This window comes from Meriones unguiculatus, chromosome 18 (genome assembly GCF_030254825.1).
Source record: "Meriones unguiculatus strain TT.TT164.6M chromosome 18, Bangor_MerUng_6.1, whole genome shotgun sequence".
Lineage (NCBI taxonomy): Eukaryota > Metazoa > Chordata > Mammalia > Rodentia > Muridae > Meriones > Meriones unguiculatus.
Window position 1 is genome coordinate 33785058 of NC_083365.1, and position 72089 is coordinate 33857146.

A 72089-nucleotide genomic window follows, 5' to 3' on the forward strand; every position below is an offset into this window, starting at 1 on the left:
CCTTTGGAAGAGCAGACAAGAAGATGGCTCTTAACCACTGAGCCATCTCTCCAGCCCTGAATGAATAAAATTTTACCAGAAAATAGTATACTGTGCTTTTTGATGGCTATATACTATTCTTTTTCTATTTTGCATGTTTTACATAAAATCCACTAAAATTCAATCACAAATATTCATCTTTCTAGAAAAAAAATTTAGAATGAAACCATAATATTTTTGATAAATAATCTTTAATATATAACTAGTGAAATAAGAATTTGTTGTTTGCTAATCCATTGCTATCTCTTAAGCTAAAGACAAGTAAGGGGAAATATAGCTAAATTATCAGTTTTTCTTATCTTGAAGTATACATTTCATGATGTGTAATTTGTATTGAGAACTAAGATAGGATTCATTGGTAGTTATTGTTAGTGCTCTAAGATGGTTCCCCTTACCCACTTACAGAGAAAGTGATTGATAATTGAAGATGGCCAAACACTGAACAAGAACTTCTCATTCACCACTATGGCAACTGCACAGTAAATGAACTATTCGGCTCTCCCTTCTCTCTTTGTACCTATCTCCACCATTGTTATCAATCTTATCTAAATACCTGATGATAATGTATGATTCTAAAGCTGAGGATGAATCTGGAGGGTTACTAATCTGTTGTTTACACACCCTCAATCATGGCATGGAAGCTTCAGGGACAGCAAGGAAGATCAATCATAACCCAGTAGAAAAAGGTAAGTGAAAGACTCCTGGATTTGAGGATGCTTTTGTTTGAAGGAGCAGAATTCAAGGACACTGAAGTATTCAAAATGCAGTCAACTCAAAGAGGAGAACACAAAAGATATACATTAATTAAACCACAATATATTGGCTTTTTGTCAGTGTCATGTTTACTTCCTAATTTTACAAAGTGGATATCAAAAAAAAAAAAAAAAAAAGGCGTTGGCACCCTTCCACCAAGACACATATAAAACTTAAGTGAGTAATAACAGTTGAGCTCACCGATACTGTGATTCTAGACATGCAACATCATGCCTATTTCCTTCAGTAAATCTTAATTGATATTGGAATAGATTCTTCAGGTAGGGAATTTAGCCCAGTGTAAGTTTCTATATTTAGTTCTTACACCTTGCACTAATATCACATAAAGACAAAACAAAATAAAAAACCACAAAGGAATTGACACTTGAAAACACTTGAATGTCCTTATAAGACATTCTTATATCTTAGCTCTCACTCACTGTGTTTATTTTAATGTAAAAATGTCAAAAGATAAATTCATTTTGCCATTTCCACAATCCCTGGGTCACCTCCAGAGGACTTACTTTGACGTTTCTATGACCAACAGTGAAATTTAACAGGGGAAATACTTATTTGAGGCAATGTTTCAGAGGATTTCAACCTTTTATGGCAGGAAAATCACAGCAGTAGGGACCTGTGTTGGAGTCCACTCACACACAGCAAAACAGAAAGGCGTGTGTGGCATAGGATGTGAGGTTGGTCATAACATTTAAAGACCTTCTGAGGTGACCTACTTTCTCCACTTATGCCCCATTTCCTAAAGATGCAGCAGCCTCTCAAACAACACTGACAGCTGAGGCATCAGCACTCTCAAAACAGGAATCTGCTAGGTACACTTTGTATTAAACTGTATTCACCTCTGATAGAAGACTCAGTTTGGTGTTGGACCTCAGATTCATGATTTAAAAATAGAAGTAACAGTATCTCTCTAATATGATACTTTAAAGACAAAATAAAGTTAGTTAGCCTGCTAATACATATGCCCACTTACCCATTTTAAAAGATATAGTCTCCCAACATTTAGCACCATTTTGCTACAATGATTAAAAGGAAATCTGTCGCATCAAGAGTTTTATAATAAATACAGTGTATTCTATATATCTAATTAGATACCCAGCATCAAGTCCATGGTGAAAGTTACCTTTAATATGTCCAGCTTCAGAGATTGAGTAAAAACCTCTGCCTTGTGTTTGTGAGGATACCTGGATTTGAAGTATTAGGTCCATATTTTGAAAAGCAGCCAGGCTGACTTTAATAACTTGTATTACTGATCAACTTGATAACATCTATAAAAGTGGTTCTCAACCTTTCTAATGCTACAAACTTTAACACAGTTCCTCACATTGTGGTGACCACCAAGCCATACAATTATTTTTTTGTCATTACTTCACAAATGCAATTTTGCTACTGTTATGAATCTTAATATAACTATCTGCGCTTTCTGATGGTCTTAGATGAACACCATGAAAGGGTCTTTCAACCACCAAAGGGGCCATGACCAACAAGTTGAGAACCACTGCTCTAGAGTAACATTGGGAACAAATCTCTGGACATGTCTATGAGAAATTTCCTAGATTAGGTTAACTGATGTGGGAAGATAAGCTCTACACATAGGGAACATCATTCCAGAATTTGGAGACATGGACTCCATAAAATGTGAAAGCTCAGTAGGAAGGGATGGGCATTTATCATTCTCTGCTTCCTGACTATGAATGTAATGTAACCAGCTGGTCTCCCATGCCTGCTGCTATGCCATCATGTCTTCCCTGTCATGGCAGACTATATTCCCTTCAATCGTTAACCAAAATAAACCTTCCTTCCATTAAGTCACTCTTGTCAGTTATTGTGTCTCAGTGGAAAAAAATACCCATGGCAAATAGAATAATGATGGTAAATGATACCTTAAGATACAAAATCCACAGTTAATAAATAGATGATTATTATCTGTATAGGGGGAACATAACAATGTTCTGGAAAACATAGGTTCTGAATAAGTCACAGTGAGGCTTTTTGCTATTCATGAAGGGTAAGTTCCACAGACTTGCAAGTAGTTTCTCAGAGAAAAAAAGAAAGGCTTGAGTGATTATTGCTTCCATAGCAATGAAATTATCACGAGGCAATCTAACAACATAAGAAGACAGAGTGCTCTGGTTGTTAATGCCTTTAGGTGACATCTCGAGATAAAGGATCTCCCCATAGAGATTAGAAAACAGCATGGTGCTTGCCTCACTATTTTCATATTCAGAAATAAGAAATTGGAGTCTAATGAATCAACAAGTCACTTACACATTCTCCTTTCAGTAGTATTGCTTTAAGTAATCTCTTACTTGAATTATTCAGTAATTCCATCAGAAACACAGCAAGAATTATTAGGCAATCTTTCTGACACCAAGCATAGTCGGGAGGCTTAATAGTTTGGAATTTAAAATTATTTCTCAGTTATGTAAATGCTAATGATGAGGTATTTGTTTGTGACAGTTTATGAAGTAGGAAAGGCTTAAACAAGATTTAAGTTTACAACAAGAAACTATCCATTACGAGATGTAGGCAGCTATGACTTTGTCAAGTATCTAGCAAACGTGGCAGTCAGTACGATACATACACAGAGGAATGTGAAGACACATAGGAAATCGGAGACAGCTACGCACCTCAGCCCATGTCTCCACAGACATTCAAGGCAAAATATGGAAGAGTTTTTTTTAAACAATATATTCGTGATGCACCATTATTCTGCACAATTGTCACTCTTATGCAGAATGCGCACTCGCTCACAATGTTGCGAGTTTGTGACAGCAATGGCAGGGTATTTGTCAGAACAGGTCACAGGCAACCAAACCAGTGGTCACACAAGTGGTCCCATTTATCTGAATGGGTCACAGAACAAAATCAAAAGTCAGGAATCTGGGAAAGGGTCATGGTAGGAAGTACCCTATAATGTTTGCGTGTGTATCGAAAAAGTAAATGGAAAAAAAAAGTGTTCTTTATTTGAAAGAACACTCCTCCAGCTACTAGTACATCTCTCTGTACAGTATTTTCATGTCAAGTATAGTCTGCTTACTGGCATTATTACCAGACGGGTATTGCCTAGTTCTGGGCCTCTTACCAAAGAAAACTAAAAATAACAACTCACAAAAGATTATCAAAAGAAGAAAAGAAACAATAGAGATTAAAGAACAATATACTACCAAGACAGATAGAGCAACACGTGAGTAGAGCCACACTCTGAGAGCTCTTTATACAGTCTCAGAGAAGGAGAGGGTGTTTACTAAGGGGAAAATTAGTTGTTTATATATTTTGATTGATATATTGTTGCATAGTAATTCCTCTATTTTTCATGCTTCTTCCCACAATGCATTTGGCTTTAATCATTTGCATTTGCAATTATATGCAGGCATGATATGGTAAGTAGAAGACCCTCCTTAAAAAATTATTAAAGAACATAATTTTGCCTACTGATCATACATTCAAACCTAATTTAGGTCAGATTAGCACTTCAATTCTTCATATCAGACACAATAGGAATATACTTGAAGAGAAACTACTTAAATCTGACTGTGTTTCGAGCCAGAGAAACTCATGCTGCTCGTCAAAGGTAGGAATGTGACTAGCCTGATGCAGTTAGGGTTGGTGAGGTTGGAGAGGTGTGTGTGTGTGTGTGTGTGTGTGTGTGTGTGTGTGTGTGTGTGGTACATTCAAGTAAAGGTACTAGCTGTCAAGTCCCTTTCTACAAGAAAGTATATGGACATAACCAAAAACCAAGTGAAGGCCTCAATAACTAAATTATGTCTTATACTTTCCAGCCTCAGTATAATTGGCAGAATTGTTTTATCTAGACTCCGTCTCAATTTACAGTGATCACCACTACTTAATGCTGCTGATATTATCAGGTTGCACCAGAGCATGTATTAGCAATTTACTTCTTCAAAGGCTGAAGTCTTTATTTTTCTCTTCTTTGAGCTGAGAAATTTAAACTAAAGCAGTCATTAGTTGCTCTCAATCATCTGGAGAATTGATCTTTGTTAAAATGGAGCGACATTCCTCTGTTTCATTCAGGTGCAATATGTCAAGACTCAAAACTGGAATCAAGTAATCTTCACCTGCTTTGTGATTAAAAGAGGTAAGAGAACAGGTAAAACACAGCAGTATTTAGCAGACAATTATGTCCAAAATAAACAAACAAACAAACAAACAAATGGTTGTGACTTTTCCTAAGAATATGCTTTATGTTTTACTATAGAGAGTATTTCTAAGAAAATATCTACTCAGCAACATAAAGAGAAGTACTAGAAGACATCTGTGAAATAAACTTCAGAGCTGTTTAAGCATTCTACATTGCTGCCAGGGGCCCAGTTAGCTCTGCTAAGTATGGCTACATTAAATGGCACAGTGAGGTCTTATTTGGCTTCTTGCAACATGCAGCATATAGTTGGGGGTTTTCAGCCTTTCTTATGAAGAAAGACAAGTGAATCAGCAAGTGAATGTTCTTTTTAATTTGTCAGACTATGAACATTTTAAATTTATGTCTAAATGTTAGTGATAGTGGAAAATGTTCTCCTAATGAGTGTTAACAATGATGATGCAGAACTTATATATATATATATATATAAGTTCTGCAGACATATGATTATACTTTATATACATGATTTAGTTGCATAGATAAAATGTATGTGCATACATATAATGCTTATCTTTTCTCTTTTTTTCATTTTTCAGGAACAATGGTTCCTTATTGGTTGTCCAATGAGGTGGCAAGGTTTCAGCCTTAAAATAATATATACAGCACCAACAAAACCAACAAAAACGGACCCAGAAGGATCTATGTTTATATATCCTATCAGCTTGAGATAGGGAAAGTAGCAGGATTTCAAAGAAGGGTGGCTGGTAGTGGTGAGAATAAGGGAAAAAGGGAGATGAAATATATTTAATGATTCATATTACATTAAATTTCAGTTAATTTCAAAAGTTTACAATTTTGGTAAATACTAAGGATTTCTGAAAGAATATACAAGAAGTATATAAGCTGCACTTAGGGGAATTATCTCTAAGAAATGCTAGTAGAAGTCTGATGGAAAGAACTTAATATATGTGCCATTACCACACTCCAGGATTCAGATTTTAATCTTGAGCTCCTGCATTGACACAGTCTTCTGAGTTGCCCCAGAACATCTCCTATCAGCAACATCCTAAAACTCAGAGAGGCAAACTTCCAGACCTACAGACCCTTAATTGCCCAGGAGTGATAAGAACTCCCCAAGAGCTTATCCAGTCCACAACATGTTATAAAAGATACAGCACACCTTGACTTGAAGCTATAGAGAAAATAGGATGACACGAACTAGAAGCTTCCTCCTCATGATGGCTAGCATTCAAAACACTGAAGTGTGTTGAACAGATAGCTGTGGAAGAAAAGGCTTCAAAAGATGGATCTACTGTGAACCCTATGAACCAGAGTTTTAACCTACCAGGCAAGGTGTTCCCATTTTTGCATTAATGGGTTGATTTTTTATTGCGGGGGAGTGACCAGTTGCTCTCTTACGGAATTTTAACCTCACAAATTGCACAGATTGGGGCAGGGATCCTTGCCCGGAATTGCAAGCCTAGCCAGCAACCTAGCTCACAGGAACTGCTGTTTAACTAAACTGGAATTGCAGCAAACTGTCTTCTAATGGCTATACTTATAGACCAAAAACGTTCCCAGCACTAAACAGAGACACTTCCCATTACTATTAATGGCAGTAAGTGCAGAAACTCATGGTTTCCTAAAATGCAGAGAATAAGCAACAGTGGTGGGCCCATGTCTATATTTGTAAGACCTGTTTTTATTTTACTGTTTGTGAATGTAATTGCATCATTCCCCCATAATTTTTTCCCTCCAAACCATACCATATAGTCCTCATTCTCTTTCACATTCATGCCCTCTTTCTTTTTCTTTCATTGTTGTTACATACACACATACCACACACACACATACGTGTGTGTGTGTATATATATATATATATCCTTTAATATATAATAACTAATATATTCAGGACATAACTCCTGCACCTAAGGCCCAAGGAGCATTGCAGGAAAAAAAAAAAGACAGGAAAATTATAAGACCAGGACAGGGAGTTTCCCATGAGATTGTGTCTCCTAGGAATACCAAAAGATACACCTAAAGAAACTAATCAAGATGGAGGACTCTTGCTAAAATGCTCAATCCCTATCCAGAAAGGCAAAGAGGATGGACATCAGAAAAAGGAGAAAAGAGGCAACAAGTCGGGAGCCTGACACAGAGGACCCCTGAAAGGCTCTGCCCTGCAGACTATCAATGCAGATGCTGATACTTATGGCCAACCTTTGGGCAGAGTGCAGGGAATCTTATGAAAGAAGTGGGAAACAGTAAGATCTGAAGAGGACAGGAACTCCACAAAAAGAGCAACAGAACCAAAAAATCTGAGCACAGGGGTCTTTCCTGAGACTGATACTCCAAACAAGGACTATGAATGGAGATAACCTAAGACCCCTGCACAGATGTTGCATGGCAGTTCAGTATCCAAATGGGTTCCATTGTAATAAGAACAGAGACTGTCTCTGATATGAACTGATTGGCCTGCTCTTTAATCGCCCCCCCGCCGAAGGGGGAGCAGCCTTACCAGGCCACAGAAGAAGACAATACAGCCATTCCTGATGAGATCTGATAGACCAGAATCAGAGGGAAGGGGAGGAGGATCTCCCCTATCAGTGGACTGGGAGAGGGACATGGGTGCAGAGGAGGGAGGAAGGGAAGGATTGGGACAGGAGGAAGGCTGGAACCACAGTGGGGATACAAAGTGCATAAGGTGTAATTAAAAAAAAAGATACATCTATAAAGTCTCACTTACACAGCTGGCTAAACACGAACTGAAACAAGAACATCATCAATAAATATGCTAATGTAGGCTGGAAAAGATCAGGAGGTCTCAGCAGTACACACAGAACTTCAGGCAACTAAGGAATACACACACACACACACACACACACACACACAGGCACACACATTAATCAGCCTCTCCAAGGCTCTGGAAACATTGCAGAAGGGAGGTCAGAAAGAATATATGAACCAAAAGATAGGGCAAAAGGCACTGAAATACCATCTTCTGGATGCCATAGAAACACTGCATTATGAATTCTCAACTCTATTTACCTGCTCTGGACCCACATAACACTGACCCTTTCCAAAGCTAGTAAAGGAAATGGAGGCTCATGTTCCTTTGTTTCAGTACCATAATGAGTTGGCTCTAATACACTAATTTTTCTCTTGGTGTAACATTCATTGTTTGTTTGTCATTTATGATTCTCAGTATTGACACTTTTAATTCAATGGGAAATAGACTGTTGGTTAGCTATATTTTCTATGCAATGACAACATATTAAAATAAATTTCCAGTGATACCATTTGTTTTTAGAGCATTGTCATTTAGTAGATAGAAACAAAGCTTGAATTGGGGTAGATTACAATTAGAGTCAATTATATGACTGTACTTTTGTGAAAATTAAATTTGGATAAAGAAAACTCAAATAGTATTTACGTTTTAGATCAGAGGCTATCCATGAATTTTTGTCTTGATGTCTTTGTATTGTGGAATTATGCTTTTTTTATTTAACTTTTATTAATTACACTTTATTCCTTTTGTATCCCCCCATAAGCCCCTCCCTCCTCCCCTCCCGGTCCCACCCTCCCCCCATTTCTGCATGCATGCCTCTCCCCAAGTCCACTGATAGGGGAGGTCCTCCTCTCCTTCTTTCTGATTTTTTTTTGTTGTTGTTCTTCTCAATGCAGTTTATTCAGGAACATTGAACAATCTTCTGACCCTGGGGAATGCCAGCCCACAGCTTAAATAGCCTCTGGGTAGCCAACCCCAGCGTGCCTCATGGGCAATGCAGATAGGTCCACATACATGGAAGCAAGCCAGATCCTCAGCCTTAGCCAAATATGGAGTTGTTTGTGACAGAGAGCACTCACCGTTGGGAAGGTGGAAGGCGGAAACCAGCTCCATCTTTAAGGCGCAGCATTACGCAGCTCTCTACAGTTCCCCCTTTTTGTAATAGATGCATCAGGCAAGAGTAGAGGTCTGATCTCTGATATTAGAAATAAATTGGGACTTTGTACCAATGTTCATTTAGGTGTCATCCACCCAAAGAGCATCAGACCCGTCCTATACCTTTTTCTCAGAGGCGGGACCTGGGGCATCCACCCGCATGCAATCAGACATGCTCTTCTCTGGGTCCAAAGCGGCTGACCCTGAGTGCAGTGCTTAGCCTCGCATCCTGAGCGTAACATTTTAGCTTTTTATGGTAGCCAACCATCCTTGGGGAGACTGTCCTGCTTCAGTTGCTGTAAAGGGAATTATGCTCTTCTTAGTTGTGTGACTTAACCCAGAATTCATTGAACACCCTCTTAAAAGTTGTCTTCAGGAAACAGCCATGAAACAACAAACCACAGAATCCAAGTATGCTACTCCATTCCCATTCCCATTGTCCACACTGGTGATTTCCTTTGATCCCTGAGAATATTGCAATGTTTTGGTCATAAAAATCTTCAGTTTCTAAGGGATCTCAAAAAAGATACAAATGCTATCTATTAATGATTGCTCCTGTATTAACATATTAAATAATTTTAACATGCCCCTTTCCCCTCCTTCTTCCATCTTCTTAGGTAGGATTTCAAATCAATTAGACATTAGTTCACTGTAAATTACTGGCTGTAACTTGTTTTACAAAGTAGATTTTCTACTGAACAGGATGCAGATCTGTGGTAAAATGATTGAAGAGACTTTTAGTATACTGTAGTTATTCTAAACTGGAGAGTAAGAAACTGATATCACTGTTCTGTTTTATTATAAAAAAACACAAGTATTAAGAACTCTTTTTCATATCCTGTTGAGGTTTTATTTCTCTGTTTATCAGAAAATAAGTTTAAAAGGAGGTCTTTTAGTGATGCTAATTAGCTTCCTAATGCTCTTAACACCAAAAGGAGCTTCTTGTATTTGTTTTAGCTTATTTTTTTAATATTAATTTTCCTTCCTCACACACAGCATGCATACCTTTTCCTCTGTGTACTATTAGGTTTCAACAAACCATCCAAAACTTCTATCTTGCTGACCATCATCCCAAGAACAATGGAACAGAGGTTAACAGAGTAAAGACATCTAGACAATGACCATGCAAATTAGCTGAATACTGTGAATTTCAAATATTGGTTATGTATTGAAGATGTCAGAGAAATATTCTCTGAAAGGGCTATTTACACATATACAATATTTTAAAGCTTAAAATTTTAATTTTACTTTCATCAGTACAATACTTTGTGTTAAAGCATATATTCATAATTCAATGTTCTAGGTCTCTTTTAAATATAAAATAAAGCAACACTTTAAAAATATTTTCATTCATCAAATATTAAAATACGTGAAAAAGAAAATCATATTTATGAGAAAAGAGTTCAAGATGAAAGTAAAGAGAACCATAATCTGCAAGTGAAGAAAAAGAGAAATCTCTGATGTAGCTCAACACAGAGAGGCCAGTTTCCAAATACAAAAGTATTAAATTCACTGAGAATAGTGAGATTTAGAGAATAGTTGAATTCCATTGACCTTTGAAATGTCAATTTTCAAATATCAACAGTTCATCAAAATTAATCCTTAAACTGTCAGGGGGAGGGGTATTTGCTTAGAAAGTACAATCCAACAAAGATAAAATATCTATCTTCTGGAGAAAATACAATCAGAAAAAATTCAATTGGCTCAGCACATATTTGACAAAATTATATATATTTCATGCATATGAATATTTGTTATACATAAGTGTGACAACCCGTGTTATTTATATCCTATGTTTTCTTGGGTGTATTTAACCTCTATGGCTTGTAGTTTTCTCCCTAGTATCTTTTGCAGAGCTAAGTTTGTGCATAGATATTGTTAAAATTTGATTTTTTTCATGGAATATCTTGTTTTCTCCATCTATGGTGATTGAAAGTTTTGCTGGGTGTAATAGTCTGGGCTGACATCTGTGGTCTCTTAAGGTCTGCAAGACATCTACCCAGGCCCTTCTGCCCTTTAGAGTCTATTAAGAATTCAGTTGTGATTCTGATAACTCTACTTTTTATATGTTTCTTGGCCTTTTCCCCTTGCAGCTTTTAATATTTTTTAATTTGTTTTGTTCATTTAGTGTTCAGTGGGGATGGGAAGACAGAGGGCTTGTTTTTTTTTTTTTTTTTCAACAAAACAAAAGTTTTTTTTTATTTGTTTGTTTTTATCTAAAAAGGAATCAATAGATCTTATTGTTTGGGAGATTGTGGATAGAAAGTTTAAAGCTCTTTTCTGTTGCTGCTCTATAGTCCGTTGACCTGGAAAACGAAGCCAATAAATCAGACAAAGTCTCTTGCATTAGCCAACTTCATCCAGAGCCTCAGACAATGTATACACCGAGGCTTAAGAAAGGTCAAATAAATAAAGTACTCGTGAGTTGAAATTGACAGAGGGCTTGTAAAGAGAAAAGAAACCGTGGTTGGTGACATCTCTGTGACAAGCTAGAGACCTACCATAAGTTAGGCTCCTAAGAGGATATGGGGTGACTCTAGCTGAGACTCCTAGTAGCAGAGGTCACAGCGAATGAAGATGCCACCCTCTCACTAGACAGGACTCGTAGCAGAGGGAGGGAAACCCCAATCCACACACAAAAACTTCGATTCAAAATTTACCCTGCCTACAAGATGTCCAGGAATAAAGATAGAGCAGAGATTGAGGGAATGTCCAATTAATGCCTGGACCAACCAGAGACCCATCCCATGGGAAAGAGCCAAGCCCTGGCACTATTAATAACACTCTGTTATGTTTGCAGAGAGGAGCCTAAGCATAACTGTCCTCTGAGAGGCTCCACCCATCATCAGATTGAAACAAATGCTGAGAATCACAGCCAAACACTGTGTGGAGCACAGGGAGTTTTGTGGAAGAATTGGTAAAAGGCTAGAGGGCCTGGAGGAGACAGGAGGTCCACAATAAGACCAACAAAACCAATTAACCTGGACCCAGGGGAGCTTGTGAAGACTGAAGTAGACCATCCATAGATGTGACCTAAGCCCCCTATACAGATATAGCCCATGGCCAGCTAGGTCTTCATGTGAGTTCCCTAATAAGGGGAGTAGGGGCTATCTCTGACATGAAATCTTTTGCTTGCTTTTCCATCACTTTCCTCCTGGTGAAGTATTTCACCAGGCCATAGGGGAAGAGGATATGCTTAGCTCTGATGGGACTTGATATGCTGAGGTGGATTGGTGGGAGAGCTCTCCTTTTCTGAGAAGTAGTGGAGAGGTGATAGGTGGAAAAAGTAGGGGGAGTGTGACTGGGAAGAGAGTAAGTAGGGGGCGATGATTGTTATGTAAAGTGAATTAATGACTAAATAAATAAATAGGTTCCTGAGTAAGGGGAGCAAAGGCTATCTTTGACATGAATTTGGTTGCCTGCTCTTTGATCATTTCCCCCTGGTGGTATGGCCTTGCCAGGCCACGGAGGAAGACTATCCAGGTAGTCCTGATGAAACTTATTGGCTAGGGTCACGTGGCAAGGGAGGAGGACTCCCTCTTTCAGTGGATTAGGAGAAGGGGACAAGGGAGAAAGAGAAAGGGAGGATGGAACTGGGATGAGATTAGAGAGGAGCTACAGTTGGGATATAAGTTGAATAAATTGTAAAAAGTTAAAAATAAAAGTAAGGAGGGTCTGTATTGTCTTCCTCTGTGGCTTGGTAAGGCTGCTCGCCCTTCAGGGGGAGGTGATCAAAGAGCCAACCACTGAGTTCATGTCAGAGACAGCCCCTGTTTCCCTTATGAGGGAACCCACTTGGAGACTAAGCTGTTATGGGCTACATCTGTGCAGGGGTTTTACGTTACCTCCATGTGTTGTCCAGGGTCAGATGGAAGGGGAGAAGGACCTCCCCTGTCAGTGGATTGGGGGAAGGGAATGGGAGAAGAAGAGGAAGGGAGAGTGAGTTTGGGAGGAGATGAAGGAGGGGCTACAACTGGGATACAAAGTGAATAAAGTGTAATAAATAAAAAAAAATATGAAAAAATAAAAATGAAAACAGAAAAAGAGCTAACCAGGTTACACTTTAATATTTTAAGAAATTCATTCATTTATTAAGTGAATAAGCTGTAACTTTCTACAAACCTAAACAAAAATTTATCTCATATCTGTTTTTCCATAAATAAATTATTCTATCTATTTGTTTGCCCCCTCCCGTGTTTTAATATTTAGTTAGATCTTTCCTTGTTTTGTCTCTATTCTCTTTTCCAATTGGGATAGTTTATTCTATCATCATATACTCTAAACATGTGACTATTTAACAGCATTTTACAGAAAAGAGATTATGTTGTGTCAGATAATCATTGGCTTTTGGGCTTTCAATATTGGGATTTCTACAGGCTATGCAGACTTTGTAGGTAACATTCAGTGTACTGTGCATTATGAGATGGGAGGTGAGCCTGTGATAACAAGGGTGCTAGGCTATGACTTGAAAGTGATGTGTTTAGGAGTCAAATGATTATGATATAGAGAGATGGAAGAGACGATAGATAGATAGATAGATAGATAGATAGATAGATAGATAGACATAGATGATAGACATAGATGGTGTGATGGTATGTTGGTGATAGGTGATACTTGTTGGTAAAAAATATGGATTTAATTGATATATAAATTTAATTGATTTTTTGGGGGAAGTAACCCCTGTGGTCTAAGATCATGTGTGTGTGTATAAACAAATTGTTCCAAAACATATCTCTTACTGTTGACAAGAGCTAGAAATTAAATAAAGTACTCCAAGGGTGAAAGAGGTGAACAAAAATAAACTCTCCAATAAAAGGAAAAGCAGTTCTTACCTACCTTGATATTTAACAAAGTTGGTGATAAACTGACATTGAGCAATATCAAATGTACACTTGCTAATGGCAAGGCCACAATTTAATATGAAAGTATAAATAGCAGTTATGAATATTTATATACTAAGTAAAACTGTAAAAACTTCAAAAAGACTAAATTATAGACCATAAAGGACTATTAGAAATACATTACCGTAAATTTTAACAGATCCTTTTAATTTAAAATTAGCCAACAATTTGAAGATGTTTGTCAAAGACATCATCATATCATGAAGAAAAAACTAAGGCAGATATATTTCTAAAAGCTCACCTAAAGACACAGATGAAAACAAAGGTTGGCTCCTACATTCTGAACCTGAGGAATAGTTTGCTAGAATGTACAATAATGAGTCAGCGTCTGGGAAGGCTAGGGAGAGAGGAGGGTAAAGGAAGAATGATAAGTTCTGAATCATAGATATAATATCACAGTGGGATGATGTCAGTTGACAACAACCTATCACAAATTACACAGTGTTTTAGAAAATGAACTTGGTGAGTCCCATCACACAGTGATGACTAGAGGAAAATGCTAATGAACCTAATTTGATCTGACAGGTTGTATGCATATATCAAAGTATTAACACTGAAGCATTAGTATGTGCAATTTTTGCATGCTACCCTTAAAAGTTAGATTTAATTTTAAAAATGTACTCCCAATAAACAGAAACACTTTCAAAGTCACAGTATCTATAACTTTTTAATTTTAAAGACAGGGTCTTGCTATGCATTGCCCCAGCTGCCCTAGACCCTTGAATCTTTTTATTTCAAATTCTAAACTGACTGGAATTGCAGGGGCACATCAACATACTGTGATAAAAATTTACAGTAGAGACCCAGGACTAGGCTTTGACCCCATCTACATAAAAATGTACCCTGTAGCATAACAAAGAAAAAAAGCATTAATTCCTATAAAGCAAACAGACAGGTCTGGGAAGACTGCAGAGTGGTGAAAGCACTTGCCACACAAGTATAATGGCCATCATTCAAACCCCCAGCACCCTTACAGAATCCAGGATCAGTACAGGTCTGCACTTTCAACTCTTCTTCTGAGAGATGGGAAGTAGAGACAGGAGAATACCCTGAAGCTTACAGGCCATGAGTTCTGTCACACACATTGGTAGGCTGCAAAGTTACCTTGTCTCAAATAATCTGGACAGGGAGGCCTGACACTGGGGGTTGTGCTCTGAGTCCTCTGAGTTCATCACACATACTCACAAACCACCCACAAACACGCATGTGTATATATATATATATATATATATATATATATATATATATCCTTTAATATATAATAACTAATATATTCAGAACATAACTCCTGCACCTAAGGCCCAAGGAGCATTGCAGGAAAAAAAAAAAAAAAGACAGGAAAATTATAAGACCAGGACAGGGAGTTTCCCATGAGATTGTGTCTCCTAGGAATACCAAAAGATACACCTAAAGAAACTAATCAAGATGGAGGACTCTTGCTAAAATGCTCAATCCCTATCCAGAAAGGCAAAGAGGATGGACATCAGAAAAAGGAGAAAAGAGGCAACAAGTCGGGAGCCTGACACAGAGGACCCCTGAAAGGCTCTGCCCTGCAGACTATCAATGCAGATGCTGAGACTTATGGCCAACCTTTGGGCAGAGTGCAGGGAATCTTATGAAAGAAGTGGGAAACAGTAAGATCTGAAGAGGACAGGAACTCCACAAAAAGAGCAACAGAACCAAAAAATCTGAGCACAGGGGTCTTTCCTGAGACTGATACTCCAAACAAGGACTATGAATGGAGATAACCTAAGACCCCTGCACAGATGTTGCATGGCAGTTCAGTATCCAAATGGGTTCCATTGTAATAAGAACAGAGACTGTCTCTGATATGAACTGATTGGCCTGCTCTTTAATCGCCCCCCCGCCGAAGGGGGAGCAGCCTTACCAGGCCACAGAAGAAGAGAGAGCTGAGTGTGGATGAAGGTGGATACAGAGACGTAGAAGTCAGCGAACAACTTTGTGGAAGGCATTCTCTACCTCCATGTTTCTGTGGGATTCTGAAACTGAACTCAGTGCAGAGAGCACCTCTGAGGAGCCATCTTGTCAGCCAGAACTTATGTTTTATCTCCCATGCGTCATTTGTAACTTCTTAATTTTTATTCTTCTCGGAATTCTGTCACTCTGCTGCACAGAGGTTACATTAGGTGTAGGATGACTCTAGAAATTATGCCAAACGTTAACACTGGAGACTCAAAATTACACATCTTATCTTCTTGAGGCACAGAGAAAACTTGACAGGTTCCAGACTCACTCAGGAGACAAGCTGCTGAGCTTGTCTATGAAGGATTATCTAGATCAGCTTGAGGTAAAAAGGGACACATTGAATGTAGTCAGTACCATTTCTTGGGCTGGACTCTTAGACATTTTATAAAATGGAAGAAGGGAGGCTGAGCATGAACACTGATCACTGTGCTGCTCAGGTACAGATACAATTGACCAGCTCCCTCCTAAAGGTACTGCCGACAGGATGAACTATACTTTCAAATTGTGAGCCAAAATAATCCCTTCCTTCTTTAAGTGGCTTATCAGTTGCTTTCCTGTAGCAACATGAAAATTAGTCACTGGGTGTCGGGGAGGTTATATATAATCCAAGGAGAGTGGGCAGTATCATGTGAGTCACATATCCTTGAATGTCACTGGGATCACCAGCTTCCATTCTTCCTTTATGTCAGAGCAGAACAACCGTTCTTGCTCTTGTCAGTGCTCCTCTGCGTTTCTAATGCAATGACCCTTTACTACAGTTCCTCATAGTGGGGTGACGCTCAACCATACAATTATTTTTATTGCTACCTCAAGACTGTAACTTTGATACTATAATGAACTGTAATGTAAATATCTGATAGACAGGATATCTGCTACAGGACCCCCGAAGACGTCAAAACCCACAGGTTGGGAACAGCTGCTCTGGGTGCCGAGGAGCAGGAGTGATTTGTTAAGGAGCATAATGCAGTGCATCTCTATGGACATGCAGCATCCCTTAAGACACCGTGCTTGTCTGGCTGTGCAGTGCATACAACTCTTGTCATATGGATCTGTTAGGCCTGTGGTACAAGCCCTGAGAGGAATCTTGCTATTGCCCTTCTTCAGGTTCAACTTAACAAATTACGTTTTACAGATTCTTTTACAGATTCTTATAGAGGAAAACTTTAGTAGAGGATTATGTGAAGTTCCAAGGGTTAGTCCATTATATTCATGGAAGGAAACATGGAGGCAACCAAGCAGACATGATCCTGGAGAGGTAGCTGAGAGTTCTATGTATAAATCAGAGGAATATGTTTATATTCCCCAATACGTGATGAAAATATAGCTTTCAGGAAATATGGAGGCTGGCTTAAGAATCTGTAAAACGTAATTTGTTAAGTTGAACCTGAAGAAGGGCAATAGCAAGATTCCTCTCTCTTTGGGTGGATGACACCTAAATGAACATCGTTACAAAGTCCCAATTTATTTCTAATATCAGAGATCAGACCTCTACTCTTGCCTGATGCGTCTAAAACAAAAAGGGGGAACTGTAGAGAGCTGCGGAATGCTATGCCTTAAAGATGGAGCTGGTTTCTGCCTTCTACCTTCCCGATGGTGAGTGCTCTCTGTCACGAACAATTCCACATTTGGCTAAGGCTGAGGATCTGGCTTGCTTCCATGTATGTGGACCTATCTGCATTGCCCATGTGGCACGCTGGGGTTGGCTACCCAGAGGCTATTTAAGCTGTGGGCTGGCTTTCCCCAGGGTCCGATGATTGTTCAAGGTTCCTGAATAAACTGCATTGAAAAAAAAAAAAAAGAATTGCCATGGTCATGACTTATGCGGTAATGTTTTCACCAATGTAAACCTTAACTAAAACACTAAGACTGATTTTCATCACTGTTTCTGTTGTTTTTTCTTTTCTTTTCTAGAGTTCTAGAGATCACTGCTTTTCAATATTCTTATTTATGAGACAGTTTCCACAAAGGACTTTCAAATTGGAAATTTAAGTGGCACATTCTTCCTTTCTTAAAGGTTCTTATATGTCATTCAATCAGCATGATATATAAATTACATTTTGGCTGGATGTCCTATTATTGGACTTGTGCAGCAGGCCAACATGTAGCTCTGGTGACATTTAGCTCCCAAGACTGCAGGAGACATATCTGTCAATGGTCACTTAGTTTGTAACTAGGAAACACATTATTTCAGTATTAAGTCTGTATATTTATAAACTTTACACCTTAGAACTTAAAAATACTATACGTGATGTTAGCCAAGAGGACAAGAAGAACTAAACAGAGCATTCTCTGTAGAGGAATATCGAATGGCAGAGAAACACTTAAACAAATGCTCAACATCCTTACTCATCAGGGAGATGCAAATAAAAACAACTCTGAGATTTCACCTTACACCCATCTGATAAAAAACTGAAGTGACAACACATGCTGGAGAGGATGTGGAGAAAGGGAAACCCATCTCCATTGCTGGTGGGAATGTAAACTTGTACAACCACTTTGAAAATCAATCTGGTGCCTTCTCAGAAAATTAGAAATAGTGCTACCTCAAGATCCAACTATACCACTCCTAGGCATATATCCAAAATATGCTCAACTACACAACAAGGACATTTGCTCAGCCATGTTCGTAGAAGCTCTGTTCGTAATAGCCAGAAGCTGGAAACAACCTAGATGTACCTCAGTGGAGCAATGGATAGAGAAATGGTGGTACATTTACAAAAATGGAATACTATTCAGCTATTAAAAATGAGGAAATCATGAAATTTGTAGACAAGTGGTAGGAACTAGAAAAGATCATCCTGAGTGAGGTAACCCAGAAGCAGAAAAACATACATGTTATATACTTACTCATAAATGGACATTAGCCACATAATATGGGATAAACATACTAAAATCTATAGTCCTAAAGAAGCTAAACAACAAGGAATACCCTAAGGAAGATGTTCAATCCTCATTCAGAAGGGCAAGCGCAATAGACATCAGAAGCAGAAGAAGACAGGGAACAGGATAGGAGTCTACCACAGAGGGACTCTAAAAGACTATTGATCAAGGTATGGAAGCAGAGGCTGAGACTCATAGCCAAACTTTGGGCAGAGTGCAGGCAATCTTACGAAAGAAGGGGAAGATAGAAAGACCTGGAGGGGGCAGGAGCTCCAAGAGGAAACCAACAGAGCCATAAAAACTGAGCCCTGGGTGCCCTGTAGAGAATGATACCCCAACCAAGGATAATGCATGGAGAGGACCTAAAACCCTGACTCAGATGTAGCTCATAGGCTCAGTCTCTAAGTGGGGTCCCTAGTAAACCGGCAGGGACTTTCTCTGGCATGAACTCGGTGGCAGGCTCTTTATCACCTCCTCCTGGGGGGGCGGAGGCAACCTTGTCAGGCCACAGAGGAAGACAATGCAACTAGCACTATGAGACCTGATAGGCTAGGGTCAAATAGAAGGGGAGGAGGACCTCTCTTTCAGTGGACTAGGCGAGGGGTATAGGGGAAGAAGAGTGTGGGAGGATGGTATTGGGAGATGAGAGAAAGGGCCAGAGCTGGTACACAAATTGAATAAATTGTAATAAATTATAATAATTTTAAAATGAAAAAAATGATACAAAAAAGAAAAAAAAATTAAAAATAATGGGATATGGCCAAGAACCATTTTAGCCATGATTAAATCATTTTTCATGAGACAGGAAAGCAAAAATATATTTCCCCTTTTTTACCTATTTGTAAAATGCAACTTATAGAGCTGCCCCCATGATTTCCATCACTCAGGAATTTTACATGAAAGTTGGTTACAATTCTATTTTAACTCCATAGTTTAATTCTTATAAGCTTCTTTAGTCCTACTATTATTCTTTTTATTTAACTTTGTTTTGTTTTTGAGAAATTTTTCAGTACTTTGAAAATTCCATACAAAGTGTTATAATCATTTTCACACACACTCCAGACTTGTTCTGTAAACATCTCATCCTCCCTACCCACCAACTTTTAAACATTTTCCCCATTATTTCCAATTAGTAGCCCCTATACTCTTGAATAAATGGACTTCCAGCCGAGTGTGGCTAACGTGCCAGAAGCTACATTCTTAGAGAAGAACTGTGTCTCTCTTTCCCAGCAGGTAACGATTGTTAGTAGTTTCTTGGCTATGGTGGGACTTCCTATTTGTCCTCTTTCTTCATGCTGGGGTTAGGTCTGCCTTGAGATTGCACGTTCTTGTGTATGCTGTCATAACTACTGTGAGTTCATATATGTAGCTATTTCCGTTTCACCCAAAAGTCACTTTCCTTGTAGTTATCCAACACATCTGGGTCTTAAACTTTCTGTCTTCTCTTCCATAATAAATCAGAAACCTTAGGAAGAAGGGTGTGATATAAACGTAACATTTAGGGTTGAACATTTTGCAGTCTCTTCTTTGCATCTTTGTTACAGTTATTTTCATATAACTGTTTTTGTTTCTCTTACTCTCACTTTTAACCCGGCTATCATATAAATTAAGGAGACTTTTATATTTGCTTATAATAATGTGCCAAAGCACAAGAACCGAGTGGAGTAGTGGAGTAATGGAGTTGAGGGAGACATACTATGACAGGCTCAAAGCAAAAAAGAGATCTATGTAGGGAGGTGACTTCAGTGATTGTGGGGACCAGTGAAGTCCCTCCAAAGCCATCACTGAGCCAAGTCTTATGTTTTCCATATTGGCAAATGAATCCTCTTAGGTTAATGTTTTTCAGTTTTAATTTCTTCAGACTTTTAATACTTCATGTCATTCTCAGGATTTTCTACATGAGAGAAAGGGGGAAGACAGAAACAAGAATAAGGAGGAGGAGGAGGCATGATAATAATAATAGTAAAAAGAAGAAGAGGAGAAGAAAGAACAGAAGAGATGAATGAGTTTTTTACATCATGTTTTTTTTTTAATCCAGAACCATTCCAGAGCAGAGAAATATCCATTCAAACCTTCTTCTCTTGGCCTTCCTGTCAGTTCTAGAAGTTTTTCAGATCAAAAAGACAGAAATTAAAACTAATTTGTATTTCTCTTCTTAGAAAAGTAAATGCTTTGATATATATTTTGGCTGTATACATGTCTGTACACCACATGTATAGCTGATGGAAATCAGGTCAGTTTTAGTGCAGAGAAATGGAGTTACAGATGTTCTAGGATGCTGAAAATTGAACCATGGTCATCCTTAGGAGCAAATGCTCTTAACTGGTGAGACATCTATCAATCTCTCACATTTACCATTTTCAGGAAAGGACAGACACCCCCAAAACATTGAATCCACCACAGTTTTAGAATGTTCTACCTGCCTTTCTGTAAATTATGATTTTTTATAACCTTTCATTATGACTCACAATAACCAATGCAATTACCATTAATTTTTTTATTTGTTTTGGCGATTATGATACAAGAGTTTTAAGTAATTCACTAATTTTCCCAAAACTATGTCGATAAATCTGCTGGGCTTCAGCCTAGAAGTTTTGGTTTTTTTCATTCTCTTTCAAATATATAGCATGGATTTATGTTGTAGAGCTGAGTTAAAACTACCTCAGATGGCTTGTAGACATTAAAACTACAAACTACATAGAAAACATTTTAGGGATGGGACCTAGGGAAACTCTTAGCCTGGGATTTGTGTCCATTCTTGCTAACCATGTCCTCTTCCTTACAATCAGCTAAAGGAGGCCTTAGTTTTAACTAGAAGGGGTCTTTCCTTCCCTCCCCATTACACTTATAAGAATCACTTGCCTCAGGCATTGATTGTATCCATACTGTTGAGCTTACAAAAAAAATTATCCAAGTCATTTAGGTAAAGGAACAGGTAAGCAAATCAAACCTTCTATAATTTAGAATTATCTTTATAAACCATATCAACCTTGACAATAGATACTCAAAGGACAAATAGGGAAGTTTTGCTTAGAAAATTTTAAAAGATTCACGAAATATTTCCTGGCCAGTTTTCACTGTGAAGAACTTAGAGTTCACTTTAGTTTTACTCCCAGGAACACCCCAGAGCACACAAAGCCTTTGATGTTTTATTAAGGAAGGGAAGGCTTTGATGATCCCCTAATGGGTCCAGGGATCATTCCTCTGCCTCCACCATCCCTTGCCAAAAATAACTTTACTAAAAGATGAAACTTTGGTAATCTTTTTGTCTGACATTGGCTCTTTTTAAGGAGCTCATCACATAACCAAAATTTGAAAACTAGTTCTTAAGAAAGTGTAGAAAAAGCATTGTGGTTAAAAGTATGAAAGTGGAAATGTCATTTTGAAAACTGCTTTTAGGGTGCACTCATGATTCTGTGTTTAAAAAAATGTTTCCTTTAAAAAAATCCTTGAACTCTCCTTGTTATTTTAGCTTCTATAAGATATGGGATAGTAGCATGGTTATCTTTTACTTTACAGCTAATATCCACTTATAAGTCTGGGTCACCTCACTCAGGATGATATTTTCTACTTCCACCCATTTGCCTAAAAAATTCCTGATGTCATGAGAAATACTCCATTGTGTAAATGTACCTCATTTTCTTTATCCATTCTTTGCTTGAGGGACATCTAGGTTGTTTACAGTTTCTTGCTATTTTGAATAAAGCTGCCATGAACATATATGAGCAAATGTCCTTTTGGTATGGTGGTGCACCTTTTGGTTATACGCACAAAAGTTGTATAGTTGGGTCTAGAGGTAGAGCTATTCCCAATTTTGTGAGAAACTGCCACATTGATATTACAAAGTGACTACATGATTTTGCCCTCCCACTAGCAATGGAGGAGTATTCATCTTGTTCCACATCCTTGCCAGCATGAGCTGTCCTTTGTATTTTTTTTTATCTTAGCCATCCTAAGGTTTTGAATGGAATCTCAGAGTTATTTTGATTTGCATTTCCTTGATGGCTAAAGATGTTGAAAATTTCTTTAAGTACTTCTCAGCCATTTGAGATTGCTCTGTTTAGAATTTTCTATTTAGCTCTGTACCACATTTTAAAAACTGGATTATTTGGTTTGTTGGTGTCTAGTTACTTGAGTTCTTTATATATTTTGGATAATAGCCCTCTGTCAGATGTGAGGTTAGTGAAGACTTTTTCCATTCTTTAGGATGCCATTTTGTCCTTTTGATGGAGACATGAGTCTCATTGTAAAGGGGAAATAGAATAGAGATTGTGGGTAGAGGCAGGGAGGGGACTGGATGGAGGGTTGGGGATGGGAGCAGGAGGAATTAAGTGTGGGAGAATGGAGGGAGAGTACTGAGAATGACAACTAAGATCAAGAGACATCTGTGGGATTAGTTAGAAACTGCCAGGAATCAATGTGGGTGACCCTACTTAAGACTCCTAGCAACGGAGGATATGAAGCAGGAACTGGCCATCTCCTGTAACCAGGCAAGACTTTCAGTGGAGGAATTAGGACATCAAGTCAGCCACAAATCTTTAAACCTACAATTTGTACAGTCTACAAGGTAAGCTGGTATAATAGGGGCAAAGAAATTGTGGGACCTATGACTGGTTCTGCTTGAGACATATGCCATTAAAAGGTTATCTTGACACTGTCTGGAGGGCCAGGACCCAAAGGCTGTATAGCCCAGAGACCTAGAATAGATCCAAACATAAATGACATAAAAAGGTATTCCTTATGATATTCTGCTATACTCATAGATTGGTGCTTGGCCCAATTGTTATTTGAAAGGATTGACCCAGCAACTGGTGGAAACAGATGCAGAAATCCAAAGCAAAACATTAGTTGGAGTTTGAGGAGTCCTGAAGAAGAAGAGAGGAAGGATTGTAGGAGCCAGAGGGGTCAAGGACAGCACACGGAAACTTACAGAATCAACTAACCTTGGTTCATAGTGTCTCACAGAGACCAAACCATCAACCAAGGAGCCTGCATGGGACTGACTTACTGCCCTCTCCAGATATGTTAGAGTTGTGTTGCTTAGTCCTCTTATGGGACTTCTGAAAATGGAGTGTGACATGCCTCTTAACTCTGTTGCCTGCTTTTGGAACCCTTTCCTCCTAATGGGTTGCCTCTTTCAGCCTTAATAGGAGAAGATGTGCCTGGTTTCAGTGCAACTTGATACTTTGGCTGATGTCCATGGAAGGCCTGCCCTTTTCTGAAAAGAAAGGAAGAAGAAGTGTTTGAGGGAAAGAAGGACTGAAAGGAGAGGAGGGAAAGGAAACTGTGGTTGGGATGTAAATGAATAAGAATATAAGTAAGTAAATAAATAATCTTTAGTAGTGTTTTGCCCTAGGAGTAATGGATGTGTACTTGCTCTGAAACTGCGCCTACCCTTCTTTAGCTTGCCCTCCTCCACCAATTGTTGTGATATCTATGGTTTGGGGGAAAGATCCCTTAGCTCATCCTTTTCTCATGAGTAAATAGATGGGACAAGACACAACACAGGACAGGATGATAGAGGACAATAGAGTATTTATTCTCTATTTTTTTCTTCTGAAGGAGAAAGAAAGGTTTGTGATTTCTTTTATTAAACCTTCCTGTTGCACACGGGAAGCCCTCTCCATGCATCTACCCATTCTGAGTGTCAAAAACTGCTTTCTCTCCTCTGACCTCAGGCTTCCTGCTGAGGTCACCTGAAATCTCACCCCCTCCTTATTTACTCTGTCCTCCTGTCCCCTGCCCTGTCTTGTTACCCGATTTTATGATTGCTGTAAATCTGACTAAATAGTCCCTTGTTAAATTCTGTTAATGCAGGATGGACTTGATCTGTGCTTTTTTTTTTTTTTCTTGAACCATGGCCGATATATTTTGCAAAAATACTCATTTGTAGATGGTTTAACATTAATATAGAAAAAATAAACAAGAAAATCATAACTCAAAGCTAAAACATTTGGTTGTGGTTTGAATCTATTTTCTGCCAATTTTAGAATTTTAGTGAAACTGAGTTGTATGTACCTCAGTTTTCTCAAAGCTGAATTTTTTTTTTTCTCAGTCAAGTTTTAATGGGATAGAAATTGGTACAGTGTCTAAGATCCATGATAGATTTTAACTATCTTCAGCATGAGTAAGCTACAAATGACTCCTGGAATGTTAAGTACAAGTGCTTAGGGTTGGTACCAAGAAAACATATAGTGATGTTTGATGGCAGAAGTGAAGCAACAAGCTAAGTGAATCTTCATAGTGACAGAGCTGATGTTTGCCTCAGCACACAACTGTTGAGATCTGGACACAACTGTCCAGATCCTGACCAGTCTGAAGCATCACCGCCCCATATACAACTCCCCCAGTCTTTGTCTGCAGCTTCTCTGAGTTTTTGACTGAGGGCAAAGATGATGCCTTGTTTCTTAGATGACCCACATTATCACAGTTAGGAGCACTGAGAGACAGGTGTTGATTTCAATTTAGCCCCTGGCTTCCAGAGCGTCATGTTCAGGTATTCTTCCTTAGTACTATTTCTGCAGGGTCGGCCAGTTCCTGACCCTACCACAGAAGCATTTTCTATCAACTTTTTTTTTTTGGCTTCTACATTTATGGATGCTCTAATCTTTATTTTTTTCATTTATCTGCATCCATTGATGGTTGCCCTATTAGACTGGGTTCTGACATATGAGTCCTTTCCTTTTTCCCCTCTTTGAGAAATAAACTCTCAATGTGAATGAAAAGATAACATAGAATTTTAGGACTACATTATATGAACAGACTCTTAAATAATCTTATATGCATTTTACCTTGGCAGATCATGAAGTGAAAGAAAGAAAAAAAAATATTATTAGAAACCCAAAAGTCTCCATTTCAAGAAGTAAACTAATCCTGCTTTAGTTTGATAATTTTTTTTGGAAATAGCTTAAGGAACAGATCATTATGTCTCCTTTCTCCTCAATGAGCATAATACCAAAGCTTTATTCATGGTGAGGAAAAGAGATGAGGCAAGAATTATGGCTTATTAATTATCTCTGGGTTATGAGCAAACTCTGTTTTCTTTTTCTTTTTCTAAGACTCCTGTCATTGTCTATTAAAGTTTTACTCCCAAAGCTTTGCTCCTATATAGAATTCCATGCTCACTTAGCATGTGATACATTTGGAGCTGCCAGGAGTGATCCACTTGGAAGAACCCAGCAACCTTATGCTTGGACCCAGAAAGTTACAGAAATAGTCTCTTTGTCTCTTTGATTTTCTCTGGGTCATTTAATAGGAACGATTCCTCTTTATTCTTTTTCCCTTTTCTATGTTGCTTTGTGAGTCGGCATTTCAATGTGTCTGTCAAGAACCTTCCACTTCAGAGGTTAAACTACAAGATCTAATGAGGCAAATTATTTTTAGCTTAGCCTCTGGCTCTATCAATTCCAGGAAAAAATTTGAATTAAGCTTTGTGACTTTGTAGGAAAAAATCAGGCTGCCAAACAGTCTTTTTAACCCACCTCTCTGTCTTTTTCGCCATCCATCTCTCTCTCTTTCCATCCCCCTCTCTTCTTTCCTCCCTTCTTATTCTCCCTCTATCTTTAAAAGATAAAAATAAAAATGTCTTTATGTAATTGAGTATTAACTGCATGGTGGCTTAATTAAAAAATTGTGTGGTGTGTGTGTGTGTGTGTGTGTGTGTTTACTTTTTAATTGGACTTCCCTATCTGGTGAGTGCTATATAAGTGCTATTGGATTAGAAATGTATACTTTCCATAACCAGTGATTTATAAACATAAAATATGTTTCATGTTCTTCAGAGTAGAAAATAGCACTTACCATTTAAGCATAATGTTGGTGCTAAAGAGTAAAAAGAGCTACCATTTTACTCTTATGGGTCAAAGTATTTCCCCCATAGTAAATGTCCACCCCAACTCAGAGTCCAAGAACACACTTTGGTTTGCAGAAGTTAGATTCATTCATTAAAGTGAGTCTGATTCTAATACTTGTGACTTTATTATTGAAGAAATGAGAATGGTTCAAAGAATGAAAGGAGTGTTTCAGAATGTTTGAGCCAACTGTGAACTATAAAATCCTGTTTCTTGTGCTAAGAGGAAGCCTTAAGAAAAAAAGAAAGAGACACACCCAAGAGGAGTAGACAGCTTGAAATAATCAAACTCAGGGCTGAAATCAATGAACTAGAAACAAAGAGACCAATTCAAAGAATCAGTGAAACCAAGAGCTCATTCTTTAAGAAAATCAACAAGATGGTCAAACCCTTAGACAAACTTACTACAAGACTGAGGGACACTATCCAAATCAACAAAATCAGAAATGAAAAGGGGGACATAACAACAGACACTGAGACAATCCAAACAATCAAAAGCTTGTGGACCAAAAAATTTGAAAATCTAAATGAAATGGACAATTTTCTTGATTGATTATACTTACCAGATGAATGAGGACCAGGTAAATAAATTAAATAGTCCTATATTCCCTAAGGATATAGAAGCAATCATCAAAAGTCTCTCATCCCAATAAGTAATCATTAAAAAAAAAAAAAGAAAAGAAAACTAGCATGAGTGTAAATACATAGTACTTGGCAACCAGAATGGTGGCTTTAAAAAAATAAGTCTTAACTTTCCTCTCCATCTTGCTCATTAACATCTACTTGTATAAACTGATGACATGAGTGCTCCATGGTATGGTTAATGGGAAGGCTTTTATTGTATGTATATATGAGAAACAGAACAGCCAGTGACATCTGGGAGGGTCCAGAGCAGAAAGCAGAGAGAGAAAGAAGAAAGGAGAAATAGAGAGAGAAACACAGAGAGAGACACAGAGAGAGACTGAACATTGCCATCAAACTGGACAAGACCAGGAATATCTGGAAGAGGAAGGACTAGCAGGGGACAGAGAATACAGACATTTTTGTGAGAATTTCAGGAACAGGAACAGCAGAGTAGCCAGATTATAAGAAGGATGACAAGTTAGGGGTGAGAGAAGTCTATGAGATGGAGAAAGTTGTGGGTGGAGGAGAACTTGAGAGTGGATGGGATGCTAGCATGAACTTTGAAATGCTGATAGGTATATGTTAACCGGAGAGCCATTTTTTTTTCTAGGGTGTAAGTTCTACACCTTTTGATAGATCAGATCCAGCTTCATACATTCCCAAGGAATGCTGGCTTTTGTCTAACAACCTAAAGGAAATCCTTTAGGTTGTTAGACAAAATTACACTTACACTTACACTTACACCTAATTACACTTTATTCACTTTGTATCCCCCCATAAGCCTCTCCCTCCACACCTCCCATCCCCACCTTCCCTCCCCCTTCTTCTCGCTTGCCCCTCCCAAGTCCACTGATAGGGGAGGTCCTCCTTTCCTTCCTTCTGATCTTAGTATATCAGATCACACCAGGAGTGGCTGCGTTGCCATCTTCCGTGGCCTTCACAGTCATCTTACGGCACAGACTGCGCCCTGAGGGAGGCTCCAGTGGGATTTGTTTACTGGTTTACGAATATTACAACTATGAGGATTCTGGTGTTCTACTACGCAAACAGACTTTCAGATACGTAGTCCTCTGAACACACAACATGCTGAGACTTCAAATAGAAAGTCATGATTCAACCTTTCCTAAACTGCAACTGTGTAATTATAAAAGGATGTCTCTCAAGGACAGCATACAAATGCCATTCCTGGTAAACTATCTTGTGAGGTATTTGGAAAACCAGTGTTCTCTTTCAGGTGGGTGGTATATCGTTCGTTCTGTTATGACCCATACACTACCATAATGCAGTAAGCTGAGAAGGAATTCATTTTTAGAACCCTTCTACTTTTAATAGGCTCTTATCTAAGAGTAGGTTCCTGTTCTTGCTCTCCTATATAAATAGTATCCCTAAGAAAGGCAGTTATTAAGGGGGCTGGGTAGTGATCTCACCCTTTTCATCATACCCGACCTTGCTGTTTCTCTTTCACTTCTGGGTACCATATTTCAGTACTCACAGATGTTCAGTGAGCACAAAGCTCAAATTTCAGAAACTTGATACGTAATAGAAATGCCACTCTCTGAAAGATTTCAGTTCTGTTTGAATTTATTCTTGTTGCTTTTACAACCCAGTTTCAAGTAAACTTAGTTTCTTTAATTCTGTACTTCTCACCATTGTATGACATTTGCTTTACCATTACGTTTGTGTATATTTGCCTGCTATGCTGTTTTCCGTGAACAAATGTCAGATTCCTAATGACCTCTACTATTAAACACTATGCTGTGTGTTTTGTAATAACAATGGTATCTATTTATATAACCACTACATACTTATCTAAACCATCTATCCAGTAGCGTCAGAATCTGCTGTATAACCTAGATGTTATTCAGATTTCTCCAGGATTAATGATCCAATTCATGATCAGATGGGCTTTGTTGAATTTTCTGTGATTCCTATATTATTAGCAAGTTGAAAATTACAGAACAGTTATAAATTATACACCTGAGAAAGGATTAATATCAAGAATATATAAAGGAACCTTACAGCTTAAAGAAACAAAAATCAAACAGCTTAACTAAAAAAGTCTAAAAGCAGAACATATTTTACCTAAGCGATGTACAACTTAACCATAAGAGAAGTGCAAATCAAGTCCACAATGAACTCACACCTCATCCTGATGATAGCAGTGTTATCAAAAAGACAAACAGTACTGATAGAGTTGAAGAAACTGAGCCCTTTTACACACATGATATGGGTGCAACTCAGAATAACCATTTCGGAGAGCAATATAAAGGATTCTGAATACCAGCAAAAGTACGACTGTGTACAGGAGTTTACAGACCTCAGCCATGCAGCTGCGTAAGCTGGCTCGCTTTTCTGAATTATTCATAAAAGGGTACCTAGTCCCTTACTTCTTTCTATCTCTTTTGTAAACATAAGTTCCTAATACTTTGGGTTTTTCCTCACTCCAGTATTTTAAGGTTTCTCATATTTGCTCTAAAGTGTCCCTCCAGACCATGTTGTGGTTTGATTGTGTGTCTTGCTCTTTCCTACCTGGCTCTCTCCTTCTGCCCTCCGCTTGCCTCACCCACACAGCAGGTGAGATCTGACAGTTTGTCTCCCCTGCAATTTTTCTTTTAAGAACTAATCAGACTTTACTTGTGTTCACATTTGAGTCCATTCTTAATTTCTTTTGTTAATGGCATTAAAAAGCCCAAAAGAGACCTCAAACTTCCTTGCATCAGCCAAAGACCTTTAAGAAGTGGATCTTAGTAGAAGGCTAATGGAGATAAGATCCTCAGGAGAGATGAAGGGGTTTATGTGGGACCCCAGTTCTCATAAAAGCTGTTATAGAGGAGCAAGCCTCACCACCCTGTTCCTGTCTTAAGGATTGTGTCTGGGCACGTGATCTCACACACACTTCTTCACTGACTCCACCCACTGTGACAAAGATGCTCTCAAGAAGGATTACATTTCATGCTGACTAAACTTTAACATTCCAAAAATGAAAGCTGAACAAACCAATTATGTTTAGGAAGAAAAATGATTCAACAGCCATATGATCCAATGATCCTTTGATATGTATCAAAAAATGCAAAATCAGTATTTTGAAGATACAACTGTGGAGGAATGAATTCTTTCTTATATTTTATTGCCTGGCAGGTTTAATGTACTTATTACTTATATATGTCATAATACATACATATACATATATACCCTTGTAGATTATAATGACACACACACATATACATCGAAGATTTTGAGTGTACTTATCATAACGATTGATAAAATTTTATCCTAATTATCCTCAGCAAGAGCAGGAGGGAACAGATTACTCTATCCGAAGATTTAGGCCATTCACCTCTGCTTATTCATTGTTATGTTTTGAAACTTGGAGAATAGTGATCATTTAATGAATAGTTATGTTTCACATAGTCACTGAAGTAACATTATCTTTCAGACCGGTAAAATTTTTGAATACTTATTTTTACTTATTTTTTGTTTATTCCAGGATAGTCATTATTCACCGAGAAAAACACTAGAAATTTGAGGAAAGCTCCAGAAACCATAAAATGTGTCCTTTGACAGATGGATATTTTCTTATGAGAGTGTGTCTGGTGGGCAGGACTGTTGGTGTTTTCAAAGATGAAACCTTGGCTAACAGTTGAGTGTTATATATAGACAAGGACACAGACATGAGAGGCCATTCTAAGCAAATACCAGCTGCAGAAAGCGATACAACAAAAATGACTGGATGACTGTAAAGCAGGAAGGAAGGGTGTCAGAATCACAGAGGTTGATTCCCAGGGGAAAGTTCAACAGAAATGGAGTAAGTGGAAGCTGTACGGGTGGGAAGGATACAAATTCATACAGCCTTACACGGTTCTGTGGTTTTATTTGCTGCATAACCCCAACATTTCTCAGATTGAGCCAGCAACATGCTGATGCTCTCCGATGAATGCAGAACAAAATGTTAAACCCCTATGTCATATGCCATAGTTGGAGAGCTATTTTATTTTTAACATACAGGTGAAGAACCTGAGTTTTGAAGATGACATAGGACAAGCAGATATGAAGCCGGGCAGAGTACAGGTCCAATTGATTTGAGCTCCAAAATCGATGTTTTTAACCATGCTATCACATCTGTAAACACTCTTATTCATTATGAAGTGTGAGTCAAGAAGCAGAAAAGAAGGCAGTGGAACCCTGGACAAGATAAACAACTTTATTTTTATCTTTGCATTTCGATTTTTCAAAGGAATTAATGATAACTCTCAACGACAAACATTCAGTAATGAAGGCCACAATAGTTTATCCATTCTTAGTGTTATGTAAATGCCAAGGCAGGATTTTATTCCTAGTCCTGGGTAAGCTGTAGGAATTCAATAAAGTTTACTAATTTGAATCAAGTGTTTCCAAATGCTTGCTGTGAGACATGAATTAATGAATACAAAACAGGACAAGCACCAGGCACATTAGGGATTAGAAATCTCAGAACACGGTACAGCAGGAGGTGGATTTCGGCGCACATAACCCTACAGTGCCTCATGGTGGGTGCTGTGCTCTTTGGTGTAATGTTCAAGAAAGGAAACCAACACACACAAGCATGCTTTACTGCCTTCAGACCTCCTAGCACGAGCAGTTAATTCTGCAAATTAGAAGTGATCGGTCTTCATTTTCCATTGTGCCGATTAGGGCTTTTCTCAACTTGACAGAATGTAGGTCATCTGCGAAGAATTGAGAAAACGAGAGGCATTGAGAAAATGCCTTTATGAAGTTAATTTCTAGGCAAGTCTGTAGGAGTGTTTTGGGTGGAGCCGCCCCTAAGCAGACGGTTTTAGGTGGTATAAGAAAGCAGGCCAAGCAAGACGTAGGGAGTAACCAGGAGGAAGCTCTTCTCCTTGGCATGCACCTCAGTCCCTGCCTCCAAGTTTCTGCTCTTCTTGAGTTCCTGCCTTGGCCTTCCATAAGAATATGTAAGCTGAACAAGCAGTTTCCTCTCCTGTTTGCATTTGGGTATTGCGTTTATCACAGCAATACAAAAGCAAATAAAGAACCCCCCCACTCCCAAGAGCAAAAATGACAATGTCATCTGCATACCTTCAACTAAACTTGTGTTTTTGCTTTCTAGAAAATATGCCTGAAAGCAAGAAACAATAAGATTCTTAAAACAAACAAACAAACAAACAACAACAACAAAAAACCCAAAACATTATGTAGTTTCAGAGAAAGAAACATCTTATAAAGAGGTGAGCAATAAAAAAATAATAAAACTGTTCAAAAACAAAATGCTTTCTCACTTTTTGGGATTGGGTTTATGCTATAGAATAAGCAAAGAGGTAATGAAGGTTTGCATTTGGTGTCTTAAACACTGTGTTTGGAGGCAGACTTCTAGGGATAATACTTGATGGCTGTATATTAAGGGAGAAACTATTCTCAGCTCTATTTAGAGTATTACAGGAGGCAGCCTGACAGCCTTGCCTTCCACTCAGAAGGTTCAACTTCTGATCTTAAAATAATAGGGAAGCTCTCTTTTCCAAAGAGTCAGTTATTTTGAGAACCGGAGAGTTCAGTGGCAGTTCAAAATGCCAACCAGATACATTTTGAGGGAAAAACATGGCAAAGAATAGTTTTCAAAAGTTAATTGTATCTTCGAAGACACAAAACAGCTGGTTTCACTGGTAAAAAAAAAAATCAAATTTGATAGAATCCATACAACTTTGGAGTAAAGAAACCAGATTATATTGAACACGTGCATATAAGAAAAAGCACCTGAGGTTCAGCAGAACAGGCAAAGAACCTGGAGATAGTAACACACACACACACACACACACACACACACACACACACACACACACACGTGTGTGTGTGTTTGCATTAAGCAAATAGCTTTGTCTCTTTGAAAGTCATTGTTTTTCTTTAACTTATTTTAGTGTGTGTGTGTGTGTGTGTAAGACTGTGCATGTCTGCCCATGTGTGTCTGTACACACATGTTAGGTATTCATAACTTTCGGCAGTTGGTTCTCTCCCTCCAGCTTTATGTGTGCCCAGGGCATTAAACTCGGGTCATCAGGCTTCCGTGGTAAGCACTATATCCTCTGAGCCATCTTTCAGACCCCCAAATTGTATGTCTTTTTAAAGACACTGTAGGCAATTTATATAAAGAGCAAACATTTCTTAACTACTTTTGCATTATCTGTTATGAAAAAAATAGAAGGAGCAGTCTTGGCTTCTTGCTATTTCCTTTCCTCCTTTGTCTCTAGACAAATTATAACTTCATGTGAATCCTAAATTGATAGACAATAGCCTGGATGTGACCTGTTCAACTCATTCCTTTGTTCTTTAGAAAAGATGCTGAAATAAATTCTAGGTTCTCGGTGGAGAGGACCCACTGAAGAGCTAATTGGGCGGAGAAGTCTGTCAAGAATAAGAAGCTTGAGGGTGTTCTTCAATTAGGGGATAAAGGCAGAACGTGCTGATCTGCTTATAATTTTATTTTAATTTTCAATTATTATAGACTACAGTGAGTCTGATTTAAATCTTCAAGAATATTATTCTGTGATTTTTCAACTCAGTTATGAGGCTCAAATGTCATGATGAATATAAAACATGCATATATTCGAATCTCCATAGAATCATGTGCATCTTTGATTCTAGCCACACGCTTTGTAACTAAAACGCAATTATAAAAAGTAGTAGTATTGGCAGGAGAATAAGACTGAGGCTTGGAAATTCTGAAGCACCCATGATGCACTTCCAAATTGTCTCATCATCTGACGAAATGTGCTATTGTCAATGGATCCTCGAAGGGCTCATTTCATTTCTCAGAAAAAAAAGTTTGTTCATGTTTATTGGCATCTTACTTAATCATGCTTGCAACTATGGTATTTTTGGAGAAATTGTTATTAGCATCTATAAGATGAGCTCTTTATGGAATAGCTTGATCCTTAAGCTTGTAGAATGTTGTCATTGCAAAAGGGAAGAGACAACAGTGGTCACAGGAAAAAAAATGTCAATAGAGGTGGGATAGTTGGTGGGATAGATCTACAAACCCAAAGAAAGACTAGACTGATGGGAAGTATCAGAAGATGGGATGAGATAGGAAAGGTTTCTGCTTCCAGTGTTCAGAGGGAGTTATGAGTATGGCCCGAACTTCACTAATACCTCAGAAGACTTGTGGCCTTGGAAGTTCTGGACTGAGAAAATTATTTGCTTTTGTTTGAAGCCATCTAGTTTGCAATACTTTATGACTAAAGTTCTAGAGAATAACGCCCATGCATCCAGAGTTGGAAAGCTTACACAATGCTTTCAATAGTCTTCTAAGAAGAAAACTGATCATTCTTACCAGTTTGTTGCCTATCCTGCTACTATGTATAGAGTACACAGCAAACACTGTGTTCCTTTCGGACTCACGTTCTCAGATACTGCTAAACTCAGTGTTCCGACACTTGAGCTAGGTTCAAATGTTGACAGTGTTATGCCCTGGGCTTTAAAGAAGAAATAATCATGGGTGTATGGGTGGAAATGAAGGTGAGCGTAGAGGTAAGCTGACTTTAAAACTTAGGGGTGAATTAAAGAGAGTTTATGTAACTCAGATCATTACTCAGTATGGCATCATCCTGCTTTTGTGGATCATAAAATTCATCATGTTATTTTGAGACAAGATTTGAAGTTCAAGTGCTTAAAAGCCTGGGGTGGGGGCTGAAAGGAGGGATGGGGCTGTGGTTGGGACGTACTGTTTGAGAGAAGAATAAATGAAAACAAAACATAGGCTGTAAAGGTTGAATGAGTCATTATTTTTCTGAGTAGATACATTCTTAATCTTTAAACTTAACTTTCAGGATCTAGTCTCACCAAATTTATTGACCATACATGTGTTTAGCATACATTTTGGTTGGCTTTATTCTGTTCAGTGTCTTTACATCAAGAATTCATGGGTTTTGGCCATATATGCATTTGATGACATTTTTCAATCTGGAAATGTCTCAATCTTCTGTATTCAAATATAACCTTTAGTGCCACAGCTACCAACCCCATCCTTCATAAAATCCTGCTAATTATTATAATCAATACTCAGCATTTGACGTGATCTGATTGTTTAGCTCTTATCTCTAAACTGTCTTTCATTCCTATCTGATGTTGCTATATTTGATATAAGGAGATGAAGTAGATGGAAAACAGTAGCACCATATTTCAATAATATTCTTAGTTACCTGAGGTTAATTATCTATTATAAAAATTTACAGTGCATAGGAGAGTAAAAGGTACATTAAGTGATAAATAAAGTTATAAGTTTGACTTGATGACAGAGAAATTCAATAAGTGGATTAATCCAGTTTTCAGATCCATAATCATGCAATCATTATTCTCAGTTTCAAAATCAAGAAACAGAGGAAATACAGAGCCTCTTGAAATGACAAGATTGGGCAAAGGCCATTTTGTGATTCCATTCTTCATCTTCCGGAAAATCATGTGTCATAGAGAACAGCGGATTGTTTTGAGGAACAGATATAGAGAATATTTTGAAAACCTCTATACAGATTAAAAGGTACACATTAAAAAACAAATTATCAACAACCAAACACTACATTCTTATGGCAGTGTCTTCCCATATTGAACAATGTTCTCCCAAAGCATGAAAGCCAAGAAGTAAAGTTACCTAATGGAAAGTGTTAAGTGGTAGGTGTATAAACAGAACAAAAAGTAACATATACTCTTCTATAAAAATAATGATGCTCCCCGAAATGAGCTTTATTATTTTCTAATATAATTATACTCTGTAAAATAAAACTATTGAGTGGTTAGCCTACAAATTAACCTTTGATCATTGATCATGAAATAACCAGTCTGCTCATGTTTAAAGTTCCATGATTTTTTTATGAGAAAACTTCAAAGATGATCTCATTTTGGTTACAAGTGCTTTTGGGAATACAAGATATTAAACTACTCACTAATCCTTCCTGAAAGACAATTTAAAAATGTGTACGAATGTTAAGGACCATAAAGACATTTAGTGAAAAATGTATCATCCGTGTACTGGCTTAAGAAACATTTGCAAATTATTATTGAGGGTGTTTAAACAAATTAAATCCCTCATTTCCTCCTCTCAAATTCTTCCCATAGAAACTCTACTTTCTCAAACAAACTTCATAACTTTGTGTCCTCTCTCTCTCTTTCTCTCTCTTTCTCTCTCTTTCCCTCAGTCCAATTAGTTCAATCTCTACATATGCATACATTCAGGGCTATCTGCCGGGTAGCCTCTCAGGAGATGCATCCTTGAAGAACACTGACCCTCTCTCTCCCAGCAAACATTCCTTATCAGTGGCTGATTACTTTTAAATATACTTTCTCTATCCACTTTTCATTAAAGAAGAATGAAGCCCATTGAATGAATAGTAACAGACAAAGAACATGGATGTTCCTTCCAGATGTACAGAAGTGCCTAGGTTTGGGGTGGTTTCCTGTACTTGCAAAGAAGATAAAGAACTGATTAACAATGTTTCTTGGTTCAATGTAAGAATAGGTTCCTTCTGAATGCAAATCTGTTAGTCAGAAACGGACACATTTTTCAAGGATTTTAAGTGAAGTCAACTACAGTGTTTTAAAAGAAGTGTGGAGATAATGACAATTGGCTATTTTTAAATTTTGGCCATACTTCTCTAGACCAATGTTACCTGCTCAAAATATCTAATGCTAATATCTAATGAAAATATCTAAATGCTGACTTCATGATACTGAGAAGAAAAATAAACACTTTCAAATTGTTTATTTCTTTATAGTTCTGGAAGTCGAACCCAGGACCCTGACGGTCAACTGCTTTATTGTTTAGCTTCACACCAAGTCCAGGGTTTGCATTTAGAAATTCCTTATATAAAATAGCCATTAATAAGCTATTTAGAGAATTATAAAAGGTACAAATTGATTGTGTAGGAATCCTTGAGTGTGAGTGTATATGCTCTCTTGTTTAGTGGAAAAGGCATGTTTACGTTACACAGAGAAACTTAGTCACAGTAAGACCTGGCTTTTCCAAGTAAAAGGCTATCCCACATCTTTTCTTAATCTACATTATATTCTTCAACATTCCTCAGCCATGGAGTACACTAACATCCTTGCCTAAAAAAAAATTGCCTTTGTGAAAACCCAGGCAAAAACCTGATAAACAGGTTATTTCAGTTTTAAAAACAAAGTTTCAGAAGCTGAAGGCAGCTAGATGAGGGGTGATTTTTGGACCTTTCGAGTTAAAGCATTATTGGGAATCAAAATGTGAATTTTCCACCAGATAGAGGTCTTAACTCTGCTACCTATAAACCTTTGATTACAAAATAACTTACAAAATAATGCCTCTGTGAAACATATAAAAGAAAAATAAATGGATAATCATGAGATGAGATTTTAGGAAAAGCCCGGGGTAGTAAATGATGAACATTTGGGGGTTGCAGAGTGTGTACTAGGTTCACCCAGAGGGCCTTAAAAACCAGTCCAAAGGGGGAAGAAATAGGCTATCTTGATGTTATTGGAATAGCTTTTTAAAACATTTCAGATACAGCTAAATAAACATGGAGAGAGGGGGAGATGGAGAAAAACATGACAAGGGAAAGCAAGAGATTGATTTTGGAGGAAAAGAAAAATAAAGACAGACAAAAGCCTGTGATTTCTAATTCATTGTGTGGCCAGATGCCTTTACTTTGATATTTCTTTATAATAACAGAACAAGATGCTTTCACTGTGTGTGTTCCTCACTTGGAGATGGGGAATTGAAATATGTATTTTAATGTGCTCATTTACCTGGTAATCGACAGAGTTGGTATTAAAATATGAGGTCATTTATTGGAGTCAAATTCTACCAGAATGTCTCACTCTGTTTTGTAATAAACTCTTTTATTTTCTCCTACTTGCTGACCCTGAATAAAATGAAATCTCACTATGGAACACTTTTTTCTTAACCATTCTCACTGCCAAAAATCCATCACCTTGTATTAGAAAGGTACTTCACTGCATGTCAAAAAGAGAAATTGCTCTTCTTTAGTTAACTATTTTTAGCACAAACTGACTACTAGGTTTATCTTCGTTGCTGGCACTGTTCATGGAGCCTGGACTGTTTCTGCAAATATAAACGCTAATTGTGCTGACAGCCCTCAACAAAGCTTTGGCTTTCAGTGTTGTCTAATTGGAAAGCTGACTGGAAGGTCTTGTTTCATGCAAATGTGCAAAGGAGGATTCTTAATGTCAAACCTAACATCGTTCCTCTTGCTGTATATAGCATGCTTGTTTCCCTAAATAGCTCAGTTGCCTGAAAATTCGTTTCCACCATGTTTACTGAAAGCAGAGAATGAGGTTATTAAACATGAAATTCAAATGGCCTTTCAATACTCTGTTATACTTAAATAACTTCTGTAGAACTGAGTTGAGAATCACGTGGAAATTGTTTATGAAAGCACAACCTCTCATATTTTAAGATTTTCATAGAACTCAAATAGCCAGCCCCAAACAAAAGAGAAATATTAATATTAGGGTTTAATGATGTAAAGGTAAGACATTCTATCTGTAATACCGAGTCATGAGGTAGAAACAGGAGATAAAAATAAGGGAAGGGGACAGATGCCTTTACCACCACACACAACTTTCAAGGTCATAAGCTGGCTAAATAGACTAAATTTGAGTGGTCTTGTTTCAGTGAGAGATTCTATTCCCTAAATAAAATGGAGATTGATGTCAATGTATGGCCTCCAGAAGCGCACACGTGCCCACATGTCAGAACTCATGTTTGCATACACATGTGAACAAAAATACGCACGTGCATCCCATAGCATACCCACCAAATTAACAACAAAATGAGTGTTATGTGTTAATTTTTTTGTATATCTGAGAATTTCATGCATATAGGCAATGAAATAATGTATACCGCTCACCAATTTTTCTCACCTAACTTCTCCCAATTTTATGTTTTAATTACCCACTAACTCTAGTTATTGCTGCCCATATGTATTTGGGTGTGAGGCCATTCACCCAAGCTAGTGGTCACATGCTTAAAGAATAATGTTCTTCTCTTTTCCCAGCAGCTAATCCCTGCCAGGAGTTCACAGTAAGCTTTAGGACATAGGGATCATCTACCCTGTCTATGTTGGAATTTTGGCTGCATTGGTTTTGTGCAGGTCTTGCACAAGTGGCCACGTTGACTCTGAAGTCATGAGTATGATGGCCATCTATGGCCAGCAGACAAGCTTTAACAGCACTCCTCTCTTTCCTCCAGATATTACATTCTTTCTCCCTCCCCTTCTATGATGTTCCCTGAGCCTTGGTGATAGGTGAGTAGATGAGGGGTGTGTGTGGAAGGGTGGTTAATATTAAGGTCAATTTTAGGGCAGAACACTCAGTCTTTTTTTTTTCCATTTTTTAAAATTTTTATTAATTACAGTTTATTCACTTTGTATCCCCCCTGTACCTCCCTTCCTCCTCCCCTCCCAAACCCACCCTCCTTCTTCCCACCCAGGTCCCTCTCCCAGTCCACTGATAAGGGAGGTCCTCCTCCCCTTCCCTCTGATCCTAGTCTATCAGGTCTCATTGGGACTGGCTGCATTGTCTTCTTCTGTGGCCTGGTAAGGCTGCTCCCTGCTCGAGAGGAGATGATCAAAGAGCAGGCCAATCAGTTCATGTCAGAGACAGTCCCTGTCCCTATTACTAAGGAGGCCACTTGGATACTGAACTGCCATAGGCTACCTCTGTGCAGGGGTTCCAGGCCATCTCCAGGAGTGGTCCTTGGCTGGAGTATCAGTTTCAGAAAAGACCACTGTGCCCAGACTTTTAGGATCTGTCGCTGTTCTTGTGGAGCTCTTGTCCTCTCCAGGTCTTATTATCTCCCACTTCTTTCATAAGATTCCCTGTACTCTGCCCAAAGTTTGGTTATGAGTCTCAACATCTGCCTTGATACCCTGCAGGGTTAGAGCCTTTCAGAGACCCTATGTGGTAGGCTCCTGTCCTGTTCTCTGTTTTCTCCCTCCTTCGATGTCCATCCTCTTTGTCTTTCTGTATGGGGATTGAGAATCTTAGCCAGAGTCCTCCTTCCTGATTAGCTTCCTTAGATGCACATATTTTAGTATGTTTATCCTATATTATATGTCTAGTATCCACTGATGAGGAACACTCAGTCTTTTATTCTCAGCACATTAAACAGTTATGCTTCTCTCCATTAACTGATTCCTTCTTTTTAAAAAGGCTTTTCTGAACTGCGTTGAAAGCAGCAAAAACACATGGATATAAGCAAAAATATTTAGAAAGTAATTTGACAGCATGATCATTTAGCAAAATAGCAATAGAAGATTTTACCCTAAGGCCTTGATATTCACAGCCTTCCTATGGAGCAAACCTCAAATCCAATCAGAAAGTTATTAGTTATACCATAAGAGAGTTATTTTACTTGAAGTTAATTTAGACATAGAAGTTTTGCATATTCAAGGGCACAATACATTATTTCAATGGTGAATGTCTATACTTGATAATTATGAATCAGGGTAAACATGAGACTTCTCAAATGTTTATCACTTGTTAATGGTTTAAGCATTCAAATTTCTTTCTTCTGGCTTTTAAGCATAGTGCAGTGTACTGCTGTCATTTCTATTCATCCTGCTCCTGAGTCACTGTGACTTAGAATTCATTAGTCAACGTTCCTACTTTATTTCTGAGCCCTAATTAACTACTGTTCTACCTTTAGCTTTTACCAGGCCATTTTTTGTCAAGTTTGGGTGTTTTGTGTTTATTCTCTTGTTGCTTGTTTGTTATTTTGTTTCTGTAGAATCAGGGGATAGAACCCAGTGTCTTGTACATAATAAGTAAGCAAGCGTTCTATCACGAGGGTTAGGCTCAGGTCTAAGATTCAGTTTACATATTCAACATAAGAACTAAATCATGTGATACTTGAATTTTCTGCCTTGGGCTTATTCACTTAGTTAGCACCATGAGCTCCAACCATGCTGCTGCGAATGGTGAGGTTTCACCAGCAATTCAATAGCATTCTGCTGTGTTTGTGCAAGACAGCTTTTAATCCACGGAGCAGTGGATGGGCTACAAAACTCATTGTTTTCATAGCTTGCTATTGTGAACACTGTGTCATTGACCTGCAGTACAAGCATCTCTTTGGTATACTGATTTTGAAGCGATCGTGTTCTTCATCTGCAGCTGTCATTGGGGAGCGAAACCAAGTTCAATTCACAGTTTTGACACATAACTATGAAAGTTTTCTTTTTTAGTAACCAGTGACTATTGGTTGCTTTTGTTAATATAAGTCCTTGAAATTATATGGCCTTGCTTGTTTTTAATATATTTTTTTTTTGTCTTTATGCAATTCTTCTTTCCTTACTGAGGCAGGAAAAGATATTATTTGTAAATTGACAGCTACTAGCGATGAATGTATTCAGCTTACCGTGAAGGATACGAGACAAAAATATCTCACAAAGATAAAGGGAAAAGACAGCATTCAAGAAAGTTATTCAGTATGTTAGCCTGCCCATTAGTTCTGATCTGTCACTTGTTAGCAAATAAATAGATTTCAGCAAGTGAGCAAGTGATTTATCTCTATTAGCCATAACTTTCTTAACTCATAAGAAAACAAATAAAAAGAATATGCCAGCCATCCATTTTTATAGAAGTTTTGTAAGAACAAGTGAGATGGCATTTGTAGTTTTTTTGACAGTGTCAATGACAAGGTTTGATATATTTGTTTTTGTACAATATTTCTACATACTGAAATACTTATTTTATGTATAATATTTAGTACCCTGCTTTTAATTTTTAGTGTTTTGTCATTACCACTTTACATCTTAAATTATGTTTTGTTCTTCTCTGGGTCCAAAGCGGCTGACCCTGAGTGCAGTGCTTAGCCTCGCATCCTGAGCGTAACATTTTAGCTTTTTATGGTATCCAACCATGCTTGGGGAGAATGTCCTGCTTCAATGGCTGTAAAGGCCTGAATGGTCCTGGCTGCATTACGCTGTTGTGAGACTCTAATCTTGCATATATGCCCCAGGTCCCGCCTCTGAGAAAAAGGTATCAGACGGGTCTGATGCTCTTTGGGTGGATGACACCTAAATGAACATCAGTACAAAGTCCCAATTTATTTCTAATATCAGAGATCAAACCTCTACTCTTGCCTGATGTGTCTAAAACAAAAAGGGGGAACTGTAGAGAGCTGCGTAATGCCGCGCCTTAAAGATGGAGCTGGTTTCCGCCTTCCACCTTCCCGATGGTGAGTGCTCTCTGTCACGAACAACTCCACATTTGGCTAAGGCTGAGGATCTGGCTTGCTTGCATGTATGTGGACCTATCTGCATTGCCCATGTGGCACGCTGGGGTTGGCTACCCAGAGGCTATTTAAGCTGTGGGCTGGCTTTCCCCAGGGTCAGATGATTGTTCAAGGTTCCTGAATAAACTGCATTGAAAAAAAAATTATGTTTTGTTCTACACTGCATCCCATTAAATGAATGTATGACTTGGCGTTTCAGTCAGCAGATATTGTAAACAAGTTATGGAATTTAAAACTCTTACAACTTCATTCCTTGCCCCAAACTGAGTCCTACTCTCACTATTTCTCTGTTGTCTCTATTTTCATGTTCCTCATACAGAATGCATTTATTTCCTTCATATTCACTCTGAGGAAGCAACAGCTGCTCTACCAAACTTCCCACATCTGATTCTTGTCCTCCTTATTGCAATCACACTTCACCTTGAAAGAAAGTGTTTGCTTTCTCTGTTTCTTTTTTTTAATTATTACTATTAAGTCAATTTACATCTCGGTCAAAGGTCCTCCCTCTTTTCTTCCCAATCCCACCCTCCCTCCTGCACTCCCTCTACCTTGTTCCTCAGAATATGAGAGGCCTCCTACCCAGGCACCCCAGCTCATCTATTCATATGAACACTGAGGTAGTCTTCCTCCCCTGTGTCCTGGTAGGGAAGTGCCATGAGTGGGGCATGATCAGAAAGCACACTGTATGCTGTGGTCCTCTGTGGTTCCTGCTTCAAGCTTCTGCCTTGAGTTTGTGCCTCAGTTAGATGGACTATAATTAATAAGGGTAAGAAATAAACCAGGAGACCAGTCATATTTAGTTTTTATGTCATTTTAAGAATTCATTTCAGAGGCTTTATCTGTTTCAAAATGTGATTTTATTTTAGAGCCTGAAAAATGCATAAAAAGTCACTGATCTCAAGAAAAACAATGTCTATATCCTATGGTACTTACAAGATCATCTAAGAGCTGGTTATTCTCAACACATAATGTTACAATAAAAATAAATATACTTTTGCATCAGGCTCAGATTTAAAAATTAAATTAAATTAAAATTTTTAAATTAAATTAAATTTTATAAAGAAAAGTAACTAGGTATAAATCCAAAACATTAAAGCAAGTAAAGAATACTAAAGATAGGCATGCTTTTTGGTAATAATGAACTAATGCAGTATTTAAATTTAAACTCATGATAATGGTTCATGAATGATTTAATAGATCTATTCCCCCAAATTTAGAAATTATAAACAATATTAAAAGTGAATATGGAAAATTGATACATTAACTATAGCTACAAGTCCTAGGAAGTAAGAGTCTTTGGTAAATTTTGCTAGAAAAGTGAGCGGTCAGAAAATAAACTTGATTTTCTTCACATAAGAAATGTAAATATAGAATAAACCTACTAAAATCTGTACACCTAAAGAAACTAATCAAGAGGGAAGACTCTTGCTAAAATGCTCAATCCCTATGCAGAAAGGCAAAGAGGATCGACAACAGAAGAAGGAGAAAAGAGGGAACAAGTCAGGAGAGTGACACAGAGGACCTCTGAAAGGCTCTGTCCTGCAGACTATGAATGCAGATGCTGAGACTTATGGCCAACCTTTGGGCAGAGTGCAGGGAATCTTAGGAAAGAAGTGGGAAACAGTAAGATCTGGAGAGGACAGGAATTCTAAAAGGAGAGCAACAGAACCAAAAAAATCTGTGCACAGGGGTCTTTCCTGAGACTGATAACTCCAACCAAGGACTATGCATGGAGATAACCTAAGACCCCTGCACAGATGTAGCCCATGACAATTCAGTATCCAAGTGGGTTCCATTGTAATAGGAACAGGGACTGTCTCTGACATGAACTGATTGACCTAATCTTTAATTACCTCCCCGTGATGGGGAAGCAACATTACCAGGCCACAGAAGAAGAAAATGCAGCCACTCCTGCTGATGAGACCTAATGGACTAGGATCAGAAGGAAGGAAAAGAAGTCCTCTCCTATCAGTGGACTTGGGGAGGGGCATGCATGCAGAGGGTGGAGGAAGGGAGGGATTGGGATGGGAGGATGGAAGGGACCACAGGGGGGATACAAAGTGAATAATGTGCAATTAATAAAGAATAAATAAAAGAAACGTAAAAAGACTTATATTAATTATTCAATACAAAATTAAATATTTATACAGTCTGAAGCCAAATTAAACTTTGTTGTACATAAGAAACAAATGCTTTATAAAACTTATATGAAAAATCCATGTGCTGAAACAGCATGCCTAGAACTCAACCACGAAGACAGGATTTGAAAACACACTGTTAACTGTTTGAATGAAATTAAAAGGAAACACTTTTATCATGAAGTTTATGTCAGAAACAATTTGTTTAAAAGCCTGTGTGAAAGTTTTCCCTAGTAATTCAGAAACAGCAGATATTCTTCTCCTAAAACTGTATTGAATAACAAGGAGCAATTACTCAGCAGAGTGGTGAGGCGGTGGGTGTACCTCAAACAAATAGACCAGACTAGGTCAGGACAGAAATAGAAAGAGGACCCAAGACACCTATGAAGAGAGAAGGTGGGGCCTTCAAAACCTTCTCAAGAAAAGTAAAGAAGAAAAGATTGTTATTTTTCAACTATGAAGAGATCCTATTATACCACTGTTCAAAGTCAGTGCACAGATCTTGCAAGAAGATGGTATCTTGCACAGAAAAAGAGAGTTAAAGAATGAAAATAATACTGAGGAACCTGATAAACAGCATGAGAATAAATAAATATAGTTGGATCCACTAAAGAACAAAAGACTTGGTGACTGATAGACAAACTAGGGCAGCTAACAATTGATTTTTCTTTAACCGACTGATCAAATTAACATTATAAAATATATCTCAAAAGAGCCCAACAAAATTCAGTAACAACAATAATAATAATCTGAGCTATCTCTAAATGAAATTTCAGATGCCAAAAACAAATAAGATACTTTTGAAAGTCCAAAAGTTTATCAGCAAAGCAAACTCAGAGTGACTCCTAAACTTATTAAAAATAAAATAAACAATTTGTTTTTAGAACAACTAATTTCTCATCTAGAATTAGATATTCAACAAAAACATACTTTTCAATGTGGGGAATGAATAGACACATTTTAAAATTAAGTCTAAGGGTCTGAGAGTGTTATGCCCAGTTTGTGAGACCACCAAAGACTACAAGGAATTGACTCTGCTGCAAATACATGAGGGTTTATTGTATACGTGCTGGAACACAGGTCATAATCATCTTGTGGAAGCAGGAGAAAATGAGGCCCCACAGTCTAGGGGAACAAGATTTTTAAAGGGAAAAAACTCAAGCAGGAAATTACATGCCTTCACGTTACATGATTGGGTAAGGGAAATTGATTTTTGAAATGATTGGTTTACTTCAGGTGCCAAGACCACAAACAGTTCTGGCCTGGATGGTTTCCTAGTAACTGTAGCTATAGTGGGCAGGAAATAACCTGCAGGAAAAGATTGTGGTAAATGTAGTTCCTTTCCCCAGGTGGCTGGACATGTCTACACCTGGCTGGCCTTTGTTCAGGCTTATGCTTTAAACTTTAAACAAATATCCAAAAAAAATCTAATTTTTAAATCTTTGGTCTCTCAAGAATAAACATGGCAAAGGTGATATGAAACAAGCAAACAGAAAATTTGGGAAACAATTAAGATGAGTGAATTAGCCTTAAATCTAAACACGATGAGCTTCTGAGAAAAATCTATTCAAATATTGGCCTGATAGAATCACCACTTTCATAATTATATTAAATATATTAGTATGCTATTTAACTGAATATGAAAGCAAATACCTATAACCCCTCCAATAGGGCCATTAATGTAAGGGAATCATATGTTTGAGGCTACTTAGCAAGTTTGATACCAGTTTTTGCTACCTTATGAAAATTTTCTCAAAAAAAAAAAAAAACAAACCCAAATTACTTACTAATAAATTAACTGATTCATTAGTTCTGTGTAAAGGTAAAAGAAAACAGGGCTTAAGCCTTTGAAATCTATTCCTTATCAAGGGGATTGATAATGATATTTATTTATGTTTTATTAAGCTAAACATGCATATAATAACCTTAGGTCCACCACTCATATGTGTTTGTTAATATGTGTATCACTTCTGCCCTAGATTGTTTCTCTGTTATTAAAATAAAATACTAACCATAAGCAACTTGGGGAAGAAAAGGTTTAGTTCGCTTGCAGATTACAGCTTATCACGGAGGGTAGTTAAAGCAGGAAGCAAGAGGCAGGAAATGAAGCAGAGACCATGAATGAACATTGCTTAGTGTCTTTCTCCAGATGGCTTCCTTGCTCATACTGTCACCCCATACAACCCAGGACCACCTGCCAGGAGCAGTACCACTCACACTGATCATAAATCAAGTCAAGGCCTTTCAGACATGGCAATAGGCCACTCTGATGAAGGAAATGTGATTAACTGAGGTTGCCTCTTCTTTGGTAAATCCTTCTTTCACCAAGTAGCCAAAAAACAAAAACAATAACAAAAAACTAAGCAGCACAACTTCAGCTCACAGAGAAAAGTGAAAGAAACGTCAAATTCATCAACCACAAATAAATCATAAATGGGATGATTATGAAACACAGAGTAAATTGGCAATAAAATAAACCTAAGTATGTTTATAGATGGAACAATGTAAATGAACTATTTGGTTTAATACAAAGATATAAATGAATCAGTTAGATTCAAAATAATTCTTCGCTGACTTAGAAGTCTCAGTTAAAATAAATAAAAGACTAGACAAAAATCTTTCCAATATATAGAATAACAATATTTCGCATGTATTAGACTTGATGGCCAACGAGTCCCATAGACTACCCGAAACATTGTAAGTTTATTTTCAATGTTGTTTTTTTTATAGTTCCCCAAGCTTGAATTTGAGACCCTATTGCTATAGTTATCACATAGCCACAAAATAAATACATTGTCATACAGGAGATGCTGCCGTGGGCAAGTGAGACTCCTAGAGATGGCCCACCATTTTGCTTAGCTGCTATGGGTGTACCTTGGGGAGGCACTGCCCCAGGGCTTAGTCTCCAGATTTCTTCTTGGTGCTGCTGTGCCTTCTCGTGTTTGTCATTCCTATATTCCATATATATTTGGCATGCTGTGACCGGACATGGGGAGACCCTCACTGCCTGTACTCTGGTGTGATTGTTACCTGAGTGACAACACACTCTTTTGGGAACTTTTCCTGAAGATCAACATGAAGATGAACTTTCATAAAGTAGTGCTGTTTAGACAAATTAATGATTTTATTTCATTGCTGATTTGAATTAAATAGTTTTAATGGAAGTTAGGGTAGTTGATAAAAAGTTTAAGTAGATGGCTTAAGCTGTCTTACCAGAAAGTTATAAAAAGTTAGAATTAAGAGTAGAATGTGCCATCTATGTTGTAGAACATTGAAGGCTGAGTAGACTAGAAAAAGAGCCTTTATGTGTTACAAGCATGCATTTATACTAGGGAGAGAAAAATAGGCTTGGGACAAGTTAATGAACAAGGAAAACATGTCATTTTAAGTTAGGTCTGAGTTCCTGGGTCTTGTGATCTAGGGATTTGGTCACAGGTTTTGGTGTGCACCATGAAAAAAGAGGGTTATGAACAAAGAGTAAGTGATTCTATTATGAATGGAGATTAGATGGTTAGCTAATCTAGTTTTATAAGACTTCAAAAATAAGAAGCAGGATGGATGGTTTGTTTCTTAGTAAATACAGACTGTCATCAGTCAAACATAGGGGAAAAACTTGCTATTATAGATTTAGCTTGCTTAAACTTTTTAAATCAATGACAAAAGAATTAATTCTTCGGGGTTATGATGAACTTCTGGAGAGAAATATAGGTAGGAAATGTTTAGTTAAATAGGAGTTTCAAAAGAAAAGTATATACTCAATAATCCTGTTTTAATTTCCTTTTATGTAATGATCTTGTATGTTTTTGAAGAATATGTAATTTGTGGCTATGGGGTAGTTTTTTTGTTTGTTTGTTTGTTTGTTTTGTTTTGTTTTTTTTCTTTTTTGTCCTTACATAGAGAATTTTGACTTCAGTCTTCGATAGTATAAAAGGACAAAAGAGAAAAATAAAGTTGTTGAAGCTTGCTGGAACTTGCTTGTGGAGCTTAGCTTCCATTATCCATTGTGTGTGTGTGTGTTTGTATGGTCTTTGGTCTTTTTCTTCTCCTCTTTTCTCTAGTCCTTGGCTGTTATCAGTAGCAGTCCCCAAGGGTTATAATCAGTTTCAGCGTGGAAAAATCAAGCTTTTTATCAACCACCAGTTACAAGTAGCACTGGCCCTCTGTCACTGACTCTATGTCCTGCCTCAGCTTACCCTGTGGTGTCAAAGCTGACCTTCAACAATGTATAAACTTGCACCTAGCTCCAAGGTTAACCAACTACCTTTTGTTGATTTAAAACTTGCTTCATGGAACCTCTGGCTAGTCAGGCCCTAGGAGAAACCGCTACTATTATTTGACTAAATGGACCGGGTATTACCCAACTACTAAAGACTTATTGTCATAACAATAGATTAGTTCATTTCTCAACCATCATCAAAAGAGTCTTTTTTTTTTTCCAGTAAATAGTGATTAACCCAGAGAACCACAATGGATCAGCATGCAGAAATAACAGCCTGTGAAATGCTCAGCTCTAAATGGGACATTTATATTCTAACCCCTCCTCCCAACACTCAAGCATCATTCTAAATTGGGAATAGATACAGTAAGAGCCAGGGGCAGTGGGTGATGATAAAGAAACTGTATTTTCTTGGATGTAGCAGCCCTTTTGCTCATATAAACACAGAGCAGGTGTGACACCATGCATAAGACCTGTGCATGCTCAAGGCAGACAAAATCCCAGGATTAAAGGAAGATGTTAAAAAAAAAAAACAGTATCTGGATGCCCTGTTAAAGTGGTAATAGGCTAAAGGTGAATTCAGAAAAAAGCATGAAATAATAAATTCCTAAGTTAGATTAGGAAGAAAAATTTGAATTATGACAAACTACATTACTTTTGTATACCTGTATATGTGACTAAGTATAATTTTTTTATAACACAGGTCTTATATGTACATATTTAAGGATGATAGTTGCTTTAGGAAGGGGGTCACAGTTTTGCCTTACACATTGCTAATATTTCCTTGCTTAGGAAATGCAGATGCACAGACTCTAAGGGATAGGGAAATGAGCAAAAATGTCTTTCATACTTGTTTTTCAAAGTACATGGCAGGGTTTTTATATGCTCTGTTGTGTGTTGCCTACATTTAAGTTACAAAATAAAATGCATAATTATGCAAATTACACCATACATATGCTTAAGCATTTAGAGAAAATGAACCTCAGTTGCTAATATCTGGCCCCTCACAGCAGTTGGAAGGATGAGAGAGAATGCAGACACAAGGTAATGATTATTCTCCTATGCTTATTTAAAATGTTTTCACCTAACAGATGGGTGTTCACTTTTTAAATACAATGAAGGGATGTTATTTTTGTAATAAGATTTTAATTTGGAAAAATAAACTATGCTTATTACACAGATGCAATTTATTGCTTTTAGTCTTTAATTTAAAAAATTAATCTGTGCTGTTTCCTCTTTCTTCTTCACAGTTTTCAATATTATGTTTGAGTTTCAGACATGCTGTAGTATGAATTATTACTTCTTTTTATTTTTAAAATTGTTTTTTAATTTTTATTTTTTAATATTCATCACAGGTTATTTACTTTGTATCCCAGTTGTAGCCCCCTCCTTCTTTCCCTCCTAATCCCACCCTCCTTCCTTCCTCTCCTCCCTGTCCCTTTCCAAGTCCACTCCTACGGGAGGTCCTCCTCCCCTTCCATCTGACCCTAGCTTATCAGGTATCTTCAGTACTGGCTGCAATGTCCTCCTCTGTGGCCTAGCAAGGTTGTTCCTCCCTCGGGGGTGGGGGGAGGTAAAGGAGCCAGTCCTTGAGTTCATGTCAGAAATAGTTCCTGTTCCCCTTACTAGGGAAACACACTTGAAAACTGAGCTACCATGGACTATATCCAAGCAGGGGTTCTAGGTTATATACAAACATGGTCCTTGGTTGGAGAAACAGTCTCATAGAGGACCTCTGTGCCCTGATATATTTTGTCCTTGTAGAGCTCCTGTCCTCTCTTGGTCATATTAACTCCCCCTTTTATCATATAATTCCCTGCACTCTACTGAAGGTTTGGTTATGATTCTCAGCATCAGCTATACTACTCCTAGGCATATATCCAAAAGATGCTCAAGTATACAACAAGGATATTTGCTTAACCATGTTTGTAGCATCTTTATTCATAATAGCCAGAACCTGGAAACAACCCAGATGTCCATTAACAGAGGAATGGATACAGAAATTGTGGTACTTTTACACAATGGAATACTACTCAGCAATTAAAAACAAGAGAATCATGAAATTTGCAGGCAAATGGTGGGATCTAGAAAAGATCATCCTGAGTGAGGTATCCCAGAAACAGAAAGATACACATGGTATATACTCACTTATATAGTCCTACAAGATAGGATAAATATACTAACATATGTGCACCTAAAGAAGATAAACAAGAAAGAGGACCCAGGGTAAGATGACCAATCCTCACTTACAAAGTCAAATGGGATGGACATGGGAAGTAGGAGAAAACAAGAAACAGGACAGGAGCCTACCACAGAGGGCCTCTGAAAGACTCTAACTAGCAGTGAATCATTACTTCTTTTTCACAGTTATATAGCAGTCAATCTTATGTGATAAAACTTACATAATTTAGTCCAGTCTTTCTCAGATTTGTCATTCTGTAGGAATGCAATTTTCCTGTCATATCAAATAAATGTTGTTGTATTAATTCAAATTAAGGATTCTTTCTCTTTCCAATATAGATTACTTGTATAGATTACTTCCCAGAGAAATTTCCTATTTCTCCAGTGTGCATTATTATAGCGTGTGAAATTATTATATCATAGATCAAAAGTGGTAGATCATAGCTAATTTATAATTCAACCTAAACTCTCTAGAATTTATCGGAACATTTGACTGGAATTGTAACAGACTTCAACTGGGTATGAATTACTTTTCCTATGGCTGAAGGGCCTATGCAAGTTTTGTACATATTTTAATATGTAAATAGTCTGAATCAAATTTTGATTAAATAAAGAATAACTTACCTGAAGTTTCTAAATGCTCATATTTCAAGATATGCTCTCTGTATTTCATATTAACTTGCAAGAAAAAGGTACAAACTCAAATTTACATGCAGTCATCATTACCAATAAATATGAGTCTACCAATTGTATAAAGAAACTATATTCTGTACTATATTAATGTGAGAACATCAGTTGCCAGTGAAAACTATCACGGAACTGTATTTTTCATGCTACATAAGGTGTCTGCCACCTGGGTAAATGGAATTGTGTCACAAGATTTCTCATCCTCCAAACACACTCTTTCCTCACACTCAGGGCCAACCTCCACAACTGCCACCAGCTATCTGTAGCCTACGTTTCATATTAATAATTTTCTTATTTTATAACTGTTACATTTGTGTTATTCAACAAATATATGCCTAGTTCCTCTTTCAACTTTATGCAAACAGGCTGTGCTTTGTGTCTTCAGTAAGGTCTTAGAATCAGTGCCATTTTAATATCACCGTTGTTTTTTTTTTTTTTTTTTCAAAGAGATCTTTCACTTGGTTGGGTAGTCACACCAAGGTACTTTATGTTATTAATGGCTACTGTGAAGGGTGTACTTTCCCTAATTTTTTTTATCAGAGCTTTTGTCTTTCGTACAAGATGGCTACTGATTTTTTATTTTTTTTCTTTCTTTTTTTTTAGTTAATTTTGTATCCAGCCACTTTGCCACTTTGCTGAAGGTGTTTATCAGCTGAAGGGAAAGAGTTCTCTGGTTGAATTTTGGGTGTCGCTCATGTATACTATCATATCATTTGCAAATAGTGATGCTTTAACTTCTTCCTTTCAGATTTGTACCACCTTGATCTCCTTTAGTTGTCTTATTACTCTAGCTAGGACTTCAAGTACTATGTTGAAAAGGTATGGAGAGAGTGGGCATCTTTGCCTTTTTCCTGATTTCAGTGGGATTGATTTAAGTTTCTCTCCACTGAGTTTGATGTTGGCTGTAGGCTTGCTGAATATTGCCTTTACTATGTTTAGGTATGTGCCTTGTATCCCTGATCTCTCCAAGAATTTAAACATGAATGGACGTTGGATTTTGTCAAATGCTTTTTTGGCATCTAAGGAGATGATCATGTGGTTTTTCTCCTTCATTTTGTTTATATGGTGGATTACATTGATGGATTTCCATATATTGAACCACCCCTGCATACCTGGGATGAAGCTTACTTGGTCATGGTGGATATCTTTTAAGTGTTCTTGGATTCGGTTTGCAAGTATTTTATTGAAGAGTTTTGCATCTATGTTCATAAGAGAGATAGGTCTGGCATTCTCTTTTTTTGTTGGGTCTTTGTGTGGTTTAGGTATCATGGTGCTTGTGGCTTCATAGAATGAGTTTGGTAACGTTCCTTCTGTTTCTATTTTGTGGAATAGTTTGAAAAGTATTGGTGTCAGCTCTTCTTTGAAGTTTTGGTAGAATTCTGTGCTGAAACCATCAGGCCCTGGGCTTTTTTTTAGAAGGGAGATTTTTGATGACTACATCTATTTCCTTAGGGGATTTGGGTGTATTTATTCTATTTATCTGATCTTGATTTATTTTTGGTAAATAAAATCTATCAAGAAAATTGTCCATTTCATTTAGATTTTCAAATTTTGTGATATATCGGCTTTTATAGTAAGACCTCATGATTGTTTGGATTTCCTCAGTGTGTGTTGTTATGTATCCCTTTTCATTTTTGATTTTGCTGATTTGGATAATTTCTCTCAACCTTTTAGTTAGTTTGGCTGAGGGCTTGTCCGTCTTGTTGATTTTCCTAAAAAAAACCAGCTCTTAATCTTATTTATTTTTGAATTGTTTTCTTTGTTTCTGATTCATTGATTTTAGCTCTGAGTTTGATTATTTCCAGTCATCTACTCCTCTTGGACATATCTGCTTCTGTTTTTTTCTAGGGCTTTTATGTGTGGGGTTAAGTTGCTTGTATGAGATGTGTCAAACTCCTTTCTTTTTTAAATTTATTTTTATTTTTATTATTAGTTACATTTCATTTACTATGTATCCCAGCTGTATCCCACTCCCTCATTCCCTCCCAATCCCACCCTCCCTCCCTCATCTCCTTCCTACCCCTTTCCAAGTCCACTGATAGGGGAGGACCTCCTCCCCCTTCCTCTGGCTCTGTTTTATCAGGTATCTTCAGGAATAGCTGCAAAGTCCTCCTCTGTGGACTAGCAGGATTGCTCCTCCCTTGGGGGATAGGAAGGTCAAAGAACCTGACATTGAGTTCATTCAAACTCCTTTCTTTTTTTTTAATTTTATTATTTTCTTATCAGTTACATTTTATTAACTCTGTATCCCAACTGTATCCTCCTCCCTCATTCCCACCCAATCCCACCCTCCCTCCCTCATCTCCACCGTGTCCCTTTCCAAGTCCACTGATAGGGCGGACCTCCTCCCCATTCATCTGATCCTGTTTTATCAGGTATCTTCAGGACTGGCTGCAAAGTCCTCCTCTGTGGCCTAACAGGACTGTTCCTCCCTTGGGGAAAGGATAGGAGCTCCACAAGGACCAAATATATCTGGGCATAGGTCTTTTCTGAGACTGACATTCAACCAAGGACCATGTATGCATATAACCTAGAACCTCTGCTCGGATGTAGCCCGTGGTAGCTCAGTAACCAATTGGTTTCCCATAGTAAGGAGAACAAAGACTATTTCTAACAGGAACTCAATGGCTGGCTCTTTGACCTCCTCAAACTCCTTTCTTAAGGCACTTTTTGCTATGAACTTTCCTCTTAACACTGCTTTCATTGTGTCCCATAAGTTTGGGTAAGTTGTGCCTTCATTTTCAATGAATTTTAGGAAGTCTCTACTTTCTTTTTTCATTTCTTTCCTGCCCCAGCTGTCATAGAGTAGAGAGCTTAGTTCCAATGTCTCTGTAGACTTCTTGTTATTTCTGTTTTTGTTGAGGTCTAATTTTAGGCCATGATGGTCTGATAGGATACAAGGGATTATTTTGATCTTCTTGTAGCTCTTGAGGCTTGCTTTGTGCCCAACTATATGCTCAATTTTTGAGAAGGTTCCATGAGGTGCTAAAAAGATGGTATATTTTTTTAATTTTATTTTTTCTTATCAGTTACATTTTATTTACTCTGTATCCCAGCTGTATCCCGCTCCCTCATTCCCTCCCAATCCCACCCTCCCTCCCTCATCTCCACCGTGCCCCTTTCCAAGTCCACTGATGGGGGAGGGCCTCCTCCCCATTCATCTGATCCTGTTTTATCAGGTATCTTCAGGACTGGCTGCAAAGTCCTCTTCTGTGGCCTAACAGGACTGCTCCTCCCTTAGGGGATGGGGAGGTCAAAGAGCCAGCCATTGAGTTCCTGTTAGAAATAGTCCTTGTTCCCCTTACTATGGGAAACCAATTGGTTACTGAGCTACCACAGGCTACATCCAAGCAGAGATTCTAGATTATATCCATACATGGTCCTTGGTTGAATGTCAGTCTCAGAAAAGACCCTGTGCCCAGATATATTTGGTCCTTGTGGAGCTCCTATCCTTTCCCCATCAGACTAACTCCCCTTCTTTCTTATGATTCCCTGTACTCTGCCAAAGGTTTGGTTATGAGTCTTTGTATCTGCTGTGAAAACACTGCTAGTTAGAGTCTTTCAGATGCATTCAGTAGACTCCTGTCATACTTTCAATGCACATCCCATCTGTCTTTCTAAATGAGGATTGATCATCTTACCCCATGTCCGTTCTCTTGATTATCTTTTTTAGGTGTATAGATTTCATTATGTTTATCCTATCTTATAGGTCTATATAAGTGAGTATATACCGTGTTTGTCTTTCTCCTTCTGGGGTATTTCACTCAGAATGATCTTTTCTAGATCCCACCATTTGCCTGCAAATTTCATGATTTCCTCCTTTTTGATTGCTGAGTAATATTCCATTGTGTAAAAATACCACAATTTCTGTATCCATTCTTCCGTTGATGGACATCTGGGTTGTTTCCAGGTTCTGGCTATTACAAATAAAGCTGCTATAAACATGGTTGAGTAAGTATCCCTTTTGTGTACTTGAGCAACGTTTGGGTATATACCTAGCAGTGGTATAGCTGGGTCTTGAGCTTCTGTTAAGCAAAGGACACCATCATCAAAACAAAATGAATGCCTACAGCTTGGGAAAGAATCTTCACTAACCCTTTATCTGACAGAGGACTAATATCCAGTATATACAAAGAACTAAAGAAGCTGAAAAGCAGCAAACCAAATAATCCAATCAAAAAATGGGGAACAGAGCTAAACAGAGAATTCTAGACAGAGGAATATCGAATGGCACAGAAACACTTAAAGAAATGCTCAATATCGTTAGCCATCAGAGAAATGCAAATCAAAATGACCCTGAGACTTCACCTCACACCCATCAGAATGGCCAAGATGAAAAACTCAAGTGACAACACATGCTGGGGAGGTTGTGGAGAAAGGGGAACCCTCCTCCACTGCTGGTGCGAATGTAAACTACTACAACCACTTTGGAAATCTATCTGGAGCTTTCTCAGACAATTAAGATGTTGTATTCTTTTGCGTTTGGGTGAAAAGTTCTGAACACATCTCTTAGATCCATTTGATTTAGGACTCCTGTACGTGTCATTATTTCCCTAGATAGTTTCTGTCTAGGATGCTCTATTCCTTGGTGAGAGTGGAATCTTGCATTCTTCCATTATTATCGTGTTGGGATCAATGTGTGATTTTAGCTTTAATAATGTTTCATTTACACATGCATGTGCTCTTGTAATTGTGGTATAGATGTTCAGGATTGTGATGTCTTTTTTCCTTTGATGAGAATGAAGTGCCCCTCCTCATCTTTTTTGATTAATTATTATTCAAAGTCTATTTTATTATATATTAAGATAGCTACCCCAGCTTGTTTTCTGGGTCATTTTTGCTTGAAAAACATTTTTACCCCCCCTTTACTTTCAGGTAGTGTTTATCTTTGTTGCAGAAGTGTGTTTTTTAGATGCAGCAGAATGTTGGATCCTGTTTCTTCAACCATTCTCTTAGTCTGTGTCTTTTTATCGGAGAATTGAGTCCATTCATGTTGATAGATAATAGTGACCAATGAAAGTTAGTTCCTTTTATTGTGGACTTGTTGGTGTTACTGTGCATCAATGTTTGTTTTCTTTTAATTTTTTGTTGTGAAATTATCTATATCTTGTGTTTTCTTGAGTGTAGTTGATTTCATTGGATTAGAGTTTTCCTTCTAGTATCTTCTGAAAAACTGGGTTGCTGTGTAGATATTGTTTAAGTTTAGTTTTGTCATAGAATATTTTGTTTTCTCCATCTATGTTGATTGAAAGCTTTGCTGGGTATAGCAGTCTGGTTTGACATCTGCGGTCTCTTAGAGTCTGCCTAACATCTTCCCAAGCCCTTCTGGCTTTCATAGTTTCTGTTGAGAAGTCTGGTGTGTTTACGTTAGGTGTACTTTTATGTTAGTTGGCCTTTTTCCATTGTTGCTTTTAGAATTTTTCTTTGTCCTGTAGATTTAGTGTTTTGACTATTATGTTATATGAGGAGTTTCTTTTCTGGTCTAGTCTATTTGGTATTCTGTAGGCCTCTTGCATATTTATGGACATCTCTTTCTTTAAGTTCAGAAAATATTCTTCTATGATTTTTCTTGAAAACATTTAATGGACCTTAGAGTTTGGAATCTTCTTTTTCATTTATTCCTATTATGCTTAGATTTCTTCTTTTCATAGCATCCTTGATTTCTTGGATATTTTGTGTTTGGAAGTTTTCTGATTTTACTTTTTCTTTGAGAGATGTATCAGTTTCTGCAATTGTATCTTCAGGATTTGAGATTTCCTCTTTCATCTCTTGTATCCTGCTGGTGATGCTTACCTTTGTGGTTCCTGATCTTTTCTCTAAGTTCTCCAGCCCCAGGGTTTTCTCTGTTTGTGCTTTCTTTATTGATTCTAATTCTGTTTTCATGTCTTGTACCATTTCCTTCATCTGTTTGAATGTCTTGTCTTTCCATGATGGCCTCTATCTTTTGTTGTTGTTTGTTTCCTCTTTATATGACTCTAGCTGTGCCTTTACATGTGCCTGTATTTGATTGGCTATATTTGCCTCTATTTCTTTCAGAGCTTTGCTCCTTTCCTCTTTTTGTGCCTCTAATAACAGGATAAGCATAAATTTAAGATCATTTTCCAATGTTTCTGATGAATTAAAATATCCATTAATTTTGGGGGTTGCTGGTTATGCCATGATGTCCTGATTTTTGTTGGTTGTGTTCTTATGCCTACCTCTAGACGTCTACCTATCTGTAACCTTCACTGTTTCTTCCTGGAAACTGTACTTCAGACTGGTTTAGTCTGTCTCTGGAGGCTGGAGTGTTCTTCAGGAAGATGAGAGAGGTCCACCGGTTGTAGAGTGGATGCTGGTGTTTCAGCTGTAGCCAAGGGAGGAAGGTCTCAGGTGCATGCGCATAAGCACATGATTGTGCATGGAAGTGTGCCTTGATGGACAGGGTGCTAGAGCACGTAGATGCTTGGAAGGGTGGAGTGTAAGCACAGGTGGGGGTGCTGGGGCTGTTTGTGGGCACAGTGTGCATGTGCCTGAATGCCTCAGTGTCCCACAGGCCTATCATACTTTCTTCAAGGTATTCAGATCTGTCCTGGGTCACACCATCTTGGCTCCCAGAATTGTTTGCCTGGACTCCACTGGGAGACCCACAGAACAGGGGCTTCAATGTTGAGAATGCTGTCCCAAAGATCCCTATGTTGCCTACAGTGTGGATGTGGGTAGGAGGGATCCGATGTCTGGTAGCTAGAGTAGAGGGACCCTGGATCTGGGGCTCTGTACACACTCAATGAAGGCACACTCACTGGCTCAAAGGCTTATAAAGAAAGCACAGAGGTTCCCTGTGATCTTTACTCTCAGAGTTGGGCCTGAAGGGGCAAATGAAAGTGTGGGAGATCTATCAACCACTGCTTGCCCTGCCTGGCAGGGAGACCTGTACTTGAGGAAACGGCTTCTTCTGTCTCAGTTACTGAGCACAGAGGTTCCTGCTTGAGGCATCTGCCATGGCAGCTTGGGGCAAAAGAAACTACATGGGGGTTGAATATTCACTAATCTCAGACCCTGAAACGTCTACAGGTGACCTGTATCCAAACTGTCCCAACTCGCAGGTTGTCCCCTCATGTCCAGGAAGCCTCAATGTCGATGTTCTGGATTCAGCTTCCCCTCCACTCACCAATTTCGGAGTTTCGGATCCTATGCCCCTCAGATTGGTACCTGCTGGTTGCCGCCATCGTGGACTCCCTCAATGATTTCCTGTACCCCATTTTTTAATTGGATTACTTGGTTTGTTGGTGTTTAACTTCTTTAGTGCTTTATATATTCTATGTATTAGCCCTCAGTCAGATGTAGGGTTGGTGAAGATCCTTTCCCAATCTGTGGGCTGTCGTTTTGTTCTATTGACAGTGTCCTTTGCTTTACTATGCTCATAGCAGATTTATTCACAATAGCCAGAATCTGGAAACAACCTAGGTGTCCCTCAACTGAAGAATGGATTCAGAAATTGTGGTACATTTATACAGTGAAATGCTACTCAGCAACTGAAAACAAGGAAATCATGATATTTTCAGGCAAATGGATGGAACCTGAAAAGATCATTCCAAGTAAGGTAATTCAGACCAAGAAAGACACACATGGTATATACTCATTTATAAGTGTACATTAGCCATATAATATAGGATAATCATACCAAAATCTATAGTCCTAAAGAAGCCAAATAACAAGGAGAAGCCTAGGGAATAGGCTTAATCCTCATTTAGAAGGGCAAACAGGAAACATATCAGAAGTAGGAGAAGACAGGGAACAGGACAGAAGCATCCCACAAGGGGTACTCTGAAAAACTCTATCCATCAGGTTTTTGAAGCAGATGCTAAGACTCATAGCCAAACTTTGGGCACAGTCCAGGGAATTTTATGGAATGACTGGGAGATAAAAGACTTAGAGGGGACTAGAGCTCCATAAGAAGAACTACAGAGCCAAAAATTCTGTGCTTAGGGGGCCTGCAGAGATCCATACTCCAACCAAGGAATGTGCATGGAGAAGACCTAAACCTCCTGCTCAGATGCAGTCCATAGGCAGCTCAGTTTCCTAGTGGGTTCCTAGTAAGGGGATCAGGGGCTATCTCTGACATGGACTAAATGGCCAGCTCTTTGATCACCTCCCTCTGGTGAAGTGGCCTAACTAGGCCACAGAGAAAGAGGATCCAGACAGTCCTGATGAGAGCTGTTAGGCTAGGGTCAGATAGTAGGGAGGGGGACCTCCCCTATCAGTGGACTAGGGTAGAGACATGGGGTAAGAAAGAATAGGAAGGGGGGACCGGGAGGAGATTAGGGAGACAACTACAGCTGGGATACAAAGTGAATAAACTGTAATAAATAATACAAAAATATATTAAAAAATCTTACTTCTAATGAATATATGTGACAAAAATTTATACAATTTTTAAGAAACACAATATCTCACTTCATACATGATGACTGTAATTTTGGAGAGAATTGAACACTAAATTTTATAATAAACTTTAATGCAATAAAATATTTCATATACGCCTCCTTTTAACAGAAAAGCTAGAACTTGTTATGAAGAATACAAAATTAACTTTAAAAGTTTTCAAAATGTATCACCAGTTTCAAGAAATTCCTTTCCTATAATTTAAATAATGTTTATCCTAAACACTGTTTTGGAAGTTATTAGAAATGAAACAAAAATTTTAATAAATCATTCACAGAAAAAATACTGAAACATCATATAGGCATGGCTTAAAGAGAGGGAGAAAAGTAGGATTTTTGTTTTTAATCATATCCCAAGGCATTTTAATGTCATGTATAAACGCCAGGACATTGAAATCATTGAGCAGCTAAGGTCTAATGTGGGTTCCCTAATAGGGGAAACAGAGGCTCTCTCTGAAAGGGACTTTCTTGCCAGCTTTTCCATGATTTCCCTCTGGAGTGTCTGCTTGCTAGGCCACATAGGAAGAAGATACACTTATCCCTGACACAACTTGATGATGTGGCATGGGTGATAAGGTGGGCTCCCCTTTTCTGAGTAATAGGGGAGGGAGAGGGAGAAGAAACAGAGAGGGTGGGACTGGGAGGGAAGAAGGGATGAGGCATGATCAGGATGTAAAATGAATAAATAAATGAGTTAATTAATTATAAAGATTGTCTTCTTTTTTTAAAGGCTGAATTAGTTTGGATATAGAACACAGTATAATCATTCATCTGTTGATGACTTATACGCTTGTCGTCCTGACTATTATAGATAACATATCCACGTGTATATCTTTTGATATAGTGATTTCGAGCTTTTGTTTAAGTAACTATAAGTCTAATGATTAGATCACAAGAAGTAGTTTATTTTCATTTTTAATGTGCAGTATACTGTTAAAAAAACAATGAATAAAAAAATATTTGTCAGAACCTTACATTTTCACCAACAATATAAAAGTGTCCTGACTTTTCAAGAGTGTGTCAACATTTACAGTCCTTTGCTTTGTTTTTGGTAGGTAATAGGTTATACCTCACTGTAATATTTGATTTTTCATTTCCATGAAAAATACTGATGTTGCAAACATTTTGATGACTGTTGAGCAACTGAAATAGAAAATTTCTACTTTCTTTGCACTTTGTCCATCTTCCTTTTTGTCGTTCAATTATAAGAGTTTCTTCAGGTATTTTGTATATTAACTCTTACCGTATATGCATTTGAGAATATTTTCTTTCATTTCACATGTTGTCTCCTCCACACCCATTTCCATTTCCAGGCAGGAGCCTTTTCCATTTTTTTTTTTCTTTTTTTTTTTTTATTTTATTTTTTTTTATCAGTTACATTTTATTAACTCTGTATCCCAGCCGTGTCCCGATCCCTCATTCCCTCCCAGTCCCTCCCTCCCTCCCTCCCTCATCTCCACCGTGCCCCTTTCCAAGTCCACTGATGGGGGGGACCTCCTCCCCATTCATCTGATCCTGTTTTATCAGGTATCTTCAGGACTGGCTGCAAAGCCCTCCTCTGTGGCCTAACAGGACTGCTCCTCCCTTCAGGGGTGGGGAGACCAAAGAGCCAGTCATCGAGTTCCTGTTAGAAATAGTCCCTGTTCCCCTCACTTTGGGAAACCAATTGGTTACTGAGCTACCACAGGCTACATCTGAGTGGAGGTTCTAGGTTATATCCATACATGGTCCTTGGTTGAATGTCAGTCTCAGAAAAGACCCTGTGCCCAGATATATTTGGTCCTTGTGGAGCTCCTATCCTTTCCCCATCAGACTAACTCCCCTTCTTTCTTATGATTCCCTGTACTCTGCCAAAGGTTTGGTCATGAGTCTTTGCTTTGAAAACACTGCTAGTTAGAGTCTTTCAGATGCGCTCAGTAGACTCCTGTCATACGTTCAATGCACATCCCATCTGTCTTTCTAAACGAGGATTGATCATCTTACCCCATGTCCGCTCAATTGCTTATCTTTTTTAGGTGTATAGATTTCATTATGTTTATCATATCTTATAGGTCTATATAAGTGAGTATATCCCATGTTTGTCTTTCTCCTTCTGGGATATTTCACTCAGAATGATCTTTTCTAGATCCCACCATTTGCCTGCAAATTTCATGATTTCCTCCTTTTTGATTGCTGAGTAGTATTCCATTGTATAAAAATACCACAATTTCTGTACCCATTCCACCGTTGATGGACATCTGGGTTGTTTCCAGGTTCTGGCTATTACAAATAGAGCTGCTATAAACATGGTTGAGCAAGTGTCCTTTTTGTGTACTTGAACAAACTTTGGGTATATACCTAGCAGTGGTATAGCTGGGTCTGGAGGAAGCACTATTCCTATTTGTCTTAGAAAGCGCCAGATAGCTTTCCAGAGTGGTTGTACCAGTTTACATTCCCACCAGCAGTGGAGCAGGGTTCCCCTTTCTCCACAACCTCTCCAGCATGTGTTATCGCTTGAGTTTTTCATCTTGGCCATTCTGATGGGTGTAAGGTGATATCTCAGGGTCGTTTTGATTTGCATTTCCCTGATGGCTAATGAGGATGAGCATTTCTTTAAGTGTTTTTCTGCCATTCGATATTCCTCTGTCGAGAATTCTCTGTTTAGCTCTGTTCCCCATTTTTTAATTGGATTACTTGGATTGCTGCTTTTCAGCTTCTTTAGTTCTTTGTATATACTGGATATTAGTCCTCTGTCAGATAAAGGGTTAGTGAAGATTCTTTCCCAATCTGTAGGCAGTCGTTTTGTTTTGATGACGGTATCCTTTGCTTTACAGAAACTTTTCAGTTTCATGAGGTCCCATTTATTGATTGTCGCTCTTAGAGCCTGTGCTGTTGGTGTTCTGTTCAGGAAGTTGTCTCCTATGCCAATGAGTTCTAGGCTGTTCCCCACTTTTTTTTCCAATTGATTTAGGGTATCTGGTTTTATGTTGAGGTCCTTGATCCACTTTGACTTTAGTTTTGTGCAGGGTGATAAATATGGATCTATTTTCATTTTTCTGCATGTAGACATCCAGTTGGTCCAGCACCATTTGTTGAAGATGCTGTCTTTTTTCCATTGAATGGAATTGGCTTCTTTGTCGAATATCGAGTATTCATAGGTGTGTGGATTTATTTCTGGGTCTTCTATGCGGTTCCATTGATCCTCCTTTCTGTTTCTATGCCAGTACCATGCAGTTTTTATTACTGTTGCCCTGTAGTACAGCTTGAGATCAGGAATGGAGATACCTCCAGATGATCTGTTGTTGTACAGGATCGTTTTGGAGATTCTGGGTTTTTTGTTTCTCCATATGAAGCTGAGAATCTTTTTTTCAAGGTCTGTAAAGAATTGAGTTGGTATTTTGATGGGAATTGCATTGAATCTGTAGATTGCTTTTGGCAGTATGGCCATTTTCACAATGTTAATCCTACCAATCCATGAGCACGGGAGATCTTTCCATCTTCTGATATCTTCTTCAATTTCTTTCTTCAGAGACTTGAAGTTTTTCTCAAACAGGTCTTTCACTTGCTTGGTTAGAGTCACACCAAGGTACTTTATGTTATTAGTGGCTATTGTGAAGGGTGTTGTTTCCCTAATTTCTTTCTCAGCCTTTTTGTCTTTGGTATATAGGAGGGCTTCTGATTTTTTTGAGTTGATTTTGTATCCTGCCACTTTGCTGAAGGTGTTTATCAGCTGAAGGAGTTCTCTGGTTGAATTTTTGGGGTCGCTCATGTATACTATCATATCATCTGCAAATAGTGACACTTTGACCTCTTCCTTTCCGATTTGTATCCCCTTGATCTCCTTTAGTTGTCTTATTGCTCTGGCTAGGACTTCAAGTACTATGTTGAAGAGATATGGGGACAATGGACAGCCTTGTCTTGTCCCTGATTTCAGTGGGATTGATTTAAGTTTCTCTCCATTGAGTTTGATGTTAGCTATAGGCTTGCTATATATTGCCTTTACTATGTTTAGGTATGTGCCTTGTATCCCTGATCTCTCCAAGACTTTAAACATGAATGGATGTTGGACTTTGTCAAATGCTTTTTCGGCGTCTAAGGAGATGATCATGTGGTTTTTCTCCTTCAGTTTGTTTATGTAGTGGATTACATTGATGGATTTCCGTATGTTGAACCACCCTTGCATGCCTGGGATGAAGCCTACTTGGTCATGGTGGATGATATCTTTGATGTGTTCTTGGATTCGGTTTGCAAGTATTTTATTGAGTATTTTTGCGTCAATGTTCATAAGAGAGATAGGCCTAAAGTTCTCTTTTTTTGTTGGGTCTTTGTGTGGTTTAGGTATTAAGGTGACTGTGGCTTCATAGAATGAGTTTGGTAGTGTTCCTTCTGTTTCTATTTTGTGGAATAGCTTGAGGAGAATTGGAGTTAGCACTTCTTTGAAGGTCTTGTAGAATTCTGCGCTGAAGCCATCTGGTCCAGGGCTTTTTTTGGAGGGGAGACTGTTAATGACTGCTTCGATTTCCTTGGGAGATATAGGGCTATTCAGTCTTTCTACCTGATCTTGACTTAGTTTTGGTAGATGGAATCTTTCAAGAAAATTATCCATATCATTTAGATTCTCAAATTTTGTGGCATATAGGCTTTTGTAGTATGACCTAATAATTGTTTGGATTTCCTCAATGTCTGTGGTTATGTCCCCATTTTCATTTCTGATTTTGCTGATCTGGATAGTTTCTCTCTGCTTTTTAGTTAGTTTGGCTAAGGGTTTGTCTATCTTGTTGATTTTCTCAAAGAACCAGCTTTTTGTTTCATTGATTCTTTGGATAGTTTTATTTGTTTCTAGTTGATTGATTTCAGCCCTTAGTTTGATTATTTCCAGCCGTCTGCTCCTTTTGGGTGTATCTGCTTCTTTTTGTTCTAGGGTTTTCAGTTGGGCCATTAAGTTGTTTGTATGTGATGTTACGAATTTCTTCTTGCAGGCACTTAGTGCTATAAATTTTCCTCTGAGCACTGCTTTCAGTGTGTCCCATAAATTTGGGTATGTTGTGCCTTCCTTTTCATTGAATTCTAGGAAGTCTTTAATTTCTTTCTTTATTTCTTCCTTAACCCAGCTGTCATTGAGTAGTAAGTTGTTTAGTTTCCATGTGCGTGTCGGCTTTTTGTTGTTTCTGTTGTTGTTGAGATCGAGCTTTAGTCCATGGTGGTCAGATAGTATACAAGGGATTATTTCAATCCTTTTGTATCTGTTGAGGCTTGCTTTGTGGCCCACTATATGGTCTATTTTGGAAAAGGTTCCATGGGGTGCTGAAAAGAAGGTGTACTCTTTTGAGTTTGGGTGAAATGATCTGTAGACGTCTATTAGGTCCATTTGATTTAGGGATTCTGTGAGTGCTTTTATTTCCCTATTTGGTGTCTGTCTAGTTGATCTGTCCCTTGGTGAGAGTGGAGTGTTGAAGTCTCCCACTATTAAGGTATTAGGATCAATGTATGATTTAAGCTTTAATAATGTTTCCTTTACGAATGTCGGTGCTCTTGTATTTGGGGCATAGATATTCAAGATTGTGATGTCCTCTTGGTGGATTTTTCCTTTGATGAGAATATAGTGGCCCTCCTTATCTTTTTTCATTAACTTGGGTTGAAAGTCTATTTTATTAGAAATTAGGATGGCTACTCCAGCTTGTTTTCTGGAACCGTTTGCTTGAAAAACAGTTTTCCAGCCCTTTACTCTGAGGTAGTGTTTGTCTTTGTTGCATAGGTGTGTTTCTTGGATGCAACAGAATGTTGGATCCTGTTTCCTTAACCATTCTGTTAGCCTGTGTCTTTTTATTGGTGAGTTGAGTCCATTGATATTGATAGATAATAGTGACCAATGCATATTAGTTCCTTTTGTAATGGAGTCGATGATCTAACCCTGATTCATTGCTTGTTTTCTTTTCATTTTTGTTGGGATATTATCTGTATGCCCTGTTTTCTTGGGTGAATTTGTTTTCATTGGATTGGAGTTTTCCTTCTAGTATCTTCTGTAGGGATGGTTTGCTGTGTAGATATTGTATAAATTTAGTTTTGTCATGGAATATTTTGTTTTCTCCATCTATGTTGATTGAAAGCTTTGCAGGGTATAGTAGTCTGGGTTGACATTTGTGATCTCTTAGAGTCTCCATGATACTTGCCCAGGCCCTTCTGGCTTTCATAGTTTCTGATGAGAAGTCCGGCGTGATTCTGATAGGTCTACCTTCATATGTTACTTGGCCTTTTTCCCTTGCTGCTTTTAATATCTTTTCTTTGTTCTGTAGATTTAGTGTTTTGACTATGATGTGACGTGATGTGTTTCTTTTCTGGTCTAGTCTATTTGGAGTTCTGTAGGCCTCTTGTATATTTATGGACATCTCTTTCTTTAAGTTGGGAAAATTTTCTTCTATGATTTTCTTGAAAATATTTTCTGGACCTTGGAGTCTGGAGTCTTCTTTTTCGTGAATTCCTATTATTCTTAGATTTTGTCTTTTCATAGCATCCTTGATTTCTTGGATATTTTGTGATTGGAACTTTTCTGATTTTACTTTTTCTTTGAGAGAAGTATCCATTTCTGCAAGTGTGTCTTCAGCTCCAGAGATTCTCTCTTCCATCTCTTGTATTCTGTTGGTGATGCTTACTTTTGTGGTTCCTGATCTTTTCTCCAAGTTCTCCAGCTCAAGGGTTTTCTCATTTTGTGTTTTCTTTATTGATTCTAATTCTGTTTTCATGCCTTGCACCATTTCTTTCATGTGTTTGAATTTGGATTCCTGTCTCTCTACGATGGCCTCTATTTCTTTTTTCATTTCCTTCTTATATGCCACTAATTTTTCCTCTACTTGTGTATCTATTTGTTTGGCTATGTTTGCCTGTGTTTCTTTAAGGATATTGTCTATTTCTTCTTTCTTTGCCTCCAATTGACTGGCCATCTCTTTGAAAGACTTGTTCATTTCCTCCTTATGAGCCTCAAATAATTGGGCAAGCATGGCTTTAAAATCATTTTCCTGTGCTTCTGCTGAATTGGTGTATCCATCGATTTTGGGGTTTGCTGGTGAAGTCATGATGTCCTGATTTATGTTGGAAGTGTTCTTTCGCCTACCTCTGGCCATTGGCTTATCTGAAACCTTCCCTGTTTGTTTTTGGATTCTGCAGATCAGACTGGTGCTGTCTCTCTCTGGTGTCTGGAGAGTTCTTCAGGAAGCTGAGCACTCTCAGCGTGTGCTGAGGACTAGCTGTACCTGTGGGAGGAAAGTACGCAGGCGCAAACGGGGCAAATGCAAGCGTGTGTGTGCGCGCGCGCGCGCGCGCGTGTGTGTCTGTGTGTGTAAGTGTGCGTGGATGAGTTTCTCGAGGGACAGAGTGATGGCTAATGTTGAACCCTTGAGTGTGTGGGAGGGGCTCTGTACTGTATATGTCGCAGGCGCTAATGATGATCGCAGCGCAATTTCTGGTATTAACTGTCTTAGCTCCTCAATCAGGCCCACAGGGCAGGAACTTCAATGTCCCTAGTGCCCCTCTGTTTCCCAAAGTGGGTATGTGGGTGGGAGGGGGGTTCGATGCCTGGCTTCTGATTTAGAAGGACCAAGGATCTGGGGAACTGCAGATTCTCAAGGGTGCACTCACTTACAGGCAGGTCTCTTGGCCGAGATCGTGGTATCCGGGGCTCTCTGCTCTCTGGTTTGGCCCTGCTTCTTTGATGTGTTCCGCCAGTTCTGTGCTGCTGTCACTGCCAGGTTCTGAGGTCTTGCTGCAGCTGGAGATTTCAGGGTGGTCACTTCAGCAGGGATGGGGTAATCAGGCTCTCTGTTCTCTGGTTTGGCCCTGGTTAGTCTTAAACTGGAGGGCTGTGGTGCCCCGCCAGTTCAGTACTGCTCCGCTGCCACGTCCTGCTGTAACTGGAGACTGGCTTGCTAGTCCCAATGCTTTCTGGGAAGTCCTGGGATCTCTTCGTTGTGCTCTCCAAGCTTGGGAGGCCCAGTGCCTGGTGTGTCCAGGTTGTATGACGTTTCTGCCTGGTTTCGGTGAGTATATAGCGTATTCTCTGTCACTGTGGGATTGGGCGGGTCGTACGTCAGTGATGGCGATCCTGCGGAGCTAGTATGGTGTCTAGCAGATTCGCGCCCTGGGAGGATGGTGCAGCCGCTGCGTGAATCTGGGACTCCAGGGTACGTACTGCTGGCTTTTGTCTGCCGCTAAAGTGGTTGGGGCTCCGTCTCAGCGGTTGTATACCCCAGGCAGTTAGGTCTGCGCTGAGAAAGATGAGTCCGCTGTGCGGCTGTGCCGAGGAGGAAGGAGGTCTGGGGGAAGGGAGTGCAGCAAGAACAAAGGATCTTTTCTCTCCCTCCCCAAGCAAGTCTCCGGGTGACCGGAGGCCAAAGTTTTCACCTCCTGCGATGTTCTCTGGTGTTCAGAAAGCCTCGCTGTGGTTTTCCTGGGTTGGGGGTCCTTCCATTCTCCAACTCAGAAGATCAGGTATCCCACTGCTCAGAAACTGTGTGTGCTAGTCGCCATCTTGGCTCCGCCCCCGAACGAGCCTTTTCCATTAATACAGTCACGTTTACCAATTTTTACTTTATTGCCTGTGATTTTACTGCCATATTCAAAGAATTATGGCCAATTCCATGGTGACATGAAACTTTTCCTTTTTGTTCTAGAAGTTTTGTATGTTATATGATTTCTATCTCATTCTATGCCTGCTTCAAAAATATATATACTACTTTCAGTCTGAGTGACTTATAAATAGAAGAAATGTATTGATTATCATTACTGATGTTCTGAAGTCAAAAATTAAAGTGAGTAAAGAGTGAGTGAGAGATGGCTCAGTTGTTAAGAGCACTGACAACACTCTCAGAGGATCTAGGTTCAGTTCCCAGCACCCACATGGCAGCTCACACCTGTCTGTAACTCCAGTTTGAGGGAATCTGACACCTCACATAGACATACATGGAGGCAAACACCAATTCACATAAAGTAAATAAAATATTTTATTAAAAAAAGAATGTGTGTCAGTGAAGACTTATGCTATATTTCGGGGTTGACATCTTGTTTTGCATTTTCATGTAGAAGTGGGAATGGCTTCTTCGCTCCTCCACAAAACTACTTTTCCATTCATGAGATCGCATCATAATGAAGTCAAATATGTGGCAACTATTTCACCTCTTCACTTTATCAAAAATTTTAATGGTAAAATTCTACCATGAAAATTCAGGGGGACATATATTGACTATAACATCATTTATAGCTAAACTACTCAAAATTTAGAGATTTCAGAATAGAAAGCACTTTGAACACACTACCTACCCATAAGGATTTCATATTCACTTTGAAGTCTTCAAAGATTTTGAAGAAATATTTAAAAAAAATACTTTTAGTGCCTGCAGAAATATAAATAAAAGTAAACATTACAAAAGAAGTTAAGCTATACATAAAATGTCAAGTTCAAAGAAAAGTTTTCATTTTTTTTAATTTGACATACATTTATTTCTAATATCTTTTTTTTAATTTTTCATCAATTACACTTTATTCATTCTGCATCCCCCCATAAGCCCCTCCTTCCTTCCCTCCCAATCCCACCCTCCCTCCTCCCTCTGCTTGCATGCCACTCCCCAAGTCCACTAATAGGGGAGGTTCTCCTCTCCTTTCTGACCTTAGTCTGTCAGTTCACATCAAAAGTGGCTGCATTGTCCTCTACTATGGCCTGGTAAGGCTGCTCCCCCGCAGAGGGAGGTGATCAAAGAGCAGGCCAATCAGATTATGTCAGAGGCAGTCCCTCTTCACATTATTATGTAACCCAATTGGACTCTGAACTGCCCTGGGCTACATCTGTGCAGGGGTTCTGGGTTATCTCCATGAATAGTCCTTGGTTGGAGTATGAGTCTCTGGGAAGTTCCCTGTGTTCAAATTTTCCTGTTCTGTTGCTTTCCTTGTGGAGACCCTGTCCTCTCCAGCTCTTACTATTTCCCAGTTCTTAACTAAAATTCCATTCACTCTGCCCAACAGTTGCCCATCAGGCTCAGCATCTGCTTTGATAGTCTGAAGGGCAGAGGCTTTCAGAGGCCCTCTGTGGTATGTTCCTAGGTTGTTTCCTGTTTTCTTCTTCTTCTGATGTCCATCCTCTTTGCCTTTCCGGATGGGGATTGGCCATTTTAGTTAGGGTCCTCTCTCTTGCTTAATTTCTTTAGATGCACAGGTTTTAGTGGGTTTGTCCTATGTTGTATGTCTATATGAGTGAGTATATACCATGTGTGTCTTTTTGCTTCTGGGACAACTCACTCAGGATGATCCTTTCCAGATCCCACCATTTACCTACGAATTTCATGATTTCCTTATTTTTCATTGCTGAGTAATATTCCATTGTGTAGATGTACCACAATTTCTGCATCCATTCTTCAGTTGAGGGGCATCTGGGTTGTTTCCAGCTTCTGGTTATTACAAATAAAGCTGCTACAAACATGGTTGAGCAAATGTCCTTTTTGTGTACTTGAGCCTATTTTGGATATATGCCCAGTAGTGGTATGGCTGGATCTTGAGGAAGCGCTATTCCTAGTTGTCTGAGAAAGCGCCAGATTGATTTCCAGAGTGGTTGTACAAGTTTACATTCCCACCAGCAGTGGAGAAGGGTTCCCCTTTCTCCACAACCTCTCCAGCATGTGTTGTCACTTGAGTTTTTGATCTTGGCCATTCTCATGGGTGTAAGGTGAAATCTCAGGGTTGTTTTGATTTGCATTTCCCTAATGGCTAGTGAGGTTGAGCATTTCTTTAAGTGCTTCTCTGCCATTCAGTATTCCTCTACAGAGAATTCTCTGTTTAGCTCTGTTCCCCATTTTTTAAGTGGATTACTTGGTTTGCTGCTTTTCAGCTTCTTTAGTTCTTTATATATACTGGATATGAGTCCTCTGTCAGATAAAGGGTTGGAAAAGATAGCATCTTCAACAAATGGTGCTGGTCTAACTGGATGTCTACATGTAGAAAAATGCAAATAGATCCATACTTATCACCCTGCACAAAACTGAAGTCCAAGTGGATCAAAGACCTCAACATAAAACCAGACACATTAAATCGGCTTGAAAAAAAAGTGGGAAATACCCTAGAACTCATTGGTACAGGGGAAAACTTCCTGAACAGAACACCAACAGCACAGGCTCTAAGAGCAACAGTCAATAAATGGGACCTCATGAAACTGAAAAGCTTCTGCAAAGCAAAGGACACCGTCATCAAAACAAAACGACCACCTACAGATTGGAAAAGTTTTCATTTTTTCCAAGGAGTTTAGGTTTGAGAAATGAAGGTGGCATAGCTATCCGATGCAGAGCTATAAAAAGCCAGATTGTTTTTTAAACCACTCTATACTTAATTCTGTGTGCTTGTTGTCTAATCTCAGCTTAAACCCACCTGTCTCATTCCATGTTGCTTCTTGAGAAGGTTCCCCTGTCTTTCCAGAATTGTCTTAGGGCTTTGCTTTACAGATAATGTCTACTGACAGAGCTGTACTCTCCAGAAAGCCATTTTTGTGACAGAGATGCTGAGGTACCCAGTAGATGATTCAAATACATAAGGTCTAGGCCTACCTGAGAGGTTCAGGAAGCAGGAATTTCTACTATCTCCCTCAATTTCAAGCATCAACTGTTATCCCCATCTTTCAGACCAATTGAGCTTATTTCTCTCTTCCATATATACATGCCTGCTTGAGCTTTATCTGCACAATATCATCTTTACAAAAATATTCAAGTTTTAAAACCAAAAAAAAAATTTTTCCGTAGAAGCATAACATCACAAGAAAAAGAAGACAAACTGGTGATTTTTATCTTAGAATCTCAGCTTCTGACATAGTTTGACAATATGTTTCTAATTTTCTGAACACAATTTTGTAAAAACAGAAATGTGAAGTTTGAAATGAGTCATTTAGAAAAAAAAATATTACAGAGTTCTTTTGGCCTCATCTTATTTTTCAAGTGTTTATTTCTTGCTTTATTTTGTTTGGCTTATTAAATTGCATTTATCAAAAAAAAGTCAAAAGTTCTACAAAAGCTGTCAGGGCCTATCTCTCTTTTATGGACAAACTTGGGCATCGACAATGTAAGGAGTTGCGGATTCTGG